This window comes from Falco peregrinus, chromosome 11 (assembly GCF_023634155.1).
Source record: "Falco peregrinus isolate bFalPer1 chromosome 11, bFalPer1.pri, whole genome shotgun sequence".
NCBI classification, from domain to species: Eukaryota; Metazoa; Chordata; class Aves; order Falconiformes; family Falconidae; genus Falco; species Falco peregrinus.
Window position 1 is genome coordinate 20,595,775 of NC_073731.1, and position 60,948 is coordinate 20,656,722.

The 60,948-nt window shown below is 43.8% G+C and overlaps 1 protein-coding gene across 1 annotated transcript; it reads right to left on the reverse strand.

The window, feature by feature from the left end:
• Positions 1-23,040: 23,040 nt before the first annotated feature.
• On the reverse strand, positions 23,041-60,287 carry PKDCC (protein kinase domain containing, cytoplasmic). The gene is made up of 7 exons (XM_055816491.1): positions 59,537-60,287; positions 45,185-45,307; positions 41,890-42,161; positions 38,120-38,199; positions 37,144-37,251; positions 26,999-27,172; positions 23,041-24,297 (listed from the first exon to the last, which is right to left on the reverse strand). The coding sequence occupies exons 1-7, from the start codon at positions 60,200-60,202 to the stop codon at positions 24,212-24,214; spliced, it is 1,509 nt and encodes a 502-aa protein (XP_055672466.1). The 5' UTR covers positions 60,203-60,287; the 3' UTR covers positions 23,041-24,211.
• Positions 60,288-60,948: the final 661 nt, after the last annotated feature.

A 60,948-nucleotide genomic window follows, 5' to 3' on the forward strand; every position in this document is an offset into this window, starting at 1 on the left:
GCAGACAAATCCCAAATGAGCACAGAGGGGTCGTCAGCAGCTCAGCGAAATGACCCAGCAATGGCTGTAGTGTGGCTGGGATCCAAGTAAGGGCCATGGTAGAACTGATGAGGAAGAAAAAGTGGGAACCATTACACATGTACAAGGAGACATTTATATCAATAATCTGGATTTGGTTGTCTGCTCTACTACCCTCAAAATCCTACCAAAACTACTGCAGGCAGCAGCAGAGTCACATGGGTACAATTTATGGCAGAATTTGGCACAGTGTGTTTCTCCATTCCACTGGGCTAAGGTCCCTCCAAAGTCTGATCAATTCATAAATGCCTTGCGCAGTTATATTTTCCTGTATTAATGTGAGATACTATATTGTTATTACTTCATAAGATATAATACAAAGTTGATGAAAAAAAATCCTTGGCACTGCAAAAGCTGTGAAATTATACACACCTAAAAGAAAAGACTGTAACACGGAGCAGCTCTGAATGCTTTAATGTTTTTGAAAAATTCTTCCAGTCCTGGAGGGTCTCTGGAATTTCTTTCATACTGGAGCACTCCAAAACATTGCATGTCAAACACTGGAGAGACTAGACTGAAATCACGTCCTTCCCTCATCCTTTTAACGCCTTACTTTTGAGTGTCCCATGGTTGTACTTTTTTTCATCAGGCCCTCTAAAAGAGGATTGTCAATGGCACAAACAGATCTACCTCCGACTGCATCAAATGTTATGTTTCAGCCTTTCTTCATCAGAACCAGACACTTCAGGTTCTACATTCAAGCTTGAAATGCCGTACCCTGTCTTACAGATATTATCCCCCCGCTCCTCCTCAGAAGCCTTCTAGTAGCACTCTGAAGTGCATGTCAGGCTTGGGGCTCTGTTAATACTCATTTAACTCACTTTTGACTACAGAAATCCTTAAAAAGCCCTGTTCTGTAAGAGTATAAAGTTTATACAAATGTATCAGACTGTCTGGGGCAACAGAGTTGAAGTGTGCCAGCAGAGAGCACAGAGTTCACATCCATGAGGAATTTGTTTTGTTACCTTTCCCAGATTTGTTCAAGGATATGGATACCTGGAGGGGTGGCCCAGAGAGATGAGTCAGTAGGATATGCACTTTAAAGAAGAGAAAAGAGGGAAATCTTTATGGAAAAGCCAAATGGAAATAAGAAGGAAAGATCAACAGAGAAAGACCACAGGGCAAGGGAGAGTGAGGCTGCAGGAAAGCTGTGAGGAAAACCTGAGCTTAGAAAGAGTATGGAAGCAGGAAGAGTGGTCACACTGTAGTACTCAAAACATGGTCAAACTAAACGTCTGGAGCTATTACTGCCGCAACTGTCTCCCCTGAAACAAGAGCCATCTTAAAGCATCTGGCCTGAAAAACTGCAGCAAGTCAGCAGCTGAGTCACAAATTGGTCGTTCTTGCTTCAGGATAACAATTCATGGCGCAAAGATGGAATGACTGGTATATCTTTGTCCATCCAAATCCAGTCTGATGCTGTAAGTCTGCCCGAAGTCTATTCTAATGGCTGCACTGAAAGAGGATGAAAAAGATTCTGCTTTTTTCAGGATGAAAATTAACTTAGCAGAACTTGTTATCTCATGTGAAAAGAAACCCTGCTTGCCAGAGTCACATTATTTAAAGCTTTTGATTGACCTGAGAGACTTCCTAAACTTTCTTTCCTCTGCCTCCCACTACCCACACTATAAAATTCTATTTTATTTTTAGATGTATCATGACAATAAATTTAAAACTCCTGGATCTCTCAGCTCACTCTTCCTAGTTGGCGCCTCATTTGAGTAATGGGTCATGAAGTTGACATTCCTCCAGTGATGTATTGCTTGTTAGAGTGGCACTGACCACAAAAGGCAGGTCAAATAGTCTTTTAATTTAATCTTTTACAGCTAGAGATGAGAATGCCATAAAAAATGCAAAAGAGGATATCCATGTGATACTCTCGCTGGGGAGAGTATCCATGGGGGAGAGAGAGAAACATCAGGAGCCACAGAGAGCTATATCTCAGGAAACATGGCTTATTTTGGGGATGAGCCAAAGTCAAAATAATGAGTGAGAAGGAAATGACGGAGAGGTTCTGGGGAATTTTTCACTAGCTGATTACCTTCTGTTTAAAGGTTTGGCTCCAACTTCTTTTTAGGTGGCTTCATCCAGAATACCCTTCACAGCAGAGGAAAACTGTTACTTTTGGGAAGTTAAAGCTGAGTACATTAAACTTGGTTTTCTGCCTGTGATTTTGATTAATAGTGTTTCTTAAAAAATGTGCTGTTTTTGTTAGGTCATTACTCCTGATGGCACAGTCCTGAAGTTTGTTAGATTGCTGCAATTTATTATGTTGTTTCTTAAAGTTTAGTGTGTCCACTTAACTTCATGAGGAACTGAAGTCCACACAAACAAGAATATATATATTAAAAAAAAAGTGAATTGTTTAGCAAGCTGCTACCACTTTGCATAGGATTATGAGGCTATCTACATTAACCATTTAAACAGCCAGATTCAATGTGACGCGATTTGTTTTTATCAGTTGCCACTCCACTTGATCTATTTGTTTCCCCAAACATTCCCCAAAACCAAAGAACAGAAAATGCTGTTTTTCAAACTCCTAAATCCCTTTCCCCACCTTTGCTTTGCCATTTTTTTATTCCCCAGGCTGCATACAAAATGGGTACTTGGTTTTTAGCTCCTTCTAGCTTTTCACTCTCTTTGTCTCTCCTTCACCGACACACAAAGTTTTGTAAAACCATCATCAGGAAGCCCATACACCAACACTTGTCTTGAATGAGTGGAGACACATGTGCTTGTACTTGCTAAGCTTGCTGCTATAGTTTCAGCAATCTAATTACAGAAAGGAGATTGATAGTTCTAACAACTGTCATAGACGAAGGGCTGTATTTCTGCTCAATCCATAATAGTGCTTTTTGTTGTTGTTTCAGCCCTACATATTGTGTATACTGATCCATCTCTTCATGCAGAAAACCAAATGTCTATATTTCATCTTTTCTGAAGTCACCCTATAGCATTTTAAAGTTGAGGAAGAAATTCTGACACTGGTATTCATTCATCACTGACACTGGAAAATTATGTGATATTATGAGAATTTATCAAGAAAGAAAAATGTTTATATTTGACTTCTCATTTCTTGACCCTCTGAGGTTATTTGCTTCATATTTTCCACTTTTATCCACATTCTGGAAAGCTAGCAAGTAATTCTATTTAATGGAAGCTTAGATTCTCATGAATTTCCTTTATTCCAGCAGCTAGGGCATGGAAAAAAACAAGTATCACAAGACTTTGTGACAAAATTGAAAAACTTGGCAGCACTTTTGCCTCCTGACTAGCTCTTTGCTCCATGAGTAATCTGGTATAAACCAATGGAGTAAGACACCAACAGATAGTATTCACTGTGAGTGAAGCTGGCAGAAATATGTTCTGTTTGAAACAGAACATGCTGAAGAAAGTGCCCAATCTGATAGTCTTGGTTACAGGTTACACACTGTATAAAATGTATGTACATATATACACACAAATATGTATCTATTTACACACACACACCTACACTGTTAAAAACACTGCACCAGGTTCTGAAACAAATAGAACTACTTGGGTTATGGTTCTTGTATGACCACATGTTGTTAAACAAAACAGCTAGTGATTATTTCTCTGTTGAATCAAGTAAACTTCATCTGTATGAAAAGAAAGGAATTTGTTCATGGCTTGCCTCTTAAATGCCAAGCTGCCTCAGAGAGAGCACAATTGTGTGATCACAAGATGATACACAACATGAACTGACACACATACACCAGGTTGGCTAGAGGAAGCATTGCTCACATCTCACAATTACAAGACCCTGGGTTTTGGAGCGTTTAGATTTCTTGGTTGTATAGATTCCTTGAGGTATAATAAATAAATGTGGCAGTTCCTCCTTTAGACAGGACACTTGAAAAACCTCTTTCTTTCTCTTCTACTTGATCGCTGGTTCTGACACTACTTATAAGAACTTAATTGCCTTTTAAACTTCAGCTGCCTCTGTCATTTGCTTGAAATCAGCTAGTGTTGTAAAAAAGATTATTGCAGGAACACACAGTGTGACTGCAAAATAAGGAAAAAAAGGCATGTATTCAGCTAAAAGGAGTAATTCTGGCTTATTTCTGCATTCTGTCACAAAACCCCATGGGAAGTACTAGCTGGCATTTGTAAATGGCAGCTGCTGCCTACGGGCTAACACAATCAATCTTCATGCTACTGCAGCTATCCACATAAGAATAATCAGTGACTGTGAGTCAACAGGCTGAAGCATGTACCATTTATTCCTGCCCACTTGGAATTATCAAAGTAACAGCTCACCAAGGCAGAAAAGAAGGCAGTAGCTTCTTATTTTCATGTCAGATCTACTATGAATATAGTAGTTTAATACAGGGCATTTACAAAGTCTTACCTTACACATTCATCTCACTGTATGGGTTTGATATATTCAGAGACAAATAAAACCAATCCAATAGACAGTATTGCATGAATGTCTTAGTCATTCTGGATTTTGATGTTGACTGCACTGTGGAAAAATGGTGATTTATAAACTGATATTTTGTTCCAAACATGTGACCTTATTAAACCAGTAATAACTGGAGTATGAATTCTCCAAAGCATTTATACTACTGACTATAGGAAAAAGTTCTGCTAAATGATATTATGGAATTGTCATCACTGATGACATATTTAGGGATGGGATTTTTACCTTTATATAGAGTTAGAGAAGATACCTTTTTATTGGGGATAAAAAAATAAAATAAAATAAGATAAAATAAAAACCACTGGATGGTAGTTCCTTACAGATCACAAGACTATCTCATTTTGTCAGGAAAAATTGAGGAATTGTCCTAAAATTGAAAAGTTCCTATGTAGATTTGAAAACTGAATCAACCCAAACCTTTTTATACTCAGGTACCACAGAGAACCTATATTCAATTTTGAATGTTACATCCACATTCTAGCAGTTGCATGTGCTAATGAACAACAAACCGACTACTACTAACACTAGATAAAGTAGCAAAGTTACTTTAATTTAAATGTCCTGGATGTATTGCACCTGAGTTCAATCAAATGCCTCATGTTTATATAGTGGGGCAAAGAAGAAAGAAAGGGGTGGCTACTTTTCTCATTGATATTTGTTATTCTATGTTTGAAATCACATTTGAGTTTTACTTAAGCCAGTTGTTTTCAGCTTGTGGGCTGTGGATAAAAGAATTAATGGACTAATTTATAAAAAGTCTGCAAAAGATAACCTGTAGATAGAGGAATTTATGGATGAATTTGTAAAAAGTTTGTAAAAGCTAACTGCAAAAAACAGTACTAGTGGCTGTCATGAAAATGGGTTCCCGTTTCTTATGCTGAAAAGAACTGACTATGCATCTGGTAAGTATATTCTTATTGTTAAGCATGTAATAAACCCACAGATTAGAACGTGGCCATACCAAAGCTTGAATTTAAGAAAATATATTTTGCCTGATACTTTGTTAACCTTGTCTTTTGGATGTCAAATGCCCATAGTTAAAGTAATCATTCGTAGGGTTCTTCACATAACTCTGACTGGTTTTGTCGTTCTTGTCCAGACACTTCCTATGCACAGCACGTCACTTTATGTTGAGGCATCCAAAACTGAACTGTGGAGCAACCAAAATGTATCATACATAGTTTTCTATTAAATCATTACTACAGAGACAGATTACTTCTGTAAAGTTTTTCTCTAATCTTTCTCTTCCTTAGTTTATTTTGGAAAGGCATATTTATTAAGCTGTAATACTCATAATGATTCATATCTGTTTCCTCAGGGAACCATGTCAGATCAAAGTCTATTACAATAATGAGAAGTTTATTATATTTTCTAACACATACTACTTTTCATTAGAGCTGCCAGAATGGTGAAAGATGGATGGAAGAACGAATGCTTTGTGTGAATACAAGTATTTCTAGGAGTGTCTAATGGTCTTTTTTAGTTATTACCAATACGGATTTATTTGTTAACAAATAACATTAAATCTCTTTTTCCAAACTAATTCAAATAATAAACAGCAGACCAACATGTTTTCTAATTCCTCTTTTAATTTAAAATTGGTTATTTACTATGAATTCCAAGCATCCTATAGATTAGCAACATGACTTGCTATTTATTTTATTTCAAAAATTCTATGATGGCTCCTGTCAGAAGCCTTCTGAAATACCACATAAATTAGGTTAGAAAGATACATTTCATCTCTTACTTTATGCACTTTTTCAAGGAATACTTGAAAGATAGAGCAGCACAATTTGCCCTTACAGAAGCTGTGTCAGTTGGTCCTTATCATATTATGCTTATCTTAATGTGTAATCTAGTCTTGAAGTAGATTCCATTTGAGGTCTTATCTTGCCCAACTAGAGCAGATTAAAGAGGAAAGTCTTTGTTCATTGAAGTGCTGTGACTTACTTGCTCTCAAATCCCTGGAATTCAGAGACAGAGCCCTGCAAGATTGCTGTCTAGCAAAAGGTTTTATGCACTTGCTTAACCCTAAGCACAATCTCACTGCAGCCAGCGGCCCTGTCTCTTGCTTAAAATTATGTGTCATCAATACCCTCCAAATTGTATTGAGCAAGTAAAAAACCTGAACCTCGGGTGAGGAAAAACAGAAGAACACAATTATCTTGGACAATTGCACTTTTTTGTCCCTTTCAATATAGTTTTCATAAATTGTATACAATGCTTGGATCATTCAGAAGCTTTTGCTTCTAAATACCTTATTTCATTAGTGCTAACTTCCTCAAACAGTTTCTGCCATACCTAAGGAACTGCCAAATGTTTCCAGAAGTAGCACACGATGAGAACATTTCTTGGTGAGAAAAATGAAAAGAAAACATGTGCCTGACTTTTCCAAAGCCTGTTAGGTATTCTGTCTAAATTTCTCTTTTCCTCACATGTAAAGCTTTGAAAAGAACTCTATGCCTAACACCAAACTGACAGAACTAGCCTTTTCAACATTTTTCCAGTGACTAGTGGAAAATATGCCTCCTCTACTCCACCTTCTGCTATATCTCTTACTGTGAGGTTGTTTAGTTTTGCTGTGTTAGCATCCAATGCAAGTCATTTTTGCTGCGTGTAACTGGGTCTTTTAACTGTTGTAAACCCTTTGAAGTTTCCTCTTTCTGCAGAGGTCAACGCGGTCTTTCTTTTGCCCTTTCAAAAAGACCTTTCATTCATTCCTGTGTTTGGTCAAGTTGTTGTGGGTTCTGCTCTGGCCTGGCACCACGAGTCCCCCCCTACACAAGCAATTGCTGCTTTCGTTGCTACTGCTGTTTGTACTCCTTATTGCTTCTTTCATTTATCTTTGCTGACACACCAAAGGAAAGAGGGGGCTGAAAGGGGAGAATTTGGCTGTAAGCTAAATTGATTGCATGTTATATTTCATGGAAGTCTGGCAGGAAGAGTTGAGTGATCTCAAGAGTTTCAGGAATATTTTTGTTCCTATTGTGCAAATCAATCAAAGCGCAGCTCAGCCTGGGCTCCCCACCCCACCCCCCACCCCCAAGCAGCCCAGAGCAGAGCTTGCTGCATTGTCAACAAAGGTCTGAATAGAACAAAAGTCTCCCAAGTGAACGCTGCATTCATTTGATAGGGTCACATATTACCCAACATTTAATAAAACTCATGTGAATTTGAAAAGGATTCCAAGATAGATCAATGACTAGAAAAATAGTAAATTTAGCTAGGAGAAGGGATGTGCTAAAATGAAGGTAATGCTGTTACATGTGGCAGTTACTTTCTGTTTAGTCACTAAATATCATGGCTGTCTTGGGACTATTGGAATGAATTCTTGCCAAATAAACATATCTACCACTTTCCTGTGATGCTTCTACCCACCCTGGATCTGTCATGAAGGAATTTGTTTAATGGGTTGCTTTTTCCCAACCCTTCATCCACACCAGCTGACCAGGCTGATTTGGATGCTCCTCAGCTTTACAGCCTTCTCTGCGGCTCAAGCATAAACCCAGCAGAGCTACCAGCTTCAGAAATGATGAGGCTCAAGCAACACCTAAGCAGTTACCCACCAAAGTGCCTGGGCAGAGATGTCTCCAGCAGATCACGCTCCCTCCCTTTGCACCAGAACACTGCCTTAACCTTTTCTGAAAAACAGAACCACCACTGCCCTGCCCCTCTCATCCTGCCTCTTCCTTTTAAACCCAGGGATTCCCAGGCTCTCCTGAAAGTTACAGCTGCTCTGCTAGGCTAGTCTTCAACCAGGCCCTAATAGAAAGGTGATTTTAGTAATCCAGATTGCCGTAACGTAATGAACTGTTAAGATCTGGCACAACGTGTGAGATTTAAATTTCATGCCTGAAATCAGAGAGTGAGAAATAATGACTCTGCATTCTTTCTTAGCAAATGCATGACCTTAGGCTATCTAAAGAACATAAGGCCATATATGTGTCACTGTTCAAAAATTCAAAAGGAATCCCAACGAGTACTTTGTGCTTGTTCCTCCCACCTTATCTGGTTCACCACTAGCTTTGGCAATCCCTGTCACAAGTGAGAGCTGAGGGAATGCTGAGTCTGGAGTCATCACTCAGCTAACAAGTTAGTGCTTCTGCAAGATACACAGCAACTTGCTGACTGCCAGCACCTTATTTTGGACACAAGTCAGACTAGAAAAAGAGAACAGATGCAAGAGCTCTCAAAAACCCGTGATTCTGGGCCTGTGGCACTGTTCTGCAAAAAACTTCATGTGTAATTGTAATCCCATTTGCCAGAACCTCTTGCATTAGGGGGTCATATTAATCACCCTTCTCTGCAGCACACCACAAAATATACCATTTATTTCGAGTGTTTGCTTTTTAGTGATTCATTTTCTGAGTACAAATCCATGTCCAGTTAACAAATTTATGAAAGGAGGAATATACAGGCACAATTTTATAAATATGGAATATGGGGAACATAAAGATCAGAAGGTGGTCCCTGAAAAGGGACATAGAGGGATGTACTTTGAATATAAGAATTCTTTTCATACTGTTTTCTTCTTTGTCTTTAAAGAGATATAATTTCTTTCTAGTAAAATAATCAGGATTAAGTTTTCCAGCTGGCTCCCAAGTTCTTTCCATCAATGTCACGTTTCCGCAACCAGAAGAGTGATATAGCACAAAATATGCATAGGTTTGCCCTTTACCCATTGTTATATACAGCTACTCTGTAGAGTAATTTCATCTGGATGGTTCAGAAATGCAAATTTTGACTTTATTGGAAAGGCTGAGATTTTCAGATGCATTCAGGGATTGACTTCTGCTAAATAAAGGTGACAGATACTGTCTGGCTGCAGTAATTACCTACAAAATCTCAGCTCAACAAGCCCATGTGATAGCTATCAGCTCAAAGATCTAGCAGAATAACTGTATTTTTGCTGGTACTTTGCAAAGGCAGTCAGAAAACCACCATTAAGAAACTTTTAAAAACAGAACCAAACTTTACCGTTTTGGAAAGTGAGTACCCTGAAGCCCAGACAATGTATTTCATAAACACAGAACAAAACCAAGATCTTTAGGCAGCATGCACTTTTCCAGTTTAATGCCCACCCACCACCATAGGGCAGCCCCCTCGTTGAAGCCACCTGGTCCATCCCAGCTGCAAGCATTAACACCATAAAAGAAAACACTATTACCTGGCACACTTCAATATACCAGGAAGGATGCTAGCTGTTGAATCTGTAGATGCTAAGCTAAATGTTATTACTAACAAAAGTAAATAATCTGCCCAAAGTGCATAGCTGTTTTCAAGCTTTTGGATCTCTAGCTCGAAGAATAGGTGCATGGGATATACTTTTATTATTAACCCCAGAGTTAATTGTTTGGTTCTCCATCTGCACCATCAGTTATCAAACCAACTTTGTTAACTAGTACTGAATGAGCTGTTATGGACCAGATGTCCAGGACCAGACGTATGCTGATAAGAAAAAATGTGTGCCTAAAACTCATCCACTGCTGAAAAACTTCAGAGCATAAGGTAAATACTTCTTTTCCTGTGTCTTAAAAGCAATTAATGAAATAAATAACAAATTAGAATGAAGAAAAAAACCAACTATATTGCCATCAATTCATTTTAAATATTTAAACCTGCTTTTGATTGTCTTACTCGCTTTCAGTTTGGTATTTACTGCTCCTGATTATCTTAAATGCTTTCCATTTAGCGTGTAACAAACTGTCTTGAGTCTGATTAAAGGAAACTAAAATTAAATGCTTCCTATTCCCACCAAATACTATTCTGATTTGCACTGGTTTGTTCCTTTGTTTGTTTGGTAAAGAAAGCTGGTGGATAGTTTAAAATCTGTTCTCCCCATGTGCTGGCACACCCCACCAGAGGCAGCAGCAGGGCAAGGGAGTGCAGGAGGAGGCAAGCATGGGATGTACACTGTGTCCTGAAGTACAAAATCCAGTAGGAAAAATTGCCCTCGGCCCCACTCAGGGCTGCAGCAAGCCCATAAGACTTTGCTGAAATTTGTCTCTGCTGCCAATACATGCAAGTCAATCACAACTCAGTCCACCTAATCAGATAAGCTTTCAATTTTTCACTGGAGTTCACTGGTAAGCAAGTTTGGGTTGTGCTGCTTAGAGGAGATTGGCCAAAAGGTCTCAGATAGATTTGGGTCTGTTTCTGCACTGTGTGAATGAATACATCCGTAAGGCATCATTTCATGTTTACATTGTAATGTATTTCCTCAAGTTTTCCAGTAATCCGGTCTCTGCAAATATTTGAGCTGCTAAAGTCTGATCACACAAACATTATGGAAAGCAAACAACAAACAGCTGTGAGCCAAATAAATTAACTTAAAAGCAAGGGTGGACATTAGCAGAACATAATCGGTGCCACTATTTGTAGCTCCTGAGAAAGAGAGGTCTCAGTTCCTTTTGCTGAATGTGTGCTATTTGGTGTAATTAATTAAGAAGTTGATGGATCGAGGATTTGAGCCCCGAGTCTGGGATATACTGTGAGGGGTGAGTAGTGAGGAATATTTCTGACTGCTTAAGCTTGGGCTTAGCCTGCAGGGCAACTGTAGTCTCACAGAGCTTTTGCATGTATGTGCTGTGCTGAATCTAGAACTGTGCAATTCTAAAATTTCATTATATGATCACTTAAATGTGGGTAATTTAAACTAGGCCTCCTGTGTTTGGTGGTTCCTATGCTTTTCCCTTTCTTTTTTTTTAACTTTATCGATTTATTTATTTTCTATTTGAATTCTGGAATTTAATCAGCCGGAAAACCAGGCACGCAGAAAACAGTGTTGTGGGGCTTCCAGCCAGGTCCAGCACTGCCCCAGTGGGGCACCTTGACTTTGCCTGGTATCAGGAGGCACTCGGCACCTAGCACAACTGGCCAATGTAAATAAATGCTGGCAAGGGACTGATACACTGGGATTAAAGGTGATAGATAATTAGACCATATGACTTTTGTTGATAATAATTGCAGGTAACTGGCTGCATTCTGCTAATCCAAATGACTGTCACTGTGCGCTGAGGGCATATATTGTCTGCAAAGGTTTCATGTTTCATTTCAAACAAGGAGTTATCCATTAATGAAACAGAAAGCCATTACATTAACATGCTCTGTGCCAAGACTGCCTAGCAAAACACGTGCAGAGCTTTTTTGCCAGCGCTTCCCCACTGAGCAGCACTACCCCTGTGCCTCCCCTCTGCAGCACAGCCAGGCACGGGAGGGCTCCCAGGGAATGATAGAAACGCCTGAGTAATTCACTGCAGGGAAATGCGACAAATAAATACTTGAACTGTGTTGTCCAGTGAAAAGGAAACAAGACCATCTTGCGGTGGGAGAAGGGGGCATGAAAAGATGTTAATCGCATGAGCAGTAATCTCTTTGGCTGTTCAGTGTGCCACACTTGGGCTTTGTTTGCCTTGACTTATCTGGCTTACTTATCCCAATCTGTGTGATCATGGAGGTGGTGGAGGGCCTCTTTAACTGTGCACGAGACCAGCTACTGGAGAAGGGCAATGAAACATTTAAGGAGGAAAGGTGGTATAAAAAAAAAGCAAACTTCAAGGCCACCTATCTAGACAAAAGGCCTCAGACAGGCAATGAAAGTGGAAAATCATTGAGACAGCAATGAATTATGAAGGCTATTAAAACCCACAACTGAATTTACAGAATCAACTTCCCCTGATGTATTATAAAAGTGCTTTTCCCCAGGAACTGGAGATACCCCAGTTTGTATTGCAGATTAATTACAGCTTTATTTAGCAGAACTGGGGTGGGGAGTACAGCTCAGGCAAAATAGCATGGATATTAATAGTGTTAAGTTTCTGAATCTCAAATACTGCCAGGAAATAACTAACATTACATTTAACAATTTCAGGTACTTCTGGTTTTGAACTCCAATTTTATTATTTATGGAATCTTGATTGCAGAAAAAACATGCCCAACACTTGTATTTAGATTCTGTTTACAAAGGAGCTCTGTGTTCTCCCTGGAACTTGCATAAGAACAGAAAAGTAGATTATGTGGTTTCTTAATAGTTCTTCACAAAGGGTCTTCTGTTTCTGACAAATGGTTTATGCAAATGTATTCTCTGTACTGCTTCAAGCAGTACTCATGGAAAAATGACATTTTGCAATAGGGAACAATGAATATTCAATGCGTCATTTCTTAGGTGAGCTAATGGACAGCTCGTATTCCACAGCCACTGCCATTCTCCAATTTTGACAGAGGGCAGGGAAGTATCAACTGGCAGTGGGAACTGAAAAGCACTGGCTTTCAGTCCTTCCAACAGTATTCCATGAAAGGCACTTTGGGACCTTAAATTGCAGACTAGAAGAAAACTTTCAGTTTCTGCAATCTCAACTGAAGGGCAGATTTTTACAAAGGGCAGAACTGATTAAAAAAAAATAATCTAGCTGCATCCTTGAAGTCATAGCTACTGCTGGACTGTGGAAGGGCAAGAGGGTGAAGGCTTCACAAAAGCCTCCCACAGATATTAATCCCTGGTGTGAATGGCACAAAAAAGAGGCAATTTGGAATGTACAGGCTGTATCTTACAGGCCTTATTCATACAAGCAGGCACACTGAAGTCAATGGCTTTGTTTGTATTGGGCTAGGACTCGCCTGAGAGCAAAGGCTGCATGAGGAGCCCTCATTTTGCACTCCAGTTCAGAAAGGATGGGTTGGCAGTGGGAGTTTGACCTTTCATGACAAACCCGACTTAAGCTATCCGTTCACATACAACTGCTATATATAAATGATAGTGTTAATTTGATAGAGAGCAAGAAACCAAAAGGAGTAAGAAAGGCAAGTTAAAGTAGCTATAATATAAACATTTTAAGCCTTCTTTGCCTCTCATGCACCTCACATGACAGCAGTAAGGTTTTTGTTGAGTCTCATGAGTGAACATAACAGTTTAGGGAAAACAGGCAGGCTTCACTCTCCCCTCCTCTCTCTTCTGCACTCCTGCAGTTTTTCGCAAACATTTTTCTGGTTTGGAGATAGGACAAGTTTTCTCAAGAGTTGTTCTTAAGAGTAAGGGAACCTCAGCTTGTCCAACTCCTTAGCCATTTGTATTTTGTTCTTAGTAGTCTTCTACAGTTACCAGAAAGCTGGGTATATCTTATATATCTTTGAAACTTAGATAGTTAGAGATAAAAAATCGTTCGTTCATAAAATCTTCATGCAGATTGAAAAGAGGATCGGATCTCTTATGTTCATTTACAGCAAAGGTATTCAGTGTATGAAGCAGAGTAATTAATACCTTTGATCACTGAGCTTTTCAAGCTTATCACATTAAATGCAATTGGAGATTGGAAAACAATATCATGCATATAAATGTCTTCTTGTAAGTACATTTGATTAACAGGTGACCTCAAAAGAGAGATTTTGAACATGCTTTAAAACTTGCATTCCAAACAGTGAATTTAACTGCAACATTGTGGAAGAATATACACAATAGAGTTTTGATTTCCACACAGTCATCTGAAGTTAGCAGCCCAACTTCAGTGTTCAGTTATCTCACCACAATTCCTGAATTAGTTCAACCTATAGTCTATTCATTCAACAAGGTAATTGTGGACTCAGCAACTCAAGCTCGACAACTGAGATTGGAGATCGTGCACTACAGGATCAGATAGCACTGAATCTGCCTCAGTTGTTTTTACCAACCATGTCCAGAAAAATCAGAAACTTATTGCTTACTCCAGATCTACATAATAGTAATAGATGTCAAAAAGATTGCAGTATTGCATCATTTTTTCTTAGTTCCATCAGCAGAATTGCTTCAAGAAGCTAACTGTTCAAGAGGTGAATAATAAAAAATATCAATCTACATGTAGCAATGTTGTCCTCTGCTAGAGTTTTAAATTAATCTTCAAGGACGGTGAAAAACACTACCTTCTTTGTGGAGGCTGAGGTTTTGCTAAATATATGTTTTTAATGGCCTTATGTGGACTGTATGCACTAATACCAAGATTTTAAGCTGAGCATTGTTTCCAGCTTCCCTTGGACTGCATTTCTGGCTAACGAACAAACAAATATTGAAAGTAACTCATAGAGGAAAAAAAATTACTGAAAACACCAAAGACGTGTTCCATTTGTAGATTTAATTAAGATATCATGTCAATAGAAAAGCACTCAGTCACAGAATAACGATTTCCTGCTGCTGTATATGCACTGAGCCAAAGCTGAGGAGTTTATTTTCAAAGTAGCAGATACTAGTCCTGCCACAGCTGCCAAGACAAGTGATATGACATGCTGGTAGATAATGACTGGAGTCAGTTTAATAATTTAACCTCATGGAAGTCCTGAACTGCTGCTTGACAGAGAGGAGGAGAGTGTCAGAAGAAAAGTCAGGTCTTTTTCCCTTGAGGTCAGTAGCTGGCCACCGTCGGCCATCACAGCCGGGGTCACTGGCTTTTTGTTCAGACCCATCAGGGTCTTTCTGGAGCAGGTGAAGGTTGCCTGGGTGACAGTCTCTCAGTGTCACCACAGCTTTGGATACCTAACTTCACGTGATCCTTTGAAAGCCAACAGGCCCTTTTGAAATCTAATTGCTGCTCAGTGTAGTGGAAGGTATTGGAGTTTGTGTCGTCTGCCCAGTTTGCTTACCTGGCACCATTCAGGGGAAGTCCAGCTTACCTCTAAACATAACTCATGTGGCAAAGCTGGGGTGTTCTCACAGTGTAAAACTGTGCCCGAGAAGTTGCACCGCTCGCTATGGGTCACAGCTGGGAAAGAGAAGGAAGTCAGAGAGGATGGAGCTGGTGGAGTACTCTGACAGCTCCCCAGGAGGACTGTGGTCTTCTGAGACCTGTAGAGAGCCTCGATATGTAAGGAAAACCTTTTGCAGCATGTATCTAGGGCCAGAGTGAGAGAGAGATTTGGGATGCTGAATCCAATCCCTATCACTCTTTTGCTCACTGGTGCACTCGGCTCAGGCTGTGCACAGTAGAGGCTTTAGACCAGCTATCGTATTGTACCAGCAAGTAAAAGGCCAGTGAGGTTATTTTTAGCAAAGAAAAATGAATCGTTATTTTGATTTGCAATTTCCAGGGACTATTCCCTTCTGACAAATAAATAAATAAGCATGTATGCATCTTAAACAGTAAATTAAAGTCCTCAGTTTGCCCAAATTATTGCATGTCAAGTTGCAGCTGAAGAGACAGTATTCTCATCTCTCCATCAGGCTACTTCATTTGTTATAAATAAAACCTTGATGCAGACAAAGCCAGAAAACAGCTATTTCCCAATAACTTTCCCCAGGCAGGCACAGATAGGTGCTGTTATGTTACAAATCACACTTCTGAGCCTAACATGAAGAGAAAAGGACTTAAAATGTGACCGAGCTCGATATTGAGACACTAACAGAAATTGGAGTGTAAACTCAGGCTCCTATTATTGTAACCTCAAAGTTTCTCTCAAATTCCTTCTTGGAAGTCATGCTTGCCCTGCTTAGAAAGATACTAAAATACTTCTTACATAACTGCTCAGGAAAAGCCGTACATGGGGAATAAACTACTGAGCTGGCATTAATTTCATTTTACTCTAGTGTTCTGCAATATGACATATTTTACATCAGCTCCACTGTGTAAGCTTCTCCTATCTATCAACTTAAAGAGAAAAGTTTGACATTAAATTTATTTCTTGGATAATACACTGGATGCTTCTGAAATCTGCGCTGAGGCATGAAGTGATAGTGTCTGTTGAAGCCATCCATTCTTATTGACAAGTCTGGTTAAATTATCAGGTTGTATGTAATTTTATTTGAGTGTAGGAAAATGAAGGTTATAGCCAAGAGCTTGGTGGGGTTTTCTTTCCTGAGATGATGATTTATTCATTTTGGCTTCAATAGCTACGGTGTCAGGCGTATTTTATATTTTTCCAACTTTGACACTTCAAACATTTGATTTCCCTTTGCAACTTCCAACCTAAAACATGTTTCCCATTATAGATATTCAAGTGACTGCCTTGCACACACTGACTCATGAGGCTGGTTTTTATTTTCACAAAATATATAACCCTATTTGAATAAAATACAGATGGTGTCCAATACATTAAACACAGCAAATTTGCCATTCCCTCCTTCATCCCCTCTGTGTTCCGTTCCCCAAATCTTCTGTGGCTGTATGAAATCTTATCAGCCTCAACAGCTCCAGGAGGACATGGCAACAGAAATTTGATGCCGTTCGTACATGGTTTGCTACAATAAATAATGTGCAGGTTCTTTAATTATTAGATTTTTTTTTCCTGTAGGATTCTGCCTTTGGAGCTCTGCTTTAAAGTGAGCTGCATGCCCCTCGGAGGGTACCAAACAGCCAGCTTCACGTGGTCCTGTGGTAGAGTTTGAATTAAGGGCAATCAGCATGGAATATGGCACCAAATAACTTCCCTTTCCAGGTGACAGCTGGAGCAGATTCAGCAGCCTCTTACATGGCCAAACAATTCAGAAGGGGAAAAAGAGCAATATACTAATAGTACAGTAAATTAACTGAGTACATTAGTAAAAACTGCTGAAATTCATTGAAGAAACATTGTTATGGGTTTTCTATGAAAGCGTAAGTATACATCATAGTATACGCACACATAAAATTTACTTGGAATGCACAAGATGTAGGTTTGTGAATTGGACTCTATCAGCATCACTAGATGGCATTGGAGGGTGCTTTATCTCATCATAGGAAAAAAGTAGCTTTTGTCAGCAGTCCATAGGTACACTAGTAGTTAAGGACTTTATTCCAAGAAAGCTGAAAGCAGGTTCTATGCAACTTTGAAGAGGGAACTGCAACACGAAGCAAGAACCGAGACTGGCTGAACAGTCGCTGCATTGCCGCAATTTCCTTCTGTTGCACACAAGGCATCCACCACCTCTGAGCTAGAACTGGGAGACTGAAATTTGAACAGAAATAAATTGCAAAGGGTACTAAAGAAACTGAGAACTGATATTGCATGGGCTGGTGACTTCAGAGAGGTAAGAGTTAATCCGTTCCTCAGATATACGATGGAATTTTTTGTACTGCATATTTGTTTTTCTCCCACAGCAAATTATACAAATATTATTATATAAATGATATCTCTGTTTTGCTTACACCTTTTTTGCTGTATAGTTCTCAAGTCTTTTTCCTATTAATTTTAGAATGAGATGTTTGCAATCATGTGATATTCTTGTTTAGCATCAACATCCACTTTGGAATTACTGCTAATTTTAATCACCTACTCTTGTCCATTGATTGTTACCGCAAAGAAGCCGTGCAGAATCAGTTGCACCACAGCAACAGTGGTTTCTGAATTGCAAGATTATTATTACACTTATAGAGTTCTCTTTTATTCATACTTTTTAGTAGTTGGTAAAAAGAAGCTTAGAGGAGTTTGTCCCCACATGAACATATGATTCTAGGAGCTTGATCTTTAAGAAATGGACTATATAGCAGAATAATTATGGGTCATGGAACATATGTTGCAATGTAAGGCAGCAATATGGTGAGTCTTCACATCTGCCACCTTGACCCACAATCTAAGTCATTAAACTTTTCAATTCTCCAGGTGAATTGTGCAGTCTGTTTGCAAATTCATTGCCTATATGACAAAATGAGCATTATTCTTTGCCTCTGTAATATTCTGTCTGCTTAGAAGTCTTTCATCAAAATTCTATAATGAATCGGAAATCAGAGCCGTATACAGATGAAAACCTGACATTTAATTAAAGCGTTTCCATTCTTCAAACAGGCTTTGGGTCTGTTACTCTTGGGGACTAAAGAACAGGATGGTAAAACATGTAGAAATAGTAGCATTCATGCTGATCACCAGCTTGTGTCCAAGAATGAGGTAATACCTGCTAGTAAGTCATACAAGGTTTTTAATAGGACATGAACTTGCACAAATCCAAGTCTTGTATAAACCATTAAGTACACCCACTCCTAAAAGTGCCACTGTGCCCCTGGTCATCTATTTGTCTGACTGGCTGCTCTGCATTCCTTCTAGTGTATATATAGAAAGCTGCAATTTGTAAATACCAATTTGTACCATTATCTTCATACATGTCAGGTACCTGTAATACTGAAAGCTGGAAATTGTTCTTAGGGTATACCTGAAGTAGGCAGAAAGATGATAAATAAGAGTGGCATTATACCTTTTAAACACTGAGCGTAAACATGTAGAACTCTTATTCCTTTCCTGAGATTACTTATTAAATAATGTCTGTAATTTGCTGTGTCTTGCTAAAAGCTTCCATCTTAAAATAAGGTAATGTTGTCATTGTTTAACTCTTACAGGACCCTACAAACGTGCTCACACAAGTGTGTGTACGTAAGGGAAAATTGGTGTATTTTTCCTCACTTATATGGTCCAAATATTTAGGTCCAAGAGGCAGGTTTTATTAAGTTCCTACTCTGTAGATACTTCAGAATCAAACAGTCGGATTCTGTTTTGTGTGAACATAAATCAAGGATTAACTGAATTAGTGGTAAAACCAAGCTCAGTAAGATCATATTCTGGCTCTATCATTTCAAATAGCCACCAGATAGTTTACTCTTCTTTCTCAGCCTCACAGTCATTTGCTGAAAAACTGTGGTTAAGCATGGATTTTTTCTTTAAAAGCCACAATTTCTAATAAATGTGTTGTTTGCCCCCGGGCTTGACATCAAAGCCAGTTTTATAATGAGAGTGGCTCCTACTGAATCATATTTCCCCTCAGTTTGCATGGGGAAGTGGGGCACCTATTAGGCAAAGGCAATTGTTCACTGTTTGCAGCTACAAAGGGAAGAGATACAACATTTTGTTTGCTTCACACTTAAAATGCAGTTCTTAAAACCATCCATGTCAACTCAAAAAAAAAAAAAAATCCCTTATACTTACTTGCAAGCAACTCACTCATTAAAGAGTTAAAATGGCAAGATCCATGTCTGTGTTGAAGGAAGGATATGGACCCTACGTGTCCTGGGAGCTCTCAGGGGCAGTCAGCCCTGGTCAGCCCAGTATGTTTTGCTCCTGCTTAAAACTCAGAGATGAAAAAAAATACTTTCTAAAAAAAAAAAAAAAATTGATCAAATGATCACATATCAAAAAACATTAAGCAGAGTATGATTGTAAAGTCTTTATATGCTGCCTGCTTTCCACAAATCTTTCTCTTCTGTGAGCCCCAGTTTCTGCTTTGAGCCTCATCTTCCTCTTTCTGCAGTTGATTGATGAAAACTTCATTTGAGTCTTTTCAACCCAAATCTTTTTGGCTTCTTTCAACACTGTTTCACACTTTGACCGAAAGGTTAGGGATATGTTTTCCTGGAAAAACTTGCGAACAGACTTGCCGCTCCATTTTTGTTGTTGTGGGTTTTTTTTTTTCCCCCTGGTAGTAGGTTTTAGTTAGTCTTCACAAAATTTAGTGCTAAAGAATACAAGATAAGGGTCTTCCTACTAAAGATTGAACATCCGTGTATTCATATATTTCTTCCTGACAGGCCCCATAATGTGATCTCTGGATGTTCACTATCACCTTTCGTATGCTTTGAATTACAATTCCTCTAAAGCATTTGCTTAATCTAAATTATTATCAACAAGAGTGTCTTTTTTGCCTAAATAGCAACAGCGCATGAAGGTGCAGGGCCTTGTAAACATCAATAGGGTCAGCACCAGTAGAAGTGGAATTATAGGATATATTCTGCCTCTCTCCAACTCTCCTTGTCATGCACGCCTCTGCACGTCCCCAGGTGTCTGTTACAGTGGGCTGTGGGAAAGCAGCCGTGCAGAGCAGTCCTGGGGAGCTGCTGGGGCTCTGCCCTCTGTAGCTGTAGCAGACAGCCCATGTGGGTAGCTGTTTCTCAGGATGCTTGTCTGTGATTGATTAGTCACTACGTCTATTCCTTCACTCACCTGGTACGAACGCAAAGCTGCATTGACCTGTCATGAGCTGTGGTACAAGCTGGTAAGGTGAATTTCAGAGGCAGGGACAAGGTCTTCACTGTGCACCTACCACAGCTGGGTCCTGCTCCAGGACGGTGGTCGCCAGAGGTTACCGCACCACACACAGTAACTTGCAATAGGAAGACCTGCCCTCACTCTGAGCTGCTGTCCTCTCTGCACCCCACTACCATCCTTCTCACAGATCTTATGGGAAATTTGGTGGTCATAGCTGGCAGAAGTACTAAGCAAAATGCCTCCGTGAAGCAGGGAGAGGCAGTGCAAAGCACATTAGGAATAGTTGTACTTACACTGAACTCCTTTATCCTCTGTTGGAAGAACATCTCTGAGATTCTTCACCACTGCCTCCCTGCCCATCCAACCCCCTTCACTCTCTATATAAACTTACCTGAGCTCCTCAGCTGGCAGCAGGGCCCACTTGTTTTCAGGCTTTCTCTCAGGGTGATGAATGCTCATGGCGATATCACTAATTTCACCACAGATTTATCTTTGATATGATGCGAGTTGTAACATCCTGTTTCTGGAGCTGAATAGATGAGACCTCACTTTCCCACTTAAAAGACACATTGAAGTTGAGGAGAAAGCTTTGAAAAATGACCAGATAGAAAACAGTAGGCTCAGGCAAGATACAGAAAGAAGAACACATTTTATTTTGGTCTAAGCAACGACCAAAGCTCTCAGCATGTCTCTGCTACAACCCTCAGGATGCCAGGCCTGAGGTGATGCTGAGCACTGCCCACTTTGGGGCCTGGAGTCTGTTCCCAGTGGTGGGGCTAGTGCCACCCCTTCCCCAAACCATCATGGAGCCGGTGGGCAGCTCTCAGAGGTACTCTGAGACACAGGCTGGCCGGGGCAATGCGGTTCTGGACTGGCCCGAACACCAGCACAGCCCAGTGCAGAGCTGCAGCACCCACTCCTTCACACAGCTCTCACCTCTCCAGATGAACTCAACATCCTGTTTAGCACTTCATTTTTTGCACAGCCAATTGGTTTTTCACTGAGGAAATAAGCTCTCCCTGTTCAGCATGACACGCACATAAATATGTATACACATACACACACGTGCATGAGCGCACGCAGACATCAGTCGTTTAAAGCCCTGTGGGTGTCTTCTTTCACGTTTCTACCTTGTGGCTTGAGGAAGCCAGGAAATGTAAAAAGCAGTCAAAATGTTAGGGGGAAAACCAGATAGAAATACCTTTTCCACAGAAAAGGTGGAGCAGCTCCCTGGCTGACTGGTCCAGACCTGCCAGCTCGCTTTATGCCTTGCTTCCTCCTCCTCCTCCTCTGTAGCTTCTCAGGGGTTTTGATACCACAAGCACCAGCCAGGCACTTAGCTGAATCAGACCCACAGTGCCAAAGACACTTTCTCCCCATAAATTCAGACTTTTACCAGTGCTTATTACAGCTATTAAATTCACTTATTGTAGTATCACGCCTCTCTCATTAAGATTTTAATCAGCATTTCCACTGGAAAGCCTTAGTCTTGAAGAGTTATAAAACTGCCTGTATAAAGTTGATTACTGCTGAAATTTAGAATCCAGCTTCTTGGCTCATGGCTGCGTTTCTTTCTTGCTTACTTGATCTCTGTTTGCAAAAGCTGATGTAAATTGGTTTGGCAAGTTTGTTTAGTTCCACGGATAAACAATTCCTGACTTAGGCATTTTTTTCTAGTAATTGGGAAGTGATGGAATGAAATTAACCCAAGTTACCTGATTACAACATTAAAGAATTACCCCAGATACCTGTTTTTTTCTTTTAGATGTTGATATTTTTTACCTAGGAATGCAACTAAAGAATTTAACTGTTCACAGTGGTTTTAAATGCTGAATATTTTTGGAACGGTGTATGGCACTTAATGGGAAGGCAATCACAGGAGGTTGAAGACTTTCAAAATACATACCAGCACCTCAGTGCCAGCAACCCATATCACTTCAATGAACTGTGCAGTATGTGTTGGCATGATTTATGTAGCAATTTTAAAAGAATCTGTAGTGTTTGTTTATTACCACAGCATGATTGATGGGTTCCTAAGTGCACAGCGACACAATCAGCTGAGCTATTACGGCTGGGAGTTTGATAATTTGTGAGTTACAGCGGTTACAGCATGTCATTTCAGCCAATTGCCAGAAGTCATTAGGGTATCAGTGACCTCCGAGAAACCGCAGTGAGACAAGACCTGCTGCTGATGTTGTCACAGTTGGACCATCTCTCCTGCATGGTGACACTGCTCCTGGCTTCCCTGGTGCCTCTACGCTCCTTCCCTGACCCTCCTGGGTAAAGAAAGTACACCATTTAGCCCAACGAACAATTCCTTCAGGTTATACTCTCATCCTTGCCCCTTCCAAATGTTAGAAGGCTGGTACCAGTGACTCAAATCACAGAGTACGAATGGCTACTCAAGCGTTGTCTTCTAATGGTTGCTTCATGACGGGCAACCACACAGACAAAGCCACCATGGACCACGGGAACATGCCCGTCACTGGGAGACACTGCAACAACCTCAGTTCCTTCCTGCAAAAAATATCCCAGGCTTAAGTTTACATACAATACATTATGTCTAAATCTTTGCTGTATCTAGGCATTTATTCGCAACACAAAAAAATCCAGTATGAAAGATACGGAATTTATCTTTTATTTTTTTTTTTTACAAAAATAAACAATTTGAGAAACAAAAGCACATTTTTTTCCTGACTGTACAAACTACAAATAGTATGACATTGCTCACTTTAGCATTTACTTTATGGCTTTCACTGAAAGCAAATTCTCTAGACACACCATGCCTGTAAAATGCATTTTATATAGAATTAAGGCTAGCATTCACTTGACATTATTAAGGTCATTTACTTCATTCACTCTAAGAATTAGCAAGCGGTGCCTCAGAAAACCAAGGATTTGATGACAAAAAATACGGATAACTGCAAGATAGTCATTAAACTAGTACTGTTGCACCAGCTGGATTGCTTTGCCAGTGTCAAAGATGTGGCTTCCTGAACAATTCAAACTCATTCAACGAAAAGTCTTAAGCACAGGCTTAATTGTAAGCATATGCTTAGGCCTATGCCTATTCAGCAAAGCACTTGGCACTTGGGTAAGTCCCTGCCCTTTCAGGGGGACTATTCATATGCTTATGTGATTTGCTATGAAATGGCTCTTCTAAATTAAAAATGAAACTTTATGATAACATTGGAAGCAAAAATGAAAATCAGCTAGAGTCTTGCACTTCTAAACATAACCAATTGCTTCCTTTTGACAAACACTCCGGCATCGCATACTCGATAGCTTTAACACAAATGCTGATTGTCTCAGTAACGTTTGCTTTTCAGCTTACAAACCGATATGCTTCAGTTAGTTCCTCTGTTGTGATTGTACGTGCCCAAATAAATATCAGCATGGAGGATACAGACTTCTCATAGAAATTATCAATTTGCATCACTGTATACAGATGTACAGGTCAGAAAAGTTATGCTAACCTTGGTTAGAAAAGCCAGAGCTGCCAGCTGATTTATAACCAAAATTATACCCTAACAGTGTATCATATCTGGTATTTTGCTTTGTTTAAAAAAAAAAAAAAATAATCACATTTTCAAAATGTTGTGTTATTGCACATTCATCCTGGTCATGCAGGTTATTTCTTTAAAGTTTTGTTTAGCACTCTATAGATTAGAATGAGTAATAGTGCAATTATTTCGCTGGTCACAGCCACCTTCTACCTAACAGCTGCCTATATTTATACACAAACAGCTCTTATCACTCACGCGTCAGACTGGGCCACTTTAGGTGTCAGTCTGTCACCTTCACATATGTTATCTTGTCAGGATCAGGCATGATATGATTTGAGGCCATCTTGAAGAAGACAAGCTGCCGACCTGCACCAAACAGGAAAGAGGGAGGTGGGATGGAAGGAAAAAAAAAACCACAACACCTTAGAAGTGATGAGCAAAAGGTTGCCTACCTCAAATTATTGACATTTCATATCCTTCTTCAATCTATGCATTCTTCAGGCAACCCAAGACTGAACTCTCTGAACTTCAACTGGTATAAACCTGAAATGTTTTCATCTAAACTGACACCAAATCTCTCCTGGGTACGGTATGTTTACTCTCATCTAAATATGGTCAAGATCTGGCTGTGCACAGCTAACATTGTAAACGAAGGAAAGGTCTGAAAATTTTAATACAAATTTCACATGATCTTCAGAAAAGTCTCCCACTGATACAAACAGGCTTGAGTTCAGGGCTTAAATGAAGGACATTCATTTGATTACAGGAGCAGAATCACCTTTGCATGCTTGAATCTTAGCAAAACTGATCAGTGCAACAGGACTTTCTCTGAAATAGCCCTTGCTGATCACTTTGTAGCTCTGGGTTTTAAACAAGCTGGAACAAGGTTTCTATTCGTCATACAAAAAGCACCAGCAAGCGATCACAGCCTGGGTAGTGTAAGGCACCTGCCATATATACATCCGAGGCCCGTGGGGGCTGAGAGTTTGATGACGGTTCACTCACCAGTGGCTGTGGGAGTTGCAGTGCAGTTCATGGATCTCCCCGTGCTTACTGACCTGGCATCGTACCCACAGCCCTGCCGCCCCACGGACCCGCACTGCCATGGCCTGCCCTGGCAGCAGAGGCCACAGAGATACTTTCCACATCTGTTCAACCTCTGCTTTCCCTCTCTCTAAACTTCAGAAAATCAAATGCTATTTACTCCCAGCCTGCCTCTCTAGGGGGCTCCCATAACACTATTTTCTTAAAAAGTATCACATGGCAAATGGGATGCTTCAGCTACTGAACACATTTCCATGCTGCTAGTTTCAGGGATTCAAGTGCTCTTGCATCAGGAATGACAAGGTAAAGGAAATGGTAAATAAGACTAGAAATATTGCTACGATGTCTCATTTGCTTTTAATATTGCAACTTGAGACATGAGCTGCTCTAAACTTCCTATGAATTTCCCTGTGAAAAGTAATAATTACTTTTTCAGTACATTAATTAACTTCAATAGTCTGACATGATGACCTAGTAGTCACCAGTTAGCCACAGGCAAGGTTAATATAAATTACTTTTTTCTAGGTTCCATGGAAGTCTTTCTTAACACCACCCAGAAGCATAAAAAATGCAGAAAGCTGTAGCACTACTACCTAAAATACTGTGAAACATACAAAACATACGTACAAAAAGATTCTACTCATTTGTGATGCTTTCAGAGCTGAGGACCTGCTAGGCGTGTATATAAGCCTGGCTGCGGTGTGTGTTTACATCGGTCAAGTAAGCACAACTAAAGCAAGGGTAGATTTTTACTTTAAGGTTAAGATATGTTGTGATTGCAGATGTACAGACAGAAAATGAGCCTCTGAGCCTAAATAACTTGCCACACTGAAGTCTGTGGCAGAGCAAGGACTTCAATCAGCTTTCCCAAAGTGTGGCTAGCATCAGCTACCCTGCCTCTTAAAGACAGGAGCAGGGTTGCTGACCTGGCCTTAGCAGAAAATGGCCATCACAGGCAGGGAACCAGCCCAGCGCATGGGGAGATGACACACAGCAGTCGCAAGGTGGGAAAGGCCACATGTCCACAACCAGCCATCTCAGAACAAAAACTCACCCTGACTCCTGACTTCAGTGGCAGCTTTACCTCAGGACGTTATGAAAGACGTGGATTTGGTCCACTGCACCTTACAGGCACCAACATGTCTTTTTCTTTACCCTTCAAGGGATGCAGCGTGCTCAGGGGAACACTGCCAGCTGAGCTGGGAGCCAGTTGCAGCATTCAGCTCTTTGAACCCCACAGCCACTCTGGAGCTGCAGCTACCGGAGATTTTTAGCAGAGACTGGTAACGTTTTTGTTTCTCATATTGCTCTGGAATCGCTTGCAATAGGCACAAGCCTGGTGCAGCAGCAGCGAGCCAGTGCCAATTCTTTGCTTGATGTCAATCGGCACCGACTGCCTGCCTTCAGGGGAACCGCACCGGGACTGCCAGGCCCACAGGCCTTTTGCAAAATGTATTTCTCTTTTCAACAAGTGTATTCTGTTAGACAAGAAAATGAGTTGTGGTAGCAAATGGGATTTTCCCCTGGAGGTTCTACTTCTATACTTCTACCTGATTTTAAACCCTCCCTTCTCAATGTCCTTTAGCCAAAGCCCTGCTGCTAGAAGCACAGTGTTCCTGCCAGCAGCAGGGCATCTCTGACATCAGCCGGGAAGTCCCAGCTAGATGCATGGGAGAACCTGTTTGGTTTTGTGTCAAACTGCAACAACCATATGGATTGAAAAGATTTATTTAAATCCAGATGTAATAAACTTTCAGACCCCACGGTCTGGAGACCTATGGTCCATGTGCTGTAGCCCTCTGAGTCTGTCCACAGGCTCCTGCTCCCCTGACAGCTGGCAAAGAGAAGCCCCACCGTAAACAAAAACTGCCTCAGCTGGAGCTTCAGAAACTATCCCACTTCTAGCTGCTGCTGTTGGCGACCGCAGCCCAGCACAGCATGCACCTCAAACTGTATTATAACTTAAAACAACCAGAATATGTGACTCAGCTGCTGCTTCTGCTCTGCAGCATCCACAACCTACCTGTCCAAGTTGTCTGGTTAGTTAGGACGAACGCTTTGCACTGAGCGTAGCTGTCACAGATCTCAATGGCTTCATTGACGTCAAACACAGAGAGGAGGCAGCCCTTATGATGGTAAGATGGCCAGCATCTGTAGTTCTCATCAGGAATAAAAGCTTCAGGCACCCGTCTGTACTCTGCAAATAACCAGAGCAAAGCAGTCATTTTGAAAGCTCCAGCAAACGGCTTGTTTTTAACAGGTAAGGTTTATTATAACAGCTTAGGAGCAGGATATATGACGGAAAAGGTAACAGGCTAGACTGTACCAGCCCCAGTTTACTCCCAAATGTGTTTATAGCTCTGCACCTTACTTTCCTTTTCCTTTCCTCCTTTCTTCTTCTCACCTTTTTCTCCAGAAAACGTCTGTAAATAAACAGTCTGTGCACAAAACCCCTTCCCCTTCCCTACTGCGTAGGGGAGGCTTTGGTTTTATTAGAGTTTTACAGGAAGAATGTCCCATTGAATAAACAGCATCCACTTGAATGAACTGACTCACTGTCCTATTTCTTAACAGTGAGTGGGATTGTCGGGGTGAGACCCGACCAGGCGTTCCCAGCCCTCCCTCTCCCTCAGAAGCGCACGCTATTTTCCCCCAGCTCCTTTAGAGAAGGAAGAAAAGACAGGCTTTTAATTAAGCAAACTTTTTTTGCTTGCTCAGATTAGCACAAAAGGGGAGTCGCCTGATGGGCCTCTGAAGAGAAGCAAAAAAAAAAAAAAAAAGTAGCGGGAGCATGTCAGCGTGGTCCTCGCCCAGCGCCTCCGCGCTGCCCCGCCGATTACTCCTCTCCCTTGGCTGCCGTTCAGTCTCACTTGCCTTTATGAGCTGCCTCTTGTTCCCTGTTCACAGCTCCTCTCACTTTCCCAGCCGCTGACGGGAGTTTCTCTAATGAATGCATCAGCAAATTCAACTAATCATTTATAAACATTTCTATTTAGCGTCCAGACACACAAATTGACGGTTCCCTCCTGTCTCTCCCCCCTACATCCTATTCAAAAAAATGAATACATTCTACATTTCTTCTAATTGTATCTATTATGGAAACCAGAGCTGCCTGCCCTGACTCACAGCCTATTCTTAAATCACTTTGGTTCACGCATTTTCTGCCTGACACTGCAGATTCAACCTGTTAATATTTCATACAGCACATTGTATGAACACAACCGAGTCAAAGGCGAGTGTGTGTGTCTAGTACTCTAAACTGCCAGTATTTCAGCTGGGAAAAGAAGTACACATCCACCAGTGCTTGTTCACACCACATGGTATGAAACAGTGGGAATCAAATGCAGTAAATGCATTCTATTTTAAGCCTGGCTCATTAAAGGTATCATAAGAAATGCTCCCAAATAACAAGCAAAATCAGAGCTGACCATGTCCCACTTGAATCAAAGGCAAAAAAGTTCTCATTAATTCAGAAAATGCAGATTCATGCAGGTGAAGTAAAAAAAAAGAAAAAAACAACTCAAAATGTAGTCCCACATTACAAATGGTCATTTCTCCATCAAAAACGTATATTCATTTCTTCTGAAGAAAGGTCAGAGCATAAATCAAACTGCTACTGGCTGGATAGGTAAAGTTCCTTTTTTCCAATTTCTGTATCAACTTTACAATGTGACAATAATTGAATGCAACTAAATAATATTTTCTTATCACTGAATGGTAACCGCTGACTATTGATATGTACCTCACAGCCAAGGCCAGTACAATGATATGCACAAATTAAATGCAAATAAACCAATTCACTGTTGCTGGCACCATACGCAACTACTTGTATCAGTGAATATGCCATGATGACCAGATAAAAAATGTGACTATCGACAACTTTTCTTTGCACGTCTACAGAAGTGCCACCTAACACTTCACTGTGCCAAACCCCAGGCCACAGAGGATGTTCACAGAAAGATGGCCCTTGCTGCAGCAGCAGCAGATGAAGCATCTGCCCAATTCTCCATGTCAGCACGGAAAGTGCCCTGGCCCTGCCCAAAGGTGCTCTTGGGGCCTGCCAGGCGCCGGGAGGGAGCTGCCATCAGGGCACTGAAGCAGAACAGCCCCATGTCACGTCATATATTTTTCTTCATGCAAGGCAGGAGCCTGTCTGCAAGGCCGTTATTTTGAATTATCGTTCAATTTTTAAACTCTTCTGCACACAGATATGCCTCTTAATACGCCTATGGCACTTTCTTTCTTCTCAACACCATGCCCAGTACAGATGTCAGGGGTTAGGCTCTCAGCTGATGTAAACAGATTTCAAAAGAGCAGCAGTGATTTATGTGACCTGAGGCTCTGTCAGAGGTAGGAGACAAAGTTCTCCCTTTCCACCGACTTTTCAAGGTGACCAAGCCTGGTAAATTATTTGGGCAGCTTGGACACATTAACCAATAGAGTTGGGCCAACAATAACTGCAATGGTGATGGTGAGGTCCTGGCTTGCAGGTGCAAGGGAGGATGGAAACCTCCAGACTGGTACTTAGTGTGGTCTCACCATGCAGCAGAGCCCTGTGGCTGTCCCTGCTCTCTCCTTGCTGCTCCCTGCCAGTTTCTACACGAGGGAAGCCACCACCATCTGCAACAACTCACGGGAACAGCGTAGTGTAACAGGTACACAGCAGCACCACCCACATGCAAAGAGCATTTTCCTTTGCTAGGAGACCATCAAGCACCAGACAGGTGAAAATACAGACACTGGGGTCCAAGTCAAAGCACAGTCATACGGGCTCCACAAAGGCAGCTTCTGGCAGCTCCCCCAAACTGGCACAGACCACTGAATGCCTGCAGTTCAGGGATCTGAGCCTCCTGCCTACACTGCCTGTGGGGAGTGGAGTGGGATGCAGTGAGGGGGAAAGGCAAAAAGGCAGCCCCTCTCCCTGCTTGCATGGCAGGCATGGGAGCGCCATCCCCCAGGAGCATCCCCATGGGAAGGCAGCCATGAGGAGCAGAGAGCAGAATGCGCAATGGCCCTGCACCCTGGCTCATCATCCCAAACCAGCCAGGCATTCCCACCACCCTGGGAAGCCAACACAGGACCTCACCTTAAACTATTACAGTCAGAACTGAGCAGAAACTCATTGCAACACCAACCAAGCCCTGGTCTAAGGAAACCACATTCCTCCAAAACTCACTTTATCTTGAGCAGAACAAGGTAGCTGCCTTCCCTATTTGCATGGCGAAAGCAAATATGCCTGGAATCTCTTGTTTACACAGCGACAAATTAGGGAGCTGACCCCTTAGCCCTTATTTGTAGCAGCTGTCAAAAAATGTGCTCCTCTTACATGAACTAGGACGCTCCTGAAGGATGCCCCTCCATCAACATGTGCCCTGGCAATGACATTAGCCCCAGCCTGCAGGAGAGCAGGGCTTCCCCTGCACCTTTAACTGATCATCTTGGTCACTACAGTGCAGTTACTTGCTCAATTAAGCAATACTCCACTGGTTTAAAGATAGCTCCAACTCAGGTTTTTGTCCTGCCAAGACCTGAAACTTGCTTAAATGGAGTCCATGGAATTTGAAGGCTCATGGCAGTAAATCACATCATAAAAAGGTCAAAGTTCTGGTCGATTTCCAGACTAATGGTGTTTAAAACCAATAAATACTTGCTTAATACTATAAATGCAGCCATAAATTTACACTTTTGCATACATACACATAGCCTGACACAAAGTACATAAATTCTATCAAGGAAATGGCAGGAATAGATCAGAGAAATGCAAGATGCTCCTACCGGTATCACAATGGAAAAAACCTCCTTTTCTCCATCTACTGGTTTTATGAGAATTGAAGCAAATAAATGCAATGTAGTAAGCCTGATCTTGATGTCACTTATGACAGACTTACTCCAGCTTAACATAGGGAACCTGATTCCCAGCTCACAGTTACACAAATAAATCCTACTACAAAACATTTTTCCTGCCCTGTAAACATATTGCAACTTCAAAATATCTTGCTATGCTGAATCTGGGCAATCCCCAAAAGTTTCTTTTGTGATACTTTTAATAGTTTTAAAATATTTTTTCAATATTACAAATATACAAAAATACTGGTCAATCAAAACACGCTGTTTCAATCAGGCCAAAACCTTCTCAGAAGTTTCTGACAGCACTAGCCAGCCCCCACGACGGCCACAGTGATATTCAAACCAAGCACATTCTCGTGACAGGTAAGAGAGGCAATCTTTAAAAGCAACCTGCAGCATCACTGACCAGTGCAACAGCTGTAAAAGACAGCCAATGCTCTAAAATCCTATTCTAATTTTTTTCCATCAAAAATCACCTGCGTTGTCCCAAAGCCCGACTACAATCTATAAACATAACTCATTTTCACTGTACTACACTGAAGCATATAAATAACTCCACAAGTATATAATAAACTATGTGAAACCGCCTGTGGTTTCCCCCTTTTAGCTTGTTTGAATCACCCTAAATCTGACTTTAATCAGTCCTAATGACCGTTTATTTCAGCCACAGCAGCCAGATTGCATTTTTACTACCAACTACAGCTACTCATTGGAAATTTGCCCAGTTCTCTTTCCTAGTTATCACCTGCCAATACACCATGGGTCAGTGACACAGACACCATAACGTTCATCCTTGAGAGAGAAATCACGTTGTTCCTTTTCCTCCCTCCTCTTTTCCTCCACTCTCAAGAGGAACACTGGCAGTCGACTCTGGAATTGTTTCTAATTGCTCTGCTTACAAGTAAGCAGAAAGAGCCTGATCTTGCCAATCTTAGCAAAAAATGGTATGGAGCAGTGTTTTGCTCTACAAACAGTCCCCACCGATTCCCAGGGAGCTTATGGAGAACAGAATTGGATCCTAAACAGACAATAATACATTTATGCTTTTACCACGCTTCATTTTATGCTGAGATTTTCCTAACGCTTCAATCCCTCGCATTCAAACACGCTTCTGACAACGAGCCTCGCAAAGCTGTGAGCACAGTTGCGCTACGGAAAGCTGTTTTTTGGTATGTCTGAGAAAACGGCATGCTAGGCGTACCCCGCGTGTCTCTGCTTTCAATCATTTCTGACGAATCCCAACTGTCTGGAAGGACAGACAGGCCTGGCAGGACATGGGTTTGCCGTCAGACCGGGAGATAGCCCTGCTTCTCTGGTGAGTATTTCCGTCCTTTGGCTGTTTCCCGCGTGCAGGCTGGAAGCAGAGGAAGGCTCGCCTCGCTTTATATGCTTCTATTGTGCTCACAGTAGAGCCATATTTAAATCGGTATGCAGCCTGTCACCGAAACACAAATAAATAAGGAGAAGAACGACATGTTCCCTTACATTTTATTCCTGTTAACACATCACAGCTGGAGTGTTTCTTCTGCCTCGTGCCCCACGTCCCAGGGTTGCTCACTGGGCTGTGGAGCTGCTCTGCACCCCTGGCCACCTCTGCAGTGCACACCGATTTACTGAAGGTAACTGACCCAAACTAGTGCCACAGATGCTCATCAGTTGCATCTGGCCCACTTGCTCATCAAAACAATGATGCTGATGATGGACAAGCCAAGAGGTGTCTAGGGTCATGTGTTTGGGGCATTTAAGCTTAACAACAGATGCCTACAGGATTTGTAAAAGATACTTGGCAACTTCTTTAATGTTCTTGAAAGAAGCAGAGGACCTAACCCATTAGCAGCAAGCATTTTGCTGTATGCTGCCAAACTGGACCTGGAGTTCAGCGACAGCAGAACATGTTGCTCAGTGAATTGGGCACACGGCTTGCATGACAGCAGATACGTGTGAGCAACAACCAACCGGTCGCTACACAGTTACACAGCCCCACTGTATTTCCAGTGCCGTGTGGGTGCAAAGGAACCTGCTCCTGCATTCCTCTGTGGGCTGGGACTTCCCGGCTGCTCCTGTGAAAGCCCTCTGTGCAAGGCCAGGCACAGAGGGGAACTTTCTGCCCGTGCTTGCAGCCCTGTGCACCTTTCCCCCTCAGCCGGACACAAAGCAGCCTTGACATCCCCGGGAAAGAAACACCAAACGCACAAGTCCCAGATAAAGCAGAAATCTGGGGTGCAAGGACTGGGCGGCAGGATGCTCCTGGCTGACCCTTCCCGCACCTTCAGCAGCAGACTTTCAGCCTTCGCATTGCGGCCTGCCATAGGATACACAAACTGCCTCAAACAATATTCCAACAACCTTGCAAAATTTCTCTCTCGCACATACACATATGCACAAACACCCCCCGCCCCCCCCCCCCCCCCCCGATCTCAATAATTCTTGGGTGGATTTACAGTTTCCTAAGCAGGTTGCTATAGTGACCCTGCAGAATATTTTTTCAAAACACTGCTGTACTGTAAATATTTACATACAGCATAATCCTGCCAAATTGTCTTAAGACAAAGGAAAACACAAAGCGCCTTTGCTTTATGTCCAGCCTTCCAGCTTTTTTAGCTCTGAGAATGCACTCTCAACTAACAACAGCAGCTAATTACGCTTTCCTGTGGGCTTGCACACCCTCAGGCCTAATAATGGGTCATCTATTAGCTTTAATGAATAACAAAGTTATCCGATTTACTAGCATTAGCTATTTTCATGCGTTTCTGAGTCAATTTTGAGTTAACTGAAGGGCTGGGGCTTAGCCAAAGGGCCAGACACCCAGTTGGTACAAATCAGTGTCACTGGATTGAAGTAATAAAAATGTTGATACTGGGGCAGGACTTTATGATGAACATTAGTAGATATTTGTATAGTCTTCTTGTTCTGGGTAATTAATGGAACGATTTCATTATTTTTAGACAATGAGTGTCAGAAGAAATACACGGTTCCTGGCTTAATTCACATTCTTCTGGATTCCAGCAAGAGGGACAAACAGTCAATGAAATATAAAAGTATTTGTTCATGGTGTTGTTTTAAACACTGTAATGTTCCTACATCAACATTAACAGTAGTGTGATTTATGATACATACACAGCTATCAAATGTCTCCCATGCCTCTACTCTGTTTCTAAGATACTAAAGCAAAGTCCAGTGCATAATATAATTTACAGCACTATAAAATCTTTTACAACTGAAGCACAGTGAAAGCTTAATATCCAAGACCTTCCGTAATATGACTATTTTATCTTGTTAAACTTTATTTATGCGAATACTAGGGTTGACAAGAACTTTTTTCAAGTCACTTCCCTACTGATTATCAATATCACCTTTCTCACTTCACAGTGTTCATAGGAGGAGGTCTTCCTTCCGAAAACATAGGTTCAGATAGATAACAGACTGTTTCCTCAAAGTTTATGTTTTAGTTAGGGCCTTAGATCACTTGCTCAAAATCTCTTCTTTGCTAGTATGAATTTACAATGTTCTATCCAAGACAATGGATAATTCAAAGCATTTAGAACTAAACCAAATTCCTAATCACCATTTACCTGAACCTTCTGTGGTTTCTTTTCCTAAAAAAAAAAAGTAAAATCTTGCAATTCTTGGATCTGAATTCTTCTCCAGTTCTGCTTTCAGGATTTCAAAACCGATCATACACCAGAACGGCCTTATTTTCTCACAACCCTTCAGACGCCAGAGGAGACTGGCATTGTTAATTCTGGTCATTTTTACCATTTGAGGAAGCAAAAATCCTGGGAGCCAGTCATCTTGTGAAATTTCCACCACTTGGAGCAAAATCAGTGTGAATTTGTGCCTGCCCAGTCTTGGCATACCAAATGCAAAGCTCTGATTAACTCCACTCTGGCCTGAGAACCAAACCATCACCTCTAGTTTTATCTTAACCTACCACTGGGTGGGAACACACTCCCCTTGAGCTTTCATTATGCTGTAGAACAAGACAGAAAAGGTTTAAAAAAAAAATCCCACCATTTAAAAAATATTTTTTCTTTGCTTTCACAGTGTAACAGTGTCCTCCCAGACCGCAAATGGGGGCCAAAGCTGGACCTTAGCTGACAGCTTGGGAAAGTATCATAGTTGTCCCTTTTCACCTGTCTCCCCCTCTACTATCCACCAAGAGTTACACAAAACAATCTGCTCAGCTGTCCAGCCCAGGTTTCGGTGGCCAGGGTGCCAGCTCAGCTGGGAACATCCTGCCAGGGGAAGAGGTTCATCACAGGGACATCAGTCCCTTCCAGCACCACTGTCACCCTCCTCCTGCAACTTCACTGTACCACAGGTGAATTCCTCATTCCATAATCTTTGGGTAATTTCTAATTAATAATTTCTAATTCCATAATATCTGGACTGAGAACATTAAACATTAATTCTAACACAGTATTACCAGTCAACCACCAGCTGAGGAAGGAATACGTTTGGAATAAAAGTGATACGAATGCGTAGGTAGGCATATTTTCACCCTCACAATATGACTTTTTCATACTTTTTTGGCAAGGAAAGGGAGCCTTAAAATAGAAATAAATTACAACTCCTCTTCTGTTTTGTTAAAGTAGCCTTAGAACAAACAAGAAACAGGCCCACACATCTTAAAGGCATGGCAGCTAAGTCTGAAAACACATCTTATCTAAGTGTAAATTTCCACTAAGACATCTGATTCCTCAGGCTTCCCACTGAACATTTTCCTATGTTGAATGCGATATTACGCTCGTGGTCTTTAATGTAGACTGGCCAAACATGTTACATAAAGCATCAACGGATTGTCAACATCTTTGCTTACGCTGTAGAGTGCCTAAGACCATGAGCAGTGTCCTACAAATAAAAAGGGCTCCTTGCACAGAAGGGCATTACTAACCATGAACACAGGTAGCGGATTCTGCATTATATTATCCAGGACTCTACGGAATTAAACTAACACGAAATGTGTAATTATTACATTAGCCAAATAGACATGGAGCTCTGCTCCGTATTAGTAGAAACGTGCACTGCCACATTTACTACTGCTGTCCTAAGCTTCTCTCTCTGAGATTCTGTATAAACATGACAGCCCTGTAAAAGTCAAGACTTCATCATGTCCTGATATGGCAGTTAAATCTGGAATCAACCAGGATCACAGAAAAACTTCAGCCCTCCTGGCACTTCTTCAACAAAGGACGTGTTTGTACTATTGATTGTACTGCTGAAAATAATTTTGCTGTGTTGACAGGCATCACTCAGCACAGACTGTGATGAAAAGCTGAAAATTAGAAAGTTAAATGAACACCTGCAACAATTTTCCTGCCAATTTTACAACAAAATAAATATTGAATTATTCTGATAAGTGGATCAAATTCATCCCTGGTGTCATGGCCCTTTGAGGTTAACAGCGCTACGACAGGAATGAATTTGGCTCCTGTGTCTCTTTCACAGAGCAAATGCTTCACTGAAATTTTCAAACCCCCTGTGCCAATATTCATCTTCATTTAGAACCCATCTTTCCCTCTTTACTGAGCTTTTGCAGCAAAGACATAATTTTCCTATCAACTTGCAGTCAATTATGCTGACAGTTTGACATGAATATTGTACGTACACAAAAATAATTTGCAAAACAGCTTTTTCAATTGTTAGACTTAGCAGTCATTTCCATCACACATAATCTTCTTTGACGTGTGTAATCCCACAAGCTATCCTTCCGGGAAGAATATGCATCCCTTCGTATCACAGCAGCTTGAATAAATAGCATTTTACATACCTGTGGTGCTGCAAAGATTTTGTGAGAAAGATATTATTGCACAGCTTCATTTTCATCCTGTTTTCTTTTCTATTGTATTGCTAGCAGAAGCTGAGGGACTCATTATCTTTCCCTTGCAAAGCAAGCAAAAATTTTATTCTTCCAAGCTACAAGTGCTTACATTGCAAGAAATTCCTGTAAGGTGCAGGAAATGCACAGAGAGTTACGGCTTCTTGATCAGACTCCCTCCAACTCATGTTTGGGCAGATTCTGACACTCCAACAGCAGAGAAGCGTGTGGCTGTGACGAAACACATTTTCCACAAATCTGCTATGCAGACCAATGCTCCATTTGATTTCCTTATCCCCGTTACAGCCTGCTCACACCTATGGATGTCCAGCTATGCCATTTAGTGAGAAGGGCTTCAGAAGGCACCCAGGAAGCAAAAAGCAGACAACAGATTATTTATGTGCATGATTTCAAGGGTCATGGAGCCCCATTCTCTGCACATATACCCTTTCAAACCTCAAAATAAATCTATTTTAATTAAGTTTCAAGAAAAACCACTTTACCGGCTTTCGGCATCCGAGTCACATTCTGTAGGTACTCTCCACTCTTATACAGATTCAAGACTCTCTCTAGCTGAGCAGCCGTCTCATCTATTCCCCAATGAAGTTCTCCTTTAGAAGTGCAGAAAAAGAATGAGTTAGATGAGGAGTAACCTGCACAGGACAAAATGAGGTTGCATTCGAATAAAGCCCTAAGCATCAGAGCCCAGCGGTGCCCCACTCTACAGAGGCGCTGTGATGTAGACGTGAAATCCCTGCCTTACTGCAAACTGGGTTTCATACTGACATGAGCCAGGCACGTCAAGGCTGGCTCATCCGCCTGGGAACCCCAGGTCTGCGGGCAGCAAACACTGCGGTGAGCTCCCCACGAGGGACAAACACTAGCCAATATAGGGAACACCAAAGGCTTTGCCTGTTAATTAGCTATAGCCCAGCATCATTAACCTCCACGCTGAACGCACACAGTGCAAGGTATAAAACCCCTAGAATAACGCACCAAAACCTCTCAAATCAGGGTTACAGGCACGTGCAAATACTCTTGTCCCAAAGGCACTACCTACCTTGGTAATTGGTAAAGATCTATGGTAATGCCACTTGCCTGGCTTCTGAGGTATAAAAGCACTACTGGTACCATTGGCAATGGGGAAACATCCTGGTTTTATCATTAAAATTGCCCTTGCTAGAGACAGGGGTTCCTCCAGATCCCATAAGGGATTGCATTCTGATGCAGTTCACCCCAGTGCTGAGGGGACAGGAGGAAGCAAATACCCCTGTGAAGCCTAGATAAAAATCCCAAAATGGGATTTCTCTGGTATACAGGGACATTCTTGCCTTCTCTTTATGGGGGAAATTTTATCCCAGATAGAAAAACAATCTGGTTCTATTGCAATGAACACAAAAGCAGCATCCTCCCCACCCCAAACATTATAATTACACTAAAAAAGGAAATACTGGGCATTACCACATTTATTGCGATTACCTGTTGCATTGACTATCTTATCCAGTAATGGTCTCAGTGAGGATGGAGCACTGTGTGGAAGAAGATACGTAAAGAAAAACCTGCAACAGAAAAGTAACCCATATTGAAAAAAACTTAAAAAGAGTTTACAAATGTCTGTTAACTACTGAACAACATAAGGAATAAAATTCCTATTGCTTATAAGCCCCTGACCTATTCAGGAAATATAATCATATTCTGTAGTCAAATAAATATATAGCTGAGGCTATTCACACAGCTGTCTAGCATACCTAGACCACGCTGTTACATACAAGGCTGCCTTGTAACTACGTGTAAATGTTCCATTAATACAGAAATTTGCTGTGAAGCCCCATGGATTGTGACTATGTGCAAAACTGTCTGTACTTTAACAAACTAAAAGGATGCCATCAACCCCAGAAGTCTTGGGGTTTTTTTCAAACCTTGAAAGTGCATAAATCAAATTTCTGCTCATTTCAAATAATTGACTATTGCTTTCTTTTCTGCTTTCTTAGACTGTCAAATGAATTGCCAGAAGCAATTCAGCTTCTGGCTGAATTTATATTTCAAAATTCAAAATACAGCAACCTTCCTCTATTGTTGTAATGCCACTGCAATTCAGAATGTCTCCTCTGTTCTCCTAGTTTATGTTAAACTCCAAATGCATTCACGTAGATACTCACTGATGGATTCTCCATTTTAACACTTTTAATTACAAAACAAAAAACCATATGACTTTACCATCACATGAACTAAACTTCATTTTCACAACGTTCCTTTAAATTTTTATTACTCTGCCAGTATTACTACCTATTGCAAATTCAGTGTCATAGCAACCTAAGATGGAGATGGACAGTGCAGGATCTGACAGTATAAACAGAACTATCAGACATAAATATTAGGTAATGGACAGAACAGGAACACCATTGGGGAATTGCCCTGCTTTACATCTAACCTGCAAAGCAAAGTAAATGCTTTTTCATATACAGAGACCACATTGTCCAACAGAAATGTCCAGGGACTCATGCTCAGGAGGGAAAGCAGCAGACATCTTACACAAGCACAAATTAAAAATGTAACTTACTGATAGCAAAAAAATTATCACAGGCACACATATTGTTGAGCTGACATATCTTACTTACACAACGAATACTTCCTTGAGATTGTAACTCCCTTTTTCACACCTTACAAAAGTAGTACTCCTGATTTTCCCAAGTGGGATTATCCCCAGGTTGGTTTTCTTAACGATGAGTGTGAAACAGCCAATACAAATACATCCAGAAATCTAAAGAGCAGCATACTATTTGTAAAGAATAATCTGTCTGGTAAATATTAGCTCAGGTTTATGCTTAGAGATCATCCATAAATCAGAGTCCAACTGATTGTGAATAGTTATTCTCAAAAATTCAGTAGCTTTGCTAAACGCTGGATGGATGCAAGTCCGGTGGTTATTGCTTTTCCCTGACTATAGAAATATATGACTCGTTCTAATGCAAACACCCACATGTGAAATTCTGACACGTATAGACACTGGCGCCTACACAGCTTAATTGCAGTAACATTTGTTATTCATCGATTCCAGGGCCAGTGGCATCCCTTGTGATCTGCATAACACAGATTGTCAGATCCTTTTACATTTGTTCCTACAGCCTCTTTTTCCTCTCTTTTTTCTTTTTGAGAACGATCTGATCTTAATTTAAGATTTGTCAGTGACAGAGAATTCATCTCAGCCATTGGTTAATAGTTCAAAATATTAATTACCCTTACTTCTAAAACTGTCCAGTGCTTTGAAAACTGTTCCTCCAAACATTTGGAGGAAAACCCTTAGACACGCATTTGTGACAGAAGGTAACCATCTGAAAGTCAAGATGGGCCAGTCCTTGCATAGTAGAGTTTTTTCCAAAATGTCTTCTCTCCTTTAATTATTTACCTCATAAAGAAACCAGTTAGATAGCCTGATTACGCTTTCAAGGCTAGGGCATGCTGTATTTTAAAATTACAAGGGTTTTATGCATTGTTTCATATATTGCTGCTTTTGACTTCTACCTAACAGCACCTGCAGCCCTTTGCTGAGGGCAACCTCTAGCCCTACAGCAACAGGCGCATCCAAGAAAACGTGAAATTTAGTAGCCTACCCTAACGAAGAGAGGATTTATAGCCCTCCAAGACAAGTGCACAGGGCTTGGTGTTAATGCCCTAGCATGGGTGGCCACAGCCTACTATAACATGAATCCATGTTGAACAAAAACCCACTGTCTCTATCAAATTTAGGAAAAGCAGGGGCTGAAAACACTGCGGCACTGTGCGTGCATTACACACTGGCGTGCGGTTCAAAGGCAATATTAAGAACCGTAATAGAAAAAGATTGCTTCCTTCAGCGAGACCAGCAACCTGCCGCAAGCCCACCACACCGCAGACATATCCCCACTTATGAGCGAGATGGATGGGTGCCTATTAAAGGTTTCTTAGCCAGACCAGTAAAACGCTCTTAACCAAAAGCCAGCAAGCTAAGCAAGATCTTTAAGCCAAGCAAATGGAAACAGAAAATTTTGCAGGACACACTAAAAACTGCGCTGCACAACTGCAGATGGCTGTCATGTGGCGCAGCCCATTTCAGTGTGGTCAGCTAATGCAACACACATGCTGGTAAGCGCCCTGGGACCAAAGCAGAAGACTCTCTTTGGAGCAGCCTCTCCTCACTGTGGTCTGGCAGGCAGTGAATGGCACGATACTTGAAAAGGAAGTCTAAGAAATGAGCACACCATTACGGCATTGCTTTGAGAGCCTCCATCCTCCTATCTGGATCAGACAAGTCGGCCGCCTGCCCCAGCAGTGCCTGTCAGACGGAGTGGTGGCGGCAGGACAGGCACGGAACTGAGCATCCAGCATCCCCAGAAAGCAGCAACGTGGCTCCCCCAGCATCCCACACAGACCTCCGAGGCGAGCGACGGCCAACGGCGGAGAGCCGAGACCACAAACACAAAGCCATTGCCCAGAAGGACTCCGCTGTAAATCTTTAAAAACAAATTTGGAAGATGGACATGTCAGCTGAACACTTTCCTCAGCATGGCCGACTGGTCCAGTGCGAGCTGTCATCTACACGTCCCCTGACACAAGCAGGGCATTGGGAACAAGTCCCTCAGCGCCTGCCCACACAGCGATCAGGGGCTGGGAGGGGAGGGGGTGAAAGGGAGCACCCCCTTCTTTAAAAGGTTTGGGATTACACCCCGGGTTGTCAGCCATGGAGGGTGGTCTCGGCAGCCTCCTGGCTGCACTGGGAACTGTTATCCCCCTACCGTGGCAGGCTCCAGCATGGCAGGAAGCACGGAGCCAGAGTGCAGGATGAGAGCTGAGCTCTAACTCTGCCCCTGAAGCCAGCCCTTTGCTCAGCTGGTGGCAGAAAGCACACAATGACCCTTCTGAACTCACAGCAAAGAAAAGCTGTCTGAATCATCTCGCTACAGAGCTTGCAGGCCCCCATCACCACAAGCACCTCTGTTTCACTCCTATTAAAATCTCTATTTGTGTGAAGAATTCAGTAGGTTTCAACAAATGCAACATTAGACTGAGTGGTGAATCACACTCAAAGTATGCAAAACATTTCCAAAGTTATAAATGCTACGTAGTTCCGCAAATAAGACATTTACTCGTGGCTTCATACTCTTGGATAACGGTTCTGAGACAGTATGTACTCATTGATGGGAATAACTATAAAGGATACTGGAGACATTTGGCCCACTCTTAATTCTCTTTTACATTATCCAATCACGTACCTGTAGGCATTGTAGAGATTCCTTTTTTCGTTCATACTTTGACACCGTCCCTCAACTGAACAGGGCAGGGTGAAGTTCCTCGCGGGGAATTCCATGAAGCAATCACTGTTACTGGTGCAAGAGCTCTCCTCGATGCTGGCATCATCCAGGTCTGTTACCTTCAGTTCCCCATCAACAATCACAAACTGACGAGGGCGAAAATCCAGTAATGTCACAGAGCCAAGAGGGGAGTGAGCCAAATAATGCAAGAGCCGAACTAAGCTGAGACATATCTGAAATGCAAGAACATGGGTATCTCGTGTTATTTTCTCAGTGCAAAGTATATAAATGAAGCCACTTTAGCTGAAGATGTATTCATAAATATATGACTTTATATAAGCATCATAACTTATCCTCAAAACTGAACATTGCGACAAAGGTATTTTTCACAGGATTAACATAGCGGATTGTAAAACCCTTAGAGACTTGAAACAAAAATAAGCTTCTTTACCAGTGCTTTCCCACACTATTCTTGAAGCAGGGCTTATTGTTGCTATTCTTACTTTTAATAGAAATAAAAGCATTAACTTTTAATAACACATTACGCACAGGCCTTGACCATGCAGCCTGATTCTGCTCTTTTACAAACGCCAGGTCTGGAAATTTTGGCTGGATTGCCCTGCACCCATGCCTGGGGCTCCAACTACAGACAGCGTCTGTATTGCCTCCATACTGATCCTGCCATTTGACTGCTTTTATATTTTTTTTCCACTGGTTCCTCTTATGTTTGCCTTTTTCCAGGAGAGAAGGAAGCACTTCCACAGCTCCACCGTAACTCTTCACTATGCCTCAGGGTAAGCGCATATGTCCCACTGCCTTGGTGGGCTCTCATGTGCCACTGTGAGGCTGCGCTGATGCTGCACTTTTCAACTGCACATTAGGAACCTGAGTAACTACTACTAGACAGCAAACTTGGTGAACATCAATCGCAGCCCCCTCGGCAAAGCACTGTTTTCAATTCATGCATTCCTTCAGAGTCCACTATGTAACACGTTAATGCAAAAACATAGAATTAATATGAACAGTTAAATACTGGAATTTTTATTCTATGTATTAAATTAATAACAGGTCTTATTAGTCTAGCAAGCTTTTTATTGTTTATATATAATCTTTGTTTTCTGTTAAAATAAACTGTTAGGGCCAGGTGCATTGAAGCAGTCAAATCCAAATTCAGTCTCAGGGCATAAACGATATACTCAGGAGAGCACCTTAAAGCGTCCTTCATAAGAAAGCCAAGCACATCTGAAGTCAGCCCTCACAGACCCTTCACCTGTGGGACATTGGGCCTATCTCACACTTCTATAATTGTTCTCCTGCCTGGCCAGACTAGAACATTCTTATCCTGCTTACAGGCTACCACAGCTGACATGGAGAAGGCTGTAGGTGTAGATGAACACAGGTCTGGTTACAGGACCAGGCTTGATCCCCATTTCCTCCCTCTGGAAAGACGCAGGATTCATGCACGTGCCATCCTGCAGTACGCTGTATATAAAAGGCACATCCAGCCCAAACTAACACGTAATCAATACACCTATCAAATGCCAACAAATCCAGAATTTAGCTTGAATAAAACCACAGTTCGTCATCTGAAATTATTGTCTTTTCTCAAACACCAAAAAGCCCCTGCTCCTGCACAGGCAGCCTCCGTGACCGACCCTGCCGGGCTGCTGCCCTGTGTACCTGCAGGTGCCCCCGTGTGACAACACAGGTGAAGGCTTTGCTCTGCGGCCACACGCTGCTGCTGGGCACAGCACTGCTGATCTGGGCAGCAAGCTTACCGCCCAGTCCTTCAGCAAGAGGAAATCATTATTTGTAGGAATAACACCATATACTTATGCAGCCATTTTCAGGACTGGACCACAAATAAGTCTCATGCATCAAGAAGACGTGGCTCTTCTCTCATCCTTCTTCCCTGTGTTAGTTGCATCCTAGACAAGCTAACGAGCACGATGTTATCCAGGACTTCATTACAGAGGTCACAAGAATGTTTCATCTGTACTTCCACCTCTGTGGTTCAGCTCAGCACCTTCATCTAATTCTCCAATTGCTCCCTCAGAAATATCCATGGTGGAAGAAAACTTCCCTGTTCATTGCCCATAATCTAACACATCTCTTGGTCATTTACTTTGCACATAAATGCCGTCATAGTCTGTTATCTGCATTCCCCAAATGAGACGAGCCGAAGACAGGGCCTGTATTTCAGGAGCCATGACGAATGCCTCTACCGCTTATTAAGACCATACTTCTTTCAGGAAAAGGGAGCTGAAGCTTAGTGCAGGAACACACTTGCTCCATCTGTATAAGTAAAATAAACTCTGCCAGGGAACATTCCTGGGCACAGAAACTTAATCCCACATGCACGCTTGCTAGCACAGCCTCTGGCCCCGGTCTGACCAGGACCAAGGCTGGTCCCTGGCACGGTCCCCAGGCACGATCCGGAAGGCAGCGCGGCCCAGGGACCGTTTCCGACGGGCACCCTGCGTGCAGCCGGCCCTCGGAGCGTGCAGGAGCTCAGCAGCACAGACGTGGGCTGCACCTCCCCGGTTCCTCCCCAAGATCAGTCAGGCACACTTTTAGTTTTCCGGTACAGATGTAGCCATACAATCCAAAGTGTTTTAGATGAAGACTGCTTCTGCCTTGGAACATCTCAGGGAGTTAACCTCAGCTGACGACACATCCCAATAGACACTGAGCGAGGCAGCGCTGTCTTGATCAAAGCATTGCTGCAGTCTGGCTTCATTTTGGACAAATTAAGTGTGACCTTCGTGCTCCTGGTAAATTGCCAACGCAGTGGACAACCCGGGTCTGAGATTTGTGTACATTTATTGCACTCTTCCCCCAATAAAAGACAAGCAGAGCAGGAAGCAGTAGAAAACAATTATAAAACCAAGCTACGATAAGGATCAGGACAGAAATGTAACATCCTTCTATTGTTTAAACCCCAGTTGCAGAACACAATGCTCAACATCAAAAATCCTAGGCCTCAAGCTTTAAGAAGAAATGTTTGAAGATATCATGTAAAAAGCATATAACCAGCTACAAGCAGATAACATCAACAGACAAAATAGCAACATATCTTAAACACTGCAGAAAGGGAGCGCTAAATGTTGTTTCTAAACTAAAATGTAATCACATGCAAAGCAAACGTTTAACAAACGTGAATTGCTCTCCATAGTACATAACCCCTGCTTCATGTTTGATGTTATTTCACATTCATCGCTCTCTTAAAAGCCCTTTTAAAACAGTTGTTACTCACTCGAAACCTTTCTTCCCAGGAAGTCTGCAAAAGCTGAATCATCTCTAAAGGTGAGCCTAGTTCAGTGATGGTCGTCAGTGTGTCTGGGATGTCATTGCTATCTTGGTAGCAATAGCCGTAGAGCTGAAAAAAATCACAACCAGGCAATATCAGTGCAACGTATCTTTGCACACTTTTACATTTCTCTGTGGATGAGGTGCAAAGAAAGCATCTCTTACAAGGCGCTGAACACTATATATCGCCTTGAAGCCACTGCCCGAAAGCTTTTGTGTCCTCTCATTTGAGGATCTTTCCCTTGAGACACCCAAATTAGCTAGAAAAGTCTCTTGTGGGCACCATGCAGCACAACACCAGTGAAGAGTCCCCTCCATACCCCTCCATACAGGATCTCATCTCTATTAATGCTGCATTGGGTTTGCATGGCAAGGTTTGGTAGTAGGGGAACTACAGAGCTGGCTTCTGTGAGAAGCTGCTAGAAGCCTCCCCTACGTCTGATGGAGCCAATGCCAGCCAGCTCCAAGACAGACCCACTGCTGGCCAAGGCTGAGCCCGTCAGTGACAGTGGTAGCACCTCTGGGATAATGTATTTAAGAAGGTGGAAAACCCCTTGAGCAACAGCAGCTTCAGCCAGAGAGAGGAGTGAGAATATGTGAGAGCAACAACTCTGCAGACACCAAGGTGGGTGCAGAAGGAGCTAATAAATGAAATTAATTTTTCCTCAACTCATCTCTTTTGCCTGTGATGCTAATTGCTGAGTGATCTTCCTGTCCTTATCTCCACCCACGAACCTCTCAATGTATCTTCTCTCCCCCGTCCAGCCGAGGAGAGAAGCGACAGAGCGGCTTTGGTGGGCACTTGGTGTCCAGCCAGAGTCAACCCACCACAAATGTTTAAGAAAAATAAAATTAAAATATCCATGTAGAAACTTAATTGTATCTGAGGAAAATTAGTTTAGCCTATGCAACACATGGCTACATAAGACTGATTTTCTGCTTAAAAGACATCACAAAATAGCTTTAATGACGTTTCCCATAGGACTACTGTTTGTGCATTGAATGGCAATGTGACACGGCAGCTTGAAAAGCAATGGAAATGCCAAAACTTATCTTTGCCCAGCCAGAAATTGCCTTTTGTTATACTTGATGGACTTCTGCGTGCAGTTATCGGTAAGAAGGACAAATACTCCAAAATATTAGCTGCCAGTAGCCTCTTCAACTTAAAAGCATTTAAATGGCAATTTCAGCTATGCTTTTGCACCTTCTTGTATTTGCTTTCCATTTGAGTGATTAATTTTCACTTGCACAAATAATCGCACAAGAAGAACATCTAAAGACTGCGGAGGAGAGATGTCTTGCTTTATATGGAGCAGGACAATGTCTGACAGGGTGGAGGGGACAGACTTTTACAAACTCCCTGCCAAGCCCTGGCAGAGAGGCAGTTAAATGAGCCTGATAAGGATCTGATTGCAACTTTCCAGCCAGAACAGCATGCACATGAAATAAAATGAAATGTAATCTCTGCCCTCAGTCAAATAAACCATACAGTAAAAGGGGTCTGTGTGAAAATGCAGCATTAAAAAAATGCCCTGCTGCTATTCCTCCGCTGCCTCCTCTACTGCCGCGAGCAGATTCGAGTATCAGGCACATTCTTACGGCTTGTGACCCTCCCAGACAGAAAAGCAAAGACCACACTAAAGTCAGCAAATACAGGATTTTGTTATGAACCACTCTGCTAGCTCTGACTCTAGCTGTCTACTTTTAAAGGAAAAAAGGGTGCCAAAAAATGTAAAACTAGTAAACAATTTTTCTTTTCAGTGTACAAATGGCGCTGTATTTCAAAACAGCTGCTTAAACACAGACATTGACCTAAGCAAAGAGCGAGAAGATTTTATTTTAAAACATGTCGAAAAGATTTTGGCATGGATGCACAACAGAGAATTTGTGATAGATGCCGACACAACATTTGAAATAGGAAAAGAGACCTTTCCCTTTACTGCCACAATCATAACAAAGACTGCAACAGCAATCGCTTCTTAATCTAGAGCCATTCAGACCAGACTTGGGTTTGTTCCTTATCTTTTGTGACACCATTTTTGTGCAGCTTATTGACAGGAGTTAAATCTTTGTATGCTACAAACTATCTTAAGAGGACTGCAGCAGCACAATTCTGTTTAAGCCTTCTGAACTAACAAAAACCAAAATTAAATAAAAATATTTAATACAGTGTATACCTTTTCTCAGAGACAAACTGGATTCTGCAGTTCTTATTACCAGGTATTTCACATATCTCGTGTGTGGGGGCAGACTAAGAAGGCAGGACAGAGCTTGGCACATTTGAAAACCCTCAGTTCTGAGTGTTAAAATCTAACATCTGTTTGTGCATCATCTGCAGAGTTCAGCTCTTGTCATTAGCACAGTAACACTATCAATTGGGGAAAAAGCCGTAAGGGAAATTAGCCAGCAATCTAGACTGGGAAATGACAGTATCAAGGTAACTGTTGGTTCACAGTAACACTGAACAGACAAAAAGGTATCAGTCTTCATTAGACAGTCTCAACATTTGTGAAAACCATTCCAGGAATAGAAATATGGATGACAAAAAACGAGTACACAGTCATTTGATTATAAAAACATACTACATACATATCTGTACACACAAAATACTGGGAAATTAGGCTTATTATGTATTTATGTGCACATGAACACATAAGTAGAAATTAATTACAATATTGATTTGTGTCTATTTTATCTCAATCCATGAATGCCAATAGCAATAATAATGATTTAATTTCTTCTCAGAGAGCTGGAACTTTGCTCGTAAGTAATTCTTTCATCTTAGTATCCAATTTGTACCTTGGCAAAAGTCTTCACTGCCCTGAATATCTGAGTATTCGGTGTATATTTTACTATATTAATACCCACTTAATCACTTCAGTCATTGTGGAAGCTTAAATGACCTGATCCAGTTTTGGTTTCATACTTAAATTGCTCTTTATTCTCACAAGAAAATTTTCTTACAAGAGTACTGCTGAACTTAATCAATCTTACAGGCTGAAAAACACAGTACTGAGTAAGTTAGTGCAGCTCTAACACAAAAAATATATAATCTAACCTGAACTCTTTATTGCTTTTACTTAAGTGAAAGCTCTCCAGATGCAGTGTTATTACATAATTATATAGAGTTATAAAAGCACAGAAGTCTGAGATGTAAAGGATTTATTGGGCCGCATTTATACTTTTCTAAATGAACTCCTGAAACTAAATGCAAAAATGCACATGTAATTACACAGCCATATTTGTACATGCAATTACCATGATTACAAACTGGGCAAGTCCCAACAGCCAGTTAAGCATCTAAAATGGTTATATTCATCCCCTCCTGATGAACCGCCACCCAGCATACAGATGTTACAAAATACAGAATATATATAGATGCAAAATATTACAAGACAGTAATTCTTAGGCCTTTCATTTAAGAGGCTTATTAAGACACAGAAACAAGTACAGAGGTACTGCCCAAAATACTTTCTTTTTTCCTTCCTTTTGTTTTTGTCCAATCCATTTTAAGGTCTGAAATGAGACAAAATGGTTTGTATTCCCAGACAGTGAAGTAAGAAACAGATAGCTGGATGCATACAATAACAAGAAAAATAACCACACGGGGAAACTGAATATAGCTGGAAGCAAAAGATGAGCCAAAATATCTCCTCTATCTGAAATTCTATTAGGTCGGACATCATTCTCAGTGTTGCAAAGCTACACTTTAGACATATTCAAGCGTGATGGTTTTCATACGCCTTTTCAGCATGGTTCCAATTAAATGAATGGAAAGAAATACAATCCCACATCTTTTTGCTATCTCGAGTCACTGCATTTAAATGCCACCCCAATATATTTTTGTGTAGAACCTAATAGCAAACAGTCACAATATCGGGCTGTCTTTCTGTCTGTTTAGAAGAACGTATGCCAGATATGAAATGTTGGTCTGTTCTCACATTGTGTGCCGTAATTCATTTCTAGTAGCCCTGTTTACCGAATCCTTGCCTCAGTGTTTGGATTTTCTCCGTCATAAAGGCTCAGTCCTGCAATAGTCCTTAAGCACCCAAAACTCCCACTGACTTCAGGAGTGTTTAGGCACGCTGGGCATACAGGGTCAGCCCCCACAAGCATTTATATCGCATTGTAGGCGCCCACGTCCCTACAGCCGGCCAGTTCACCTCCCTTTACAATTCCCTTTTACTACAAATTACAGGGACAGAGGTGCCCCTTTCAGAGAAGCTGGTGCAGCGGGGGGAGGGCGAAAGCAGAGGTCAGCCCCTACACAAAAGCAGACAAGCTTGCTGAATAAAAACACAAAATAAAGGAGCTTATTAAGCTGTCATCAGCAGGGTAAGTCTGTGCAAACAACGAGCCCTCCTGCATTAGCACAGGCACCCTAGCTGGATTTTCAGAAAAATAAATGTCAAGCCAGAACCTCCACTGAAGTGTTACATTTCACCTATAGAGACTGCTCAGTCGGGACCAGCAGGACTGGCCACCATGGCCAGCCAGGGCCAGTAGGACTGGCCATGTCCCGCCAGGGCTCCAGCCCCCGGCTCGGCTCTGCCAGGCTGCGCCAGGATCGCTGCCCTGGCAACCGGGGGGCAAAACTCCCCTCTACAGATCGTCTGAGCTCCCTAAGAACTGCAACACATCGTGAATTTCTGCCTTGCTAGTTCTTAGCCCTTCATGTTCACAGTCTTTAGGTTTTCTCTACATCCACTAAAGCTAGAAATTTCCCCGTTTTCTTTAATGAACGTGAGATTTCCATGAGTCCCAGAGTGGGAACTTGAAGAACACTATTACCAGCTGTAATATAAGTGACAGGCTCAACTGCATTACACCAAACATAATTTCTAGAAATCTAATTCTCTTTTATCTTAAGTTGGCCTTGCCCAAACTTACTACAGTAAGGCCTAAACAGTGCCCACAATAGAAAAGTGAAGCTAAAAAAAATATGACTAATCTCACTGTTATGATGAGCAACAGTAGTCACTACTTGCCATGGCCTTTCCTTTCAAAAATACATGGACCCGGGGTTACCTAATCAAAACTGGTTTGTGTCAAGATTTATTTTGTAGTGACTGGGTGCCGAGGGGAAATAAAAAGCTCCCACTGACACTGATAGCCATTTGATGAGCCATTCATTTGAGCTGATATGTGTCAAAACGAGAACAGCACATTCTAGAAGCTCTTGCTCCTTTACTGCTATCAAAGTGAACGTAGTATTTTTTATTCAACCAGTTCTTGGATTCACCTTTCATTCCTGGAGCACTGGGATAATTCCCTGCAAGAGCAGAAACTCCCAGCAGTGCCTGATACAGCCAAGATTTACCAATATATGATTGGAGATGTTCACGTCGCTGTAAGATCTATTTATGCCTTGGGTTTTAAGTACTTCCCTTCCTTGCTGATGGTATATGCATATATAAAGACACACAAGCACATATATGTGTATAGATGACATATATATGTATATGTGTTTCTATATATAATGTATACACTATATTTGTACCTATATTTTTATGTTTTATACATATTTTAAAATATTTTTTTATATATTGCCACACCTACTCAGCCCAAAAGCATCTGCAAACCTGTAGCACGCATCTCCCTGGAGAAAGGATGAGTTCCCTGAAAGGCCTAAACTTAATGAATACTGATCCAATATCAGCCTTCCTGCTACAGGATACATAGAGATGTTGCATTAGAAGTGAATTGATTTTCCTCACTGAAATCCAGCAATCAAGCCCTGCCAAGGGCACAGCTTCACTGGAAACAGACTTTCATAGAGGGCATCCCCAGCACCACACAGAACCTTTTTAAGAGTGGGACCAAAACTGTACGCTGACAGCTGTGAGGCAGGATTTCCTCTCCTGCTGGATATGGGAATCAAGAGCAAGCAGTGGGCAATTCAAACGTTAACCTCTAAATTCACAGCTCTGCCTAGGGTTTTATTTATAAACATAGTCTAATGATAAGCAGTAAACTCCAGAAGAGCTAAAAGGTACAAGAATCTCACACCTGGCACTGTTACTAAACATGGAAGTTCATTAACAGAAAAATTGGAATTTATTATTTAGAAACACACACACACATATATATATAACCTTATCTGTTGGCATATCCACAGATATGTGCATACATTTTATATGAAGTGTGTGTATACCTATGCATATACATACCATACCTGCTGTTCTGACACATATTATGTCAGCTATAATCTTATGATTTAGTAACATTATCTCCCTCTTACTCTCCCTGCTTTCCTTATGCTCTGGAGTGGAAAATTCTTCTACTAAAAACATTTACAACACTGAGTTTGCATTGCACTGCACAAGCTCAAGGCCCAACCCTGCAAATATTTAGTCACACAAGTAGCCTACTCTTGTAAAGCCTTCCAGTGGAGACAAATAGATCATACAACCATGATTTCAATGGAAAAGGGCTGATACCACTGAAGGCACAGTTCATTATCTTGTAAATAGCCAGATCAGAATCTCCCCTGACCTCCATCCACAGCCACTGCATTCAGTTCCACCGCACTGCAAGTTTAACCCTTCATTATGACATGATTTTGCATTACAAAACTATCAAATAACCTCTGTGCATTGCATGTTTGGAAAAGCTCGACTTGGATTCATTCGACCTGTCTGTATAATTCTTCTTTCTTAGGTATCCAAGTCATATCACTTTGTACTTTATTGTGGCGAGCTCTAAAATAAGCTTGGAGTCTATCTGCAGCTACATTGTCCGAGAAAAAGGCAACTCCTTCCAAACTATGTTTTTCCGAATTTGGCCTAAAATATAAAATACCCATGTCTGGTGTCTACTACCTAAACTGAGACATTCAGCTGAGTGACAAAAGCAAATTCCTTTAAAATTAGTTTAGAGTCAATACTAGTATTAGCATAGTGCCTGTGAGAACTTCTTGTCAGGTTTTTCATGGCCATCACAGAAATGAAAAATTGCAATGAGAGTTAGATGCCACGAGGCACCTACCTGAACCATCAGATGACTGTGTTGGCACAAAAATCCCTGAAAAAGACCTTTAAAAAACCCAGCTTGCATATCTGACACAGACACTTCATAAAGCTGGGGCACAACACCTCCAAGCATGGCCCCAGCTCACACCTCAGTGCACCAACTTTCTCTGCGTCCATGCAGCAAGCAGAGGGCTGGAGGAGCAGAGCTCTGACAGCCTTGGCATGCCCTTCCAGGGGGTCATCTCAGGGCCCCTTGGCCCACCACCACAGCCCCACCTGCCCTTGCCAGAATATGGCTGCAACCAGAAAACTGAGCACGTACAAAAGGGCACAGACAGAGCAGAACGGAGTATTTCAGTTGGAAGGGACCTACAACGCTCATCTAGTCCAGCTTCCTGATCACTTCAGGGCTCACGCCAAAAGTTAAAGCCTGTTATTAAGGGCACTGTCCAAACGCCATTTGAACACTGATGGGCTTGAGGCATTGACCACTTCTCTAGGAAGCCTGTCCCAGTGTTTGACCACCCTCTCAGTAAAGAAATGCTTCCTAATGTCTGAACCTCCCCTGGGACAGCTTTGAACCATTCCCATGCATCCTATCACTGGATACCAGCACGAGGAGGTATACCCCACACTCGGGGTTGAGGGAGTGGGGAGTGAAAGGACAGCCTCTAAAAACCACATGTTTTCCCTTGCAATTCTGCCCCGGCCGCAACTAATTTCCAGGAGAGGATACTGATGTGGTAGAGTGGCCTTGTTCGTTCACTGTCACTCCTGTGGAAAAAGGCAAGCAGCAAAGGAGAACTTGACCCTGCCCACAGCATCCTGTGGTGACCAGTGATCTCCCCAAGCCACTGCCCAGAACGAGCAGTGCTGGGCTCCCCTGAAGGAAACCGGATGAGGTTGCAAGTCATCAGCTCTCATAAAGGAGGCAGAAATTCAAACCAGAGTTTTCTGGAATTATTTACATGGCACATAAAACTGAGAAGCAATCATAGAAATCATTCAACAAATGATTGGGATTAGTTTTATGAATGCCGCTTTCAAAAGAATGGACAATGTAGCCCTTTTAACTTACGTGATGGCACGTGCCTTATGGAAAGCTGTTCCTGCCAACAGCTTTGCAAGTTGAACACCCTCTACCATCCCATGCAATTCAATGGGAAAAAATGTTACTTGGCGAGTTCAGTGTCAAGATGTACAGCTTGCCTTCCAGTGACACGAACGGTTAGACTGGGTTTGCAATTCTATCAGCTCTGCGCTTGCAGCAGCTCTGAAGTTCTTGTTAACAGATCCTTTCTTCACTCTTAAAAGCGCAGGATAACATCTGGGCCTTTTGGGAAGCAGTCTTGCAATAAAGCAGCACTTTGCATAATTCTTCTTTCCTCGCCAAACCGCATCTGTCTGCTCTCTCTGCCCTTCTCCACTCCACCCGGAGCTCCTTGGGGCTGTGGGGACATCTGTTAGCAGCAGCGAACTGTCTCCACCGAGCCATCAGTAGGTGGCACTGCCTGCTTTATTCTCTCCACCCACACAAATGTCCATTGTGACACCTTACATCGACCACCACTAACAATTCCGAAGGATACCCAAGCGACTTAGATGCCTTATCTCCTGCAAGGTGCACCTACGGCAATGTCAAGCAGCGGAGTGACCAGGACAAAGAAGCAGCTCCATCACCACTTGCCAAGCAGCAGTGGTGGCAGCTTTTCCACAGGAAGGAGGTGGCCAGCAAGCAGTGTGAACCTGTTCTGCCACTTCAACGGAATTTGGCAGGCTCATCTGCCTGGGACCTGAAGGTCCTCTGATCCTAACGCCAGTTAAACAGGTGGTGTCAGCCTGGTCTTGGCACCATGTGTGGTGGCCTCCTTCATCTTTAGCCAGCCTGTCCCAAGTGCAGCTCAACTGAGCTACTTTAGAAAAGCCTTAGAAGAAATTCCCAGTCTAAGATGACCCCTGTACTTGCCACGGTCCCCTACCACGCATGTGGAACGCATGGCCAGACCCCAGCCAGCCCCAGTCACAGCCCGGAAGGTTAATTCTCATTAGGCACTTGGTTTTGAAAGGTTTGCTCCCAAGAGCTGTGAATCTCTGTTGCTGCATCCAAAATTCAGAATGACAGATTCTCCATGTAGTTACCCACCAGCTGGTGTCAGCAATCCCAGCACTCCTCTCAGGCGAGCAGTTCCCAAAGCTGTCATGGTCAAACTCCAGCCAATTGCAGATCAAGGCCTGTTGTTGGGAATCCTGCACCATTGCCAGCACAAAGAGGATTCAACGCCCACCCGCTGGCAAGAGGGAAGAGGTCCCCGCTGGCAAGAGGGAAGAGGTCCCCGAGCAGCTGGTTTTACTGTAGCTTGGTCTCCCCTTCCCCCCTGCTTTCTGTGAAAACAACAGTGGATCATGCAAGAAGGATGGGGTAAAGGATCAGAACTTCACAAGTCATATGCTCCCTATGCAAATGTGTTTGCACTGGAAATTAACTGTATACTGGCTTTTTTCAGACTTGGAAAGATGGCCTACTTCCACCTGGAAGAAGCAAACTGTATACAAAGCTTTATAATTTTAATTCCCACATTAAAATTAAAACTGCCATATCCTGCTGGCTATGCATATGTACAGGGAAACAATCAGGGTAAAAGGTCTGTTAATTATCACAAGTAAAGAAAAATCTTCTTTTAAAACAGTTATTTAAAAATACCATGATCAGCTAGCACATCTTAAGTCTGCTGAACCTGTCAAACAGCAAGTGATGTATAATTTCCAATATTATTTTAATCAATTAATTTTCCAAGCAATAAATATTCTCACTGTAATCACAAACATTTAAAACAAATCAGTAACAAACACATTGGAGCTAACTGAATCAATTCATACAGAAACTGCTTTGAGATTGTAACTTGGGTAATGACTCCTTTAGTGTGGATGCTATCTCAGCATCTCATCTGCACATTTTAACTTTACACTAAAGCTACATAAGCCAAATGAAACTGCCTTGCCGGGGCAGTCAGCAAACCTCCAGTTCCGTTAGCAGCTAGTGTCTTCCACTGGCTTCAGACAAAGCCAGCCCTTTTCCTTGAACGAGCTTTTGTGTTTGTTTTTAAGAAGCAGCTTCTTCTCCAATGAATCACTGTGAACTCACACTAGAAGTGCTAATAAACAGCTGTCACAGAAATAAGCTTGCACTTTTCCAAACGCCTGCAATTTCAAATCTTCCCTCCCTTCTCTTCAGCTTCAGCAACCCAAAGGAAGAAAGAACGGCAACACCCTTAATTCTGATACTCCAAGGGCTATAATTACATTATTACAGTAAATCAAACATTGCCTTTGTGTCTTTACAATCGTGCTCATTGTTTGAAATTAACTGCAAATGGTTTGATTTTCTTTTCTTCCTCAAATACGGGCAGGGAGGAATTAAAGCACACTAAATCATTTTCCCCACTAAAATGCACGGAAAGCCAGGATTCAGACAGCAGCATTTGAACTCTGCAAGAAAAGAAACCGCAGCACGGAGGGAAAGGAAGAGATCAGGCACCGCATTTGACACAGAGCGACTGCAAAGCAATTAGCGGGCTGCTAAATCCTCTGTTACCATAAATCAGTGACCCAGTTCCCCCTCTTCCCCAGTGCCCTTCATTATAAAATCAACTTTAATGAACTACCCCTCTCTTCCCCGCTCCAAAGCAAATACATTCCCACTGCAGCCTGCACCTGCCCTTCCCAGCGGCTGCCATGCCAGGGAGCCCCGGGCAACCCTGGTGCGCTGCCCCAGGCTGCGGGGGCAAGGGGGCGATGGCTCGGCACTGGCACGGGCACACGAGTGATGGGCAGAGCATGGAAATAAAAACAGGAGGGCGAGCTGCCTTCGCCTCAGCGCTGGCCAACACGAAACTGGTCTCCCTTTTGCCGGTTTTTCAGCGTTTCTTTTGATAGACTTGGTTGGCCACATCTGCCCGAGCTGACACATCTGGCTCCTTCCCCGGGCGGAGGGCACGGTGGATATGTCAACATGCTGTCTGAAGGCAGTGGTACTTTCTGGAAAGAGCTCTTTTCCCTTCTATCATATATTGTACAATAATCAAGTCTTTTAAAAGGATGGCAAAAAAAAAAAAAAAAAAAAAAAAAGCTGATTTTGACAAGAGACAGGCCAGAATGGGAACTGCTGAGACAGTAAAGAACAAGCCTGTTATCTTACAAACTACACTTCAGGCTGTCAGCTGCCAGAGATTTACAGGAAAATCCCCTTTCCTAGGACTGAACCTACACGAAAACTTTATTTCCAGCAAGAGAAACTCACGAACGCGCTCACCCCGAATAGCCCCTGACCGGGGCCGGGGATGCTCCGGCGCGGCGGGGCACGGGGGGCCGGCACAGCCCGGGGGGGGGAGCGGCCGCCCCTCGGCCCACGGCGCCCCGCGTCCTGCGTGGCTGTGCCCCGGATGCGGGGCCGCCCCCCCCCCGCGGCGTGGGTAGGCGGGGGAAGCCCCCCCGGCCTCACGGGGCACCGGCCCGGCTCAGCGGGGGGCTGCGGGGGTCCCGCCGGCCTCTGCCGCGGTGCGGGCGGCGGGCGCTCGCCGGTGGCAGCGCCGAGGGAGAAAGCACCGGCCGCCTCCGTGCCAAAGCCCCCCCCGGTCCCTCTTCGTGCCCCGGGCTGCCGGCTGTCCGCCGGCCCGCAGCGCGGCAGGGTGGCAGGAGGGTGGCATGTCCTTCCAGCTATTTATAGCGGCCGGCTCGTGTTCGGGTATGGCGGCAGGCGCCGGCGGGGGTAAGGAGCAAAGAAGAGGTAAGGGGCGCAGCAGAAAAGCCCCCGGCCTCTGCCGGCCCCGCAGATGCTGCGCCGTGCCTTTGGCATCTGTAGGCAGTGCGGGTCCTGCTGCTCCAGTGAAAGCCGAAGCGGCTGTCAAAAGCCAGCGGAGGGGAGGAGATGCTGGCGTTTGAACCGATCTCCTCTGCCTCGGCAGCAAACCCTGGACAGTGATTTCTAAGCCCCGGCCCGGCTTCCGCTGAAAACAAGCTAAAAATCAGTCTTGAGTCGGTAGAGCCTGTCCCCTTTGAGATGTCTCTTTTAGGAGAGACACAATCAATACATCTCGCTCTGCTCGCTGGTGCCCCTTTTCCGCACCGGTTTTAGGACTCCACAGCCCCATCCCCGGCCCATACAGCCGCCCCGAGGCACAGCCGCCAGCTCGGTTTTTACAGCCCCCTTTCGAGGTAATGTCGTACCTCGTTTAGCCCTCTCTCGCCCCGCAGCGACCTGGCCCCGTGCGCCTCCAGAATGAAATATGTTAAACAAAAAGGTGGGTGATGTACGGGGGCTTGGGGCTTCTCTGATCTCAGCCAGGCAGCTCTGCCGGGGGCTGGCAGAGCCGGAGGGCAGACAAAAGAAAACGCGGTGACAAAAGTGGAACGAAACTGAAAACATGTTTCTGATTTAAGTGTAATCTATTTTGAAATTGGGTGGCATGTAAATATGAAACCCTAATTAACACGCGGGAATTTTGCCCATGAGAGCATTTTCCCAGCACGGAGGCCGGGTGTTTCTCCTCCCGGCGCTTGTGGAAGCGCCTGCTCATCCTCCAGCTGCTTCAGCCCCGGCCCTCCTCGCCGAGGGACACCCCCCACCCCCCCTTCGCCTCTCCCTCCAGAGTCCACCTGAGATGACGGAACGGGGCAGCGAACCACCGCGGCTCCCCAGGCTTTGAGGCTGCGGTAGCGGTGCTGCAGGCGGCTTGGGCGGCGCGGCCAGCCTGCTGCCGGGGGTCCCGCTGCCGGGGGTCCCCCTGCCCGCACACGCAGGCTGGCTCGGGACCCCTCGCAGACAACGCACCCTCCTTCCATTTCGTGAGGAGTATTGATCCAAATGCATATTTCCAGAGCAGAACACCACGATGGGGAAGAAACGCTAGTGCCTACCAAAACGACCCGCAACTTTAAAAACACGCACATTTCAAGCTCAGCCTGGCCAATTCGCTTCCACTGAGCAAGAAAAACAATCTTGGGGGGTGCGGGGGGGGATCCCCTCAGCTTTTACAACTGTAGGGTGTATTTCCTGCTGTCAGCTCAATCAGTAACGATGGCTGCACCCAAGCCTGGCTTTCCCAATGAGAATTCATCACAGTAACCAAGTTGCAGCTAACATCCTTGCTACCAGCACAGCTTTTTATAGTTTCCTAGGTATTGTTCTTCCTACTTATTATAGCTAGACCTGGCACCACAGAGGAAAGATTATGGAAATAGGAAGGAAGGAAGGAAGGAAGGATGGTTAATATCTATTTTCTTGTCATGGATAAATCATGACTACCCTTTCTTTGAACAGTATATGAAACTCGAGAGCTTTGATCGTTGGGATCTGAAGTTCTCGTGGGGGAGCTGGTACTCCTGCTGCAGCTGCTGAAGAAGAAACACAAAACTCCTTTACTCCATTCAGTTCAAAAAGCACCTACTGCGAAACCGTCTGGTCTAACGTTCATTTTTTATTCTACTGCAACTGCTCATGCTATGCGAAACGCAATAGGAATTTCCACACCAGCATTTACATCCAAATGGACCCGTTGAGATTCATGCTGATGTGTAACAGTCCTACAATGCAGCCCTTCTGGCAAGTGCCGCGGTGCCGGCGCGCTGACTAACGCGGCTCACACTCGCCCTGCCCCCGTAGGTCACCCAGCGGGCCGCTCCCGCTGCCGGGGTGCCCCTGCCCCCCGGGGCTGCGGGGAGCAGGCGGCGCTGCCATGCGGGACGGCCTGTAATTCCCAGGTTTGCGAGTGCTTTTGAATCTCCGAATCCTTCCTCACCTCAGTATTAATTTTGTTGACGAGGAGGAGCGATGGGACAGCTAACCGCCAGGCCGGCCGCAGCGGGGTGCCGGAGCGGCGGGGGAACGCGACGCACCCCGCACTCCCCCGGCCGTGCCCCGGGCCCGGCGCGCCGCCAGGGCAAGCACTCGGCGGCGGGGGCTGAGCACCGCTGACAGTGCGCGGCTGCGGCGGAAAGCGCCCATCGACGCGCCCCCTGCCTTCCCCGCGGACCCGCGGTAGGGAGGGCTGGCGAGGAGCCGCCGTGCCCGTAGGGACATCGGTGTCACCAGCCGCCGGGCCCCACCGCGCCTCCGCGGGGGGGGGGGTGGGGGGGGGTGGGGGGCGGGTGGTCAACTCGCCGGGGGTCCGCGGCACGGCCCCGGCCCGCTGCTCTCCCGCGGGGAACCCCACCAACCCGCTTCCCGGTCCGCACCGACAGGTTGCCCGCGGTGGGGCCGAGCCAACGGCGGAAAAGCCGCGCTACTCCCCCGGCTCGGCGGGGCCCCGGCCGCCCGCACAGGGCCCGCGTACCTGCAGGACGTTGGCGTGGCGCAGCCGCTGCAGCAGGATCATCTCCTTGACGATCTTGTAGGCGGCCAGGCGGTAGCAGTCCCCCAGGGCGGAGAACTGCCGCACGCAGTGGGCGATGTCGTGCCCGCCGAAATCCACCGCCTTCAGCGCCACGGCCAGCGTGCGGTTGAGGACCGCCTTGTAGACCGCCTTGGTGTACCCCGAGCCCAAGTACTGCACGCCGCTGACATTGCGGATGTCGCGGCAGCCCAGAAGCGGCGGCTCCAGCGAGAGCTCGGCCGAGGCGCCTGCCCGCAGCCCCGCCGCCGCCCGGCCCCGCGGCCCCGGCAGCCGCGGCTGCTCCGCCGAGGTGCGCGGTGGGGCCAGGTCCATCAGGCGCCGCTCCCGCGGCCGCAGCGGCCGCCGCCCCGCCGCCGCCGCCGCCCGGTGCTGCCGGTAGCGCAGCACCTCCTCGTAGCGCTCGCGGATCTGCCGCGCCAGGGCGGCCCGGCCGCCGCCGCCGCCCTCCTCCTCCGGCGGGTAGAGGGGGGCGCCGGGCGGGGAGGGGGGCGCCCCGTCGCGGGGCGGCGGGTGCTCGGAGCCGGGGATGAAGAGGACGTTGAGCAGGGTGCCCAGCAGGAACGCGAGGCAGCAGCCGGCCGCCACCGCCGTCTTCCTGCGCCTCATCGCCACTCCGCTGCCGGCTTGTCCAGCCCTTCGGGCTCCTCTCGCCCCTTCCCCGGGAACCAGCTCCGAGGCTTTTCTTTTTTTTTTTTTTCTACCCCCACCCACCCCCCCCCCCTTTTTTTTTTTTTTTTTTTTTTTCCTCCGGGCTGCGCCGGCGGCAGAGCGGACCCGGGCGCTCAGCCGGAGCTCGGCTCCTTACGGCGCGCCCGCATGACACTTGCCTCCCTGCTTTTAAGCCCCTGAAGCACTTATTATTAGCGGGACCCGGAGGGGGCGGGGGGGCGGGGGGGATCCCCGGCTCTCTATCCCCGCCGACGCGCACTGATTGACAGCCCGGCCCTCCCTGCGGCCCGGCCGAGCAGCAGGGGGGCCTGGGAAACGTAGTCCCCCGCGGAAGCCCCGCCGGCCGCTGGCGAGCCCGGGAACCGGGACTACATCTCCCAGGCTCGGCCGAGCCCCCGCCGGGGAAGGCGCGGGGCGGGGCGGCGCGGAGCGGGCGGGCCCCTCCGACGGGAGCCGCGGCCCCGGCGCTGGGGCGGCCGCTGCCGGGGGCTGCCGGGCCGGGGGCAGCGGTGCTTCCCACGCGTGTTCGCGCGGCAGTGGCTTGTGCGGGATGCCCTTGTCCCCGGCAGCCCCGGGAGCGGGGGCGGCACCAGCGCACGCGTACCCTCAGGGCCACACAAAGGAGGGGCTCCCTGCCTTGCTCGCCTCCGAAGCAAAGCGAAGCGGGGCGGCTGCAGCCGGGA

What these genes read in the sequence shown, in the direction of transcription:
- PKDCC (XM_055816491.1), bottom strand. Translation starts at nt 60,202, where the DNA reads ATGAGGCGCAGGAAGACGGCGGTGGCGGCCGGCTGCTGCCTCGCGTTC. An exon ending in AATCTCTACAATGCCTACAG is followed by an intron (nt 38,200 to 41,889) that starts GTACGTGATTGG and finishes TTTCTGTTGCAG; the next exon opens with GTTTTTCTTTACGTATCTTC. An exon ending in TAACCAGACAACTTGGACAG is followed by an intron (nt 24,298 to 26,998) that starts GTAGGTTGTGGA and finishes TGTTTGGTGCAG; the next exon opens with GTCGGCAGCTTGTCTTCTTC.